The sequence below is a fragment of the Saimiri boliviensis genome, chromosome 2 (assembly GCF_048565385.1).
Source record: "Saimiri boliviensis isolate mSaiBol1 chromosome 2, mSaiBol1.pri, whole genome shotgun sequence".
Classification (NCBI taxonomy): Eukaryota; Metazoa; Chordata; class Mammalia; order Primates; family Cebidae; genus Saimiri; species Saimiri boliviensis.
In genome coordinates, this window is record NC_133450.1 from 113639326 (window position 1) to 113693075 (window position 53750).

The 53750-nt window shown below is 52.8% G+C and overlaps 2 protein-coding genes across 9 annotated transcripts; both read right to left on the bottom strand.

The window, feature by feature from the left end:
- Window positions 1–12846: 12846 nt before the first annotated feature.
- On the bottom strand, window positions 12847–15027 carry CHST14 (carbohydrate sulfotransferase 14). Its single transcript, XM_003935716.4, has one exon. The coding sequence runs from the start codon at window positions 14786–14788 to the stop codon at window positions 13658–13660; it is 1131 nt and encodes a 376-aa protein (XP_003935765.1). The 5' UTR covers window positions 14789–15027; the 3' UTR covers window positions 12847–13657.
- Window positions 15028–17754: 2727 nt separating this feature from the next.
- BAHD1 (bromo adjacent homology domain containing 1) lies at window positions 17755–46894 on the bottom strand. 8 transcript variants are annotated; one of them, XM_010346224.3, is made up of 7 exons: window positions 46685–46894; window positions 26497–27936; window positions 23408–23787; window positions 21968–22127; window positions 21430–21506; window positions 20538–20638; window positions 17755–20051 (listed from the first exon to the last, which is right to left on the bottom strand). In XM_010346224.3, exons 2-7 carry the CDS (start codon window positions 27920–27922, stop codon window positions 19862–19864), a joined length of 2334 nt encoding a protein of 777 aa, XP_010344526.1. In that variant the 5' UTR covers window positions 27923–27936; window positions 46685–46894; the 3' UTR covers window positions 17755–19861. The 8 variants fall into 8 exon arrangements, with proteins under 8 accessions (XP_010344526.1, XP_010344525.1, XP_010344522.1 ...); XM_010346223.3 differs by having other exon boundaries at window positions 23408–23790; window positions 46685–46890; XM_010346220.3 differs by lacking the exon at window positions 46685–46894 and adding an exon at window positions 46470–46559.
- Window positions 46895–53750: the final 6856 nt, after the last annotated feature.

Below are 53750 nucleotides of genomic sequence, written 5' to 3' on the forward strand. Positions count from 1 at the left end.
TGTGTATATATATATATATTTTGTTTTTATATATATATATTTTGTGTGTATATATATATATATATATATATATACTTTGTTTTTTTCTACATATATATGTACATATATATATATATATATATATATATATATATATATGTAGAAAAAAACAAAGTATATGGGCTGGGCATTGTGGCTCATGCTTGTAATCCCAGCACTTTGGGAGGCCTAGGTCAGCGGATCACCTGAGGTCAGGGGTTCGAGATCAGCCTGACCAACATGGTGAAACCCCATCTCTACTAAAAATACAAAAATTAGCTGGGTGTGATGGCATATGCCTGTAATCCCAGCTACTCAGGAGGCTGAGGCAGGACAATTGCTTGAACCCGGGAGGCAGAGGTTGCAGTAGCTGAGATCATGCCACTGCACTACAGCCTGGGCGACAGAGCAAGACTCCGTCTCAAAAAAACAAAAACATAGTATATATAGGGTTTGGTACTAGTTACAGTTCCACTGGGACTCTTGGAAACATTGTGGGTAGAAGGGGATGACTATACCTATGAATACATTAAGGATCTATCGACAGATTGAATAATTCCCATAATTTCCAAGTGGTGGTGTGTATAATTGACATTTCAGCAACTGTAAAGTGATGTAAAAATATCTATGATTTCTATAAATGATAAAGTCACAGGTTTTACTATTTCATAAAATATTTTATACCTTTCAGAAGAGGTTAGTGAAAATAAAGAGGTAACTTTTCCCCCAACTTTACCCACCCCATGAATTCTGTCCACATACCCCTAAGGGGTTCTGAAGACCCCAGGTAATGACTCTTGGCCTAAAACTTGCCGAAGTGAGATGGTTAAAATAATACACATGTACTCAAGAGTAACTGCAGTCTTGGATGATTAGGATCTGTCCAGGCGTATGGACCATCCGTCTCTCTCCTTTCACAGAGAAGCATGGCCAGGCCCCAAACCCTGCACTTCTGGCCAGCAGGTCTCTGAACGTCGGTGGAACCATTCTTTGAGAAGCTTAACTCTCCTGGCATGATGAGGTTCTTACCTGGACCTTCTCCTTTTATCCTTTTCTCATAAAGAGCCACTGCAGGGGGAGGTGTCATCCCCCCCTTAGCTCTCAGTCACTCCACCCAGGAAGGAGCTCCACATTCCAGGGGACACCTGTGTGGCTCCCAGGCCAGGAAGAAAGACCCTAAAGAGATTGCTCATCCCCGGGAGGAGGAGGGTAACTTCCCAGAGTGCAAGGACCACCATGGCTGTTACACAACTGGTCATGAGGAGACCCTCAGAGTAAGAAGGTACCAGCCAGTCATGTGGTTGCCCCCTCCACCCACTCTCTGGCTGGAAAGGGCTGAAATGTCCTAAGGTTGCTAGGCAACGGGACAGAATTCAGTGACTATTGTAACCAGAGGATCGTTACATCCTGGGTTGTGTGTGTGTGTGTGTGTGTGTGTGTGTGTGTGTGTGTGATGTAATATGATGTGATGTATCACTTTCCCTGGAGGTCTACAAGGGGCAGAAAAAGTCATATTTCTAAGGTAGCCTAAAGGGACCACTTGGGGTGGAGGGGTTCCAAACAGAGCTGACCATGGGGTTCACTGCAGAGAATATGTTGCAGATGTCCCCTCCCCTGGGATACCCTCGTTTCTCCCAAGCCAGACCCTGTGAAACTCTGCTGTTCATTTGTGGCCAAGGTGCTAAAGGGGGCTGATAAATGAAGTAATCATAAAAAGAATTCAACTGCTAAGACTTCACAGCTGCTTGAGATAGGAGTGCACAAAGCAAACCACCAGCCTCCAAACCCAGGGCAGCCACTTAGCAGCTAGGGGACAGCCATCTCTGAGCTCCAGCCCCCATTTCTATAAAATGAAGTAAAAAACTTGTCAGAGTTACTATGAGGATGAAATGTGCAGGTACACTGGAATCCAACATGAGGAAGCCATCAGAAAATCTAAATTAAGGGATATTCTGCAAAATAGCAGATTTGAATCCTTCAAAATGGCAATGGAATGAAAGACCAAATAATAATAATAATAATAATAAAATGAAGGCTTGTTTTAGATTACAGGAGGCTACGAAGCCATGACAACAAAATGTAGTGCATGATCCTTGATCAAAAGCTGATTTTTTTTTTTTTTTTTAAAGAGATAAGTTGTCGCTAAGTTGCCCAGGCTGGTCTCTATCTCCTGGCCTCAAGTGATCCGCCCTCCTTGGCCTCCCCAAGTGCTGCAGGCGTGAGCCACCACGCCTGGCCTAAATCCTGGATTTTTAAAAAAGTCATAACACATATTATTCAGCCAATTAGGAAAATTTGAATGTGGATTTATGTAATACTATCGTATTAATGTAAAATGACTTAGTTTTGATTACAGTATTCCGTTAACAGAGTATTCTTTTCCTTAGGAGACACAGGCAGAAGGTTTTTTGGGACGAAGCATCACGATGTCTATAATGGAATCTGAAATGGTTTAGCCTAACGTACATATATAGAGAGATGACACAAATATGGCAGATGTGCAGTGGTGAATGTAGATCATGGATGTTCACTGTTATAAAATAGTTATAAAAATAGTTCAAGGGGCATCTTCAAAATTTATACAGTGGCTCTTGCCTGTAATCCCAGCACTTTGGGAGGCTGAGGTGGGCAGATCACCCGAGGTCAGGAGTTCAAGACCAGTCTGGCCAACATGGTGAAACCCCATCTCCAGTAAAAATACAAAAATTAGCCAGGTGTGGTGGCGCACGCCTATAATCCCAACTATTTGGGAGGCTGAGGCAAGAGAATCACTTGAATGCAGGAGGTAGAGGTTGTGGTGAGCCAAGATGGTGCCATTGCACCCCCAGCCTGGACGGCAGAGACCTCATCTCAAACAAAGAGAAGGAAAAAGGTGAGTGTACTGACCCCTCTTAGAACAGGGCCTGGCACAAAGAGGCAATAAGCAAATGCTGGCTCCTTGCTATGATGAGTTGATGTTGGTATCTACATGGGGGTAATTTTCTAAACCAAGAGAACAATGCCGTCGAACAGTGGAATGACAGGCTCCTGGCATGGGATGGTGGCAGGGCTTTGGGTGCTGGAGCCTCCCCACACTGACTGGCTGTTCAAGGAGTGCGAACAGTACTTCCAGACACAGAGGGCTCCCCCCGCCGCAGATGGCAACATCATGATCTGCACAATGTAGAACGAAGCTGTCTGGGCCCAACCAGATTAGGTCATCAGCCAAGTTCAGAGCCTGGCCTTCAGACTTCTCTGTGGAAGGTAAGGAATTAGAACTGAAAATGACACTTTTCATCCCAGGCTTGCTGGAGTCAGCCTCCTAGGTATGGAATTCAGAGAGCAGTTGGTACCTTTGTGAGAATGAGGATTCCTTCATCTGGAGACCCCACCTGTGTCCTGGTACCAGCTGCACAGACACAGACACCAGCCCTGATCAATCCATTGTATGTAATATTGGCTTCCATTTATTTATTTATTTATTTATTTATTTATTTGACACGGAGTTTCGCCCTTGTTACCCAGGCTGGAGTGCAATGGCGCGATCTCGGCTCACTGCAACCTCCGCCTCCTGGGCTCAGGCAATTCTCCTGCCTCAGCCTCCTGAGTAGCTGGGATTACAGGCACGTGCCACCATGCCCAGCTAATTTTTTGCACTTTTAGTAGAGACGGGGTTTCACCATGTTGACCAGGATGGTCTCGATCTCTCGACCTCGTGATCCACCCGCCTCGGCCTCCCAAAGTGCTGGGATTACAGGCTTGAGCCACCGCGCCCGGCTGGCTACCATTTATTGAATGTCAGGCACTTTCTGTGACATATTTTGAAACCTCACAACAATTCATCAAGATAGATATTATTTTGCTCATTTCACATGTGAGGAAACAGACTCAAAAAGGTTTAGAGGCTTGTTCAGTCAGCCCAGCCAGTAACTGCCAGAGCAACAGGACAAGAATCTGAATCTAGGACTTCCTGACTTCAAAGCTCTCATGGCGCTACTGCACTCCATTCTTCTGTGTGTGGAGTTTTATGCTGTGCAAAACTCCTTTCCTCGTGTGAGCCGCAAGATCCCATAAGGTGGTGAAGGTCATGAGTGAGGAGACCAAGAGTCAGAGAAGGGACTTGCTCAAGGTCAGCAGAGGTTAGTGGCAGAGCCTGGATTGGAATGCCAGACTCTGCTTGCTCTGTCTCCTTTACATAACCAAGGGACTCTTTAACGACCATAGGAGGACAAGCCCAGGACCCAGCCCTGCCTTCACCACTCCTTCCATCCTGGATCCCAAGACTTTGCTACCGCTTTTTTAGTGGAACACCTCTCCTTCCTTCCAGTTGCCTCACTTTAAGAGGCAATATGCCAACCATCAGGTGTCCATTGAGATTTGTGATTTCTCTTCCTGTGGAAGTTCCTCTTTCCATCCGTTGTTCTATTCATCCATTTATCCATCCAACTATTTATCTATCTGGTCATCCGTCCTTCCATTCACATATGTTACACACATACCTATCCATCCATCCAATCAATCATCAGGCCTTCCCCTGATTCAACATGTATCAAGCACCTGCTACTACTATGTACAAAGTAAAAAGAGAAACAAGACCTGGCTCCTGCCTTTGGAAGGTCCTCAGTTTGTAGGATAGACAAGTAACAGCATGTGTTGAAAGTTCTCCTAGAAGTATGCACTAGGAACCCTGGGACTCCAGAGGAAGAAAGGGCCAACTAGACAGTAGCTGCCAAAGGCCTCAGGGAGGACCAGGATCTGAGCTGCAATTATCAGCTTCCTTCCTTTTCTCTTCCTCCTCTGTGGCCATCGCTCCTCCAGTCCTCTCCCTCGTCACTTTTTTTATCTGTTGCTACCTGGGCTGAGGATAGTCTCAGTGGGCAAAAATCAAAGACCCCTCCCCAAAAGTTGCACAGGAGCTAGCGTTTTCCTTCCTGGCTTTCCTGCTGTAGTTAGGCCAGCTCATTCTCTTTCATCTGTCAGAACAGCTCTCTCTTTTCTTTATATAACTGGACACTTGTTCCCAGGTAGCAGAAGTTCCAGTAGACTGGCCTGCCACTTTGTCCAGTAGCTTCTATGGAAGAGGCTCATTATAGATTCTCACAGGGGAAAGAGGGATGCCTGTGCTACCAGGAGTCAGCTCACCCCCAACTCTGTTTAGCTCCTCAACCAGAAAGCCTGGCCCCACCCAGCCAACGCCGTTATTCTCGGATCTGCTTCCAGTGCCTTCCTCCGGGTAGCCTGTGGCTCTTCGAAGCAGCACATTCAGAGCCCAGCCTGATCTCCACCTCCCGTGGACTCCTCCGCTGTGGTGGCCTCTCTGGCCACGGTACTTGGAATCTGAGGGCTCTGGCGGGAGTCACAGAGGCAGCTCAATCTCTCCAGCACTGGGAACAGAAATATAATCAGGTGATGCTTGGTGGGCTCCTGCTTCTCGGGCTGCTGTGAGGCTGAATATCTGCTTTTCTCCATCTGCAACCCAGCAGTGAGGCAGCAGCCCAGCAAGTCTGGGGACACTGCTGGGCCATTGGCAGTGATGGCACCACAGACTCCTCCTTCCTAAACCCTTGAAGCTCCTCATCTCTCTGTTCTCCAGTGCCCTACCCCAAGGCTGAGTCTAACACAGCTTCCCTCCTGGAGGGTTCAGGGGGCAGCAAATGACCTGGCCTAAACTTGGTCCTCCTCTTCCCGTCACAATGGCAGATCAGGGCTGATCCTGTGATTCCCTTTGCCTCTATGACTTCTCCGCTGTAGATGAGTCCGCTGAAGCCAGGATCAGGCAGTAATGAGCTGAAGAGCTCAGTAGAAGGATGCTACAGAAAATCTGACACTCATATGCATGCAGTTTCCTAGACACTCTCTTTCAGGGAATTTCCCTTCCCGCTCAGGCTGCCCCTGGAGTTTAAGTCATCCAGATAATCACATTGAGAGGAAAGCTGAACTATATCCCTGGGAAGTCCGTGACACTAGCATCTAGATTTGGCCTCTGGATGAGTCTGCTCCCTACCCCCCAGCTAAGGATGTGAGCTCATAAGAGAGGAAAATAGACAAAAGTGAGCATCGATATCCACCAGTTAATGACAAAGACACAAACCAAACATAATCAAAATCTGCAGCGAGTTGGATAAATTGCAGAGAAAATATCCTGAAAATCATAGCATGGGCATTTTGGCACAGTGGTGCCTCATGTCTTCCATGTTCGAATGAAGGGCAGGGGCTGGGCACAGTGGCTCACACCTGTAATCCCAGCACTTTGGGAGGCCAAGGTGGGTGGATCACCTGAGGTTAGGAGTTTGAGACCAGCCTGGCCAACATGAGGAAATCATGTCTCTACGAAAAATGCAAAAATTAGCTGGGCCCAGTGGCGGGCGCCTGTAATCCCACCAACTTAGGAGGCTAAGGCATAAGAAATGCTGGAACCCAGGAGGTAGACATTGCAGTGAGCTGAAATCATGCCACTTTACTCCAGACAGGGCAACAGAGTGAGACAATCTCAAAAATGAAACAAAACAATACAAAAAGCCCAGGCGCTATGGCTCACACCTGTAATCCCAGCACTTTGGGAGGCTGAGGAGGGAGTTTGAAACCAATATGGTGAAACCACATCTGGCCTGGCCAATATGACGAAGGCACGTCTCTACTAAAAATACAAAAATTGGCCGGGCGCGGTGGCTCAAACCTGTAATCCCAGCACTTTGGGAGGCCAAGGCGGGTGGATCACGAGGTCAAGAGATCGAGACCATCCAGTCAACATGGTGAAACCCCGTCTCTACTAAAAATACAAAAAACTAGCTGGGCGTGGTGGCGTGTGCCTGTAATCCCAGCTACTCAGGAGGCTGAGGCAGGAGAATTGCCTGAGCCCAGGAGGCGGAGGTTGCAGTGAGCCAAGATCGTGCCATTGCACTCCAGCCTGGGTAACAAGAGCGAAACTCTGCCTCAAAAAAAAAAAAAAAAAAAAAAAAAAAAATTAGCAGGGCATGGTGGCAGGCGCCTGTATTCCCAGCTACTCAGGAGGCTGAGGCGGGAGAATTGCTTGAACCTGGGAGGCAGAGGTTGCAGTGAGCCAAGATCGCGCCATTGCACTCCAGCCTGGGCAACAGAGTGGGACACCATCTTAAAAAACAACCAACCAACCAACAACAAAGGAAGGGCAGAGGCAGCGGTCCAGCTAGAAAGCCAGGGGCTGGCCATGGGGACAGCTCAGTTCAGTACCCCCAGGACACCCAGGGCTCTTGCTAGACCTACAGTTGTTTTCTGGTTGTTTGAAAGGTCACTGTGTCAACAAAACCCCTGGGGGCCCACACCCATAAGTCACAGCAGCCATACCGGGTCTGCACAGACGTGCACTGCTTAGCTTGTTCTTCAAGACAACCTGCTAGGAGAAGCGCTGTTGGCTGAGAACCCCCAGCTGCCACACCTTTCTGTCTGGCTCAGTAGTCGTTTCCCCTAGCTGCTTCCACCCAGCGCCTGAACATGCCTGAAGTGCTAACGCTGCACCATTTCTGCCCACAGAGGACCCTTCTAATAGGCAGTGTTTGCCTGTGGGTCTCTGCTGGCCTTACAGAGACTTTCTCACAGCTGCTCTGTCATCTTCGACTCTTCCTACCCGATGCTTCCTGCTTTCTCTCCTTTCACAAGTGCAGGCTCTTTCCGTCTCCTTTATCCTTCACAGCTATTTTCTCCAATCTCTTGCACATTTAATTCTGTCTTTGTATCTCCTCAGAGGATCTGAACTAATAGTCTAGTACATTCATGGTCTAAGTCCGACAGTACTGGAAAGTTGATCTTCAGGTAGGCAAATCTAGGGGATTTTATAACAGCTGGAGAGACCTGTGAACCCAATCATTTGTGCGGTGTTGAGAAGTAGGGCTGGAGAAGGGTACATGAACCAGAGAAAAGGAACCTGCGGCACATCAGCAAATCCACTAAGCTGGGTAGTGTATAATGCATATTCATTTTGAGGAAAGCAACCCTTAGATGGACAACAGTGGATTGGGTAAAGAAAATGTAGTACATACACACCACAGAATACTACACAACCATAGAAAAGAACAAAATCACGTTCTGTGCAGCAACATGGACGGAACTGGAGGCCATTATCCTAAGCAAATTAACACCAGCAACAGAAAACCAAATACTCCATGTTCTCACCTACAAGTGGGAGCTAAACATCAAGTATACGCAGCCGCAAAGAAGACAACAATAGGTACTGGGAGTACTTGAGGGTGGAGGGTGGGAGAGTGAGGATCCGAAAACTACCCATTTGGTGCTACGCTCATTACCTGGGCGATGCAATAATTTGTATGCTAAACCCCTGCAATACGCAATTTACCCACAGAACAAACCTGCACATGTATCCCCTGAACCTAAAAGTTGGAAAGAAAAATAGAGAAAGAAAAACCTGAGATGGAGCTGAGTTTTAATCCCAACCCGCCATCTCTTTGGACAAGTCACTTAGGCTCAATGTCCTCATCTAGAATATGAAAATAATTTTACTTACCTTGCCGGTTGTTGTAAGAACGGAGCGGATGACGCGTGGAAGGCACCGGCACTCTCCCGTTCACGGCAGCTATTGTTCATTATTAGCTTTCCTGATTAGGAAGAGAAAGAATGCCTTCCTCTTGTTTAAAGCCAAGCAGGAGCTCATTCAAAAAGAAAGATCCTTCCAGCCGGGGCAATATAATGACACCCTGTCTCTACAAAAAATAGAAAAAATTAACCAGGCATAGTGGTGTACACCTGTAGTCCCAGCCACTCAGGAGGCTGAGGTGGGAGGATTGCTTGAGCCTGGAAAGTTGAGGCTGCAGTGAGTCATAACTGTGTCACTGCACTTTAGCCTGGGCAACAGGGCAAGAGTCTGTTAAAAAACAACAACAACAACAACAACAAAAAACAAAACAAAAACAAAAACAACGGCCAGGCATGGTGGCTCATGCCTGTAATCCGAGCTCTTTGGGAGGCTGAGGCAGGTGGATCATGAGGTCAGGAGTTTGAAACCAGCCTGACCAACAGTGAAACCCCATCTCTACTAAAAATACAAAAACTTAGCCAGGCATCGTGGGGTACCTGTAATCCCAGCTACTCCGGAGGCTGAGGCAGGAGAATCACTTGAACCTGGGAGGCAGAGGTTGCAGTGAGCCGAGATTGCACCACTGTACTCCAGCCTAGGCAACAAAGAACAAACTCCGTCTCAAAAAAAAAAAAAAAAAGAAAAGAAAAGAAAGAGCTATCCTGGGCAGGATCTTGGGAGCTTGGCGCTGCGGTGATAGGCCCGAGGAGGCCCGAGGAAAGTAAGCGTTCAGTGTTGAGCCGGGGGGTGGGCAAACTGCCCCACTCTGCCCTTATTGCGTCCTGCAGGGACCTGTGTGGTGTGTTCCTCCGGGGATGTCGGGGCAGAGGCGAGAGTGGGAAGAGGAGCGGAAGAGCCTCCAAATTTACGACGCTTTCTGGGCAGTAGCTTCAGATGGGACGAGAAACCGACACGAACTGGAGCCTGAAAGCGGAGTCAGGGCCGAATCGAGAGAGGCCAGCGTGCTTTGGGCTCCTCCCCTTCCCTTTGCTCGTGGGCCTCAGCTGTGAGAAGTTAACTGCTAGCCCCTGTGCCTAGGGCACCTGGGTTGGGTTATCCAGGGAGTTAAGTTCTAAAGGGGCCCCTTGTCTTTTGAGGGGCTAGGTGGTAGGGTAGGGCTTGGCTCCAGAGGGTGGGGAGTCTGAGTAGACGCAGTAAAAAGGAGGACTCCCCAGAAGACACAGTCCAGGTGTCCAGTCCTGAGAACGCCCCCGCCCCGGTGACCCACAGCGGGTAGTGCCTCCAGCTCTGGCCTGGGTACCCAGGGTAAAGCAGGTCTAACCAGGGCCCGCTGGACCCCACAATTCTATGCCACCTCCTTGGCAGCTTCTTTTAAGAAGTCCGTTTTCCTGAAAGGAAGGCTACATGACAAATTATTTTCCTCAGGGCCTGACTAGAGGAAAAATAATGAACCAGGAGGTGGCATTTGTCTCCCCTGTCCCTATCCTTTCCTCTTCCCCACAGCCTCCGCCCCACACCACAGGTGTCCCGTTGTGGCTGTCAGATTTCTCTATGGCCCAGCACCCCTTTTCTGCCTGAGAGGAGAGCAGCCAATTACTTAACCACATCAAGAGCACTGTCTGTCTCCCACTCGTCCAGGGCAGGAACTAGTAAAAGTCAGCTGGGCTCAACTGGGTTCTTTGCAAATGAAGGAATGAAAAAACTGAGGAAGGAGAATGTTTTCAAATGCCCCTGACTCCAGCCCACCTACCCTTCCTCTAACTTTGTGTTTCTTTTTTTTTTTTGAGACGGAGTTTCGCTCTTGTTACCCAGGCTGGAGTGCAATGGCGCGATCTCAGCTCACCGCAACTTCCGCCTCCTGGGTTCGGGCAATTCTCCTGCCTCAGCCTCCTGAGTAGCTGGGATTACAGGCACGCACCACCACGCCCAGCTAATTTTTTGTATTTTTAGTAGAGACGGGGTTTCACCATGTTGGCCTGGATGGTCTCGATCTCTTGACCTCGTGATCCACCTGCCTCGGCCTCCCAAAGTGCTGGGATTACAGGCTTGAGCCACCGCGCCCGGCCCTAACTTTGTGTTTCTATTCCTTCTTCTCCCTACCCCCACCTTTCATAAGTCTTTCTTCTTTCCTCCAATTTGGGAGGCAGACAGACCTGGGTGGGACACTTTGGGCAGGTCATTTATCCTCTCTGTGCCGGTTTCCAGGTCTGTAAAACAGGATGACTCCACTGACACGTGGCCGTAGTGAGGATTAAATGGAATGAGGACAGCAGCCGGGCCCAGCGTTGTCCAGGTTCTCGGGGTTTGTGCTGCAGGCCCCCTGAGGGAGACTGATTAGCTGCTGTAGGTCTGGAGCTGCTAAAGGTCTCAGGCAAAGAAGAAAAAGAGGGTGTAGTAGGGGCGTCCCGTGGGATTGGACGCTCAGAGAAGGACTGACTCATTGGGAGAGGAAGTAAACCCAGAGGTCAAAGGGGCCCTGCCCAGGGGCAGCAGGGACCTCCAGTGCTGGGCTGGACACAGTGTCCTGGCTTCTCCCTTGTCCCCATCGGCCTCTGAGGGGTCACATGTTCAACCAGCATCCAAAAGAACATCCATTGAGCCAGGTGCAGGGATGGGCCCTTTTATTCATTTTGTCTTAATTAATTCCCCCTCTCCCACAATCTACATGAGATAGGTGTTATTATTTCCACAACGCATTGGAGAAAACAGAGGCTCTGAGAGATAGTAAGCTGGTGAGGGATAGGGCTGGGACTTGGTAGGTCTAGGTAAAGTCCCCAGAGCCAAGGGGACCCTGAGGAAGGACATCTGAGCCAGACATCTGGTCAGGTAAGGCCTCCTGGAAGCAGCATTGCCTGATGAGTCATGGTAGAGAGCTACAAGTGCCTATAGAAGCCCCTACCCCAAATTTAGGAAATAGCGTTAGTTTTCCTCTCCAAAGTCCAACCAATAGCAAAGCTAGGGACAGGTAGCACCTGCAAGGTGGCCTTCCCTGCCTCCCTTCCTTGGGCCCCACCTCTTACCATAGCCTCAGGTCCCTAAAGTGCAGCAGTTCCCACCGCGGGTATGTGAAACAGACTAACAGAGAAGGGCCGGCTCTGGCCTTGCATCTCTCCCATAGGCCCAGCAACCGCTGGCGGGCCTGGGATCTCTGGAGAGCAATGGGGCATTGGGCCACACTGAGGCCTGTCCTCTGCTGCTCCAACTGTATTCCTTCCACAACATTCTTTGGACCTAAGTTAACAAGAGCCTCACCCTCACTCAACCTCCTTGCCTTCCTTCCTTGTAATGCCAGAAAAGAATCTCTCCTTGCTGACCCAAAAATTTTCTTTTTCATTTGAAAATGCTCTGGGGCCAGGCACAGTGGCTCAAAGTGCTGTAATCCTAGCACTTTGGGGTCAAGGCGGGTGGATTACCTGAGGTCAGAAGTTTGAAACTAGCCTGGCCAACAGGGCAAAACCCATCTCTACTAAAAATATAAAAATTATCTGGGCGTGGCCGGGCGCGGTGGCTCAAGCCTGTAATCCCAGCACTTTGGGAGGCCGAGGTGGGTGGATCACGAGGTCAAGAGATCGAGACCATCCTGGTCAACATGGTGAAACCCCGTCTCTACTAAAAATACTAAAAATTAGCTGGGCATGGTGGCGTGTGCCTGTAATCCCAGCTACTCAGGAGGCTGAGGCAGGAGAATTGCCTGAACCCAGGAGGCGGAGGTTGCGGTGAGCCGAGATCATGCCATTGCACTCCAGCCTGGGCAACAAGAGCGAAACTCCGTCTCAAAAAAAAAAAAAAAAAAAAAAAAAAATTATCTGGGCGTGGTGGCGCTGCCTATAATCCCAGTTACTTGGAAGACTGAGGCACGAGAATCACTTGAACCCGGGAGGTGGAGGTTGCAGTGAGCCAAAATGGTGGTACTGTACTCCAGACCCGGTGTCTGTCTCAAGAAAAAAAAAAAAAAGAAAGAAAGAAAATGCTCTGTGGGAACTTCTCATTCAACTCTCACTGAGTAAGAAGAGGAGGAGGATCCTGTTTCTCCTGTCCACCTGCTTTTTTAGGGAATAATCCATGTACGTATGCTCTGGACCTGAGGCTATTCCTAACTGGGCTTGCCCTTTGGTGACATCCCAGAACCTGAGTCTGTGATCTGGTGTGGCCCATTAGAAAGCCCCCAAAGTCTCCACGGAATGGCAGCGGCCTACTGGACCAACCCAACCAAGTTACATCTTTCTCTACCTACAGGCTGCCGCCCCGGACATGAGAGATAGGCACTGAGGAGATCTGCTGGGCCCACAGGAGCTCAGAGGGAAATCACAGAAATGCTCACCTTATATATAAAACTGCTTTATTAAAAAGTCAGCTATTAGGAAAACAAAGCCCTTACAAGGGTTCTAACAAAACATACAGATTTTAAATAAATGCATCAGAAAAATGGCAGCCAGATATACCAGCCACAGTCACAACCTCAAAGGTGTTGTGGGGAAGGAAGGATTAGGGAGGACGTTCCTAGAACTCAAGGAAGAGGCTAGGCACAGGGGGTCTTTGGGTGCCTGCAGAGCTGGGTCCTGGAGCTACCAGGCAAGGACCCTGATTCCGTTTTCCTTTCCTTGGAAAAATGGAAAGAACTGGCAGGTGTAGGAAATTTTGAGTCTGGAGCAGAAAGGCACAAAAGTCATTTATAAGGTAGGATTGCTCACTCCAGTCCTGAGGCACATGGGGTGGATAAATGGGGGATCAGAGCCACAGGGTTCCTGGCTCCCGTCCTGCTTGCTTCTGGCTGGTACCATCTCTGAGTTTGGCCACAGGTTAAATTAAGGTAGAGTGAGTGGGCTGCATAATCCTGGCAGCCCAGGGTCTGGAGCCAGTCTTTAGATCAGATATGTTGCTTCACTGGCAAACTGGTGTCTACCTCCCAAGAGATTCTCCCAGTGAGGAGCAGCAGGCCTCCTGACTAGCCCTGTCCTCTGAGCCACTGAGGGCACCCACCCTGGATAAGGAACTTCTGAGGGCAGTCTCTGCCATCCAGGCATCCTGAGAAGCCCCAAGCCCCAGAGCCAGGGTTTCTCTGAATGACAGGAAGAAGCACAGAAAGCTGGTGTTGAAACCAGTCCCCACCAGCTGCTGGCCCCACACCCATGGTCACTGCTGACACGCCTCCTTGGTGACATTAGGCAGTGGGTAGGCGAAAAGGGAGAAGTCCAGGATATACTTAGGTAGCACATCCTGCAGCAGGGCACGGGGGACACTGCACAAGTGGTAATGCAGGCTTTCAGGGCTGGCTGGCCGGTACCAGGCCTGGCGAGCTGGAAACCGGACGTGGGGTGGTGCCCGCACCCACTCCAGCACCTGGTTAGCATCAGCCTCCAGCCTCTCATAGGATCCCACAAAGTCATAGTGCACAGCACAAGGCTGGCACAGGTGGTACACGGGCATCCAATGCTCATTCATGCGCTCAGGGTCCTCGTCCACCAGGTATCTCAGGAACTCAGGGAATGTAACATCGTCGCCTGCAGGGCTGGGCCCTGCTCCAGCCCTGTACCGCCTCACGATCTCGGCCCCATAGCGCTGCTGGTACTCTCGGATCTCTCCAAACTTGTTGCGGTAGGCAGAGAGGAGGCGTTCCAAGGGGTCCCGCACAAACAGGAACTTGAAGTAGTGCTGCAGGCGGTAGCGAATCTCCTCAGGCCTCAGGTCTGCCAGGAACACCAGGTCACTGCGGTGGTCCATCTTGAGGCGGACGTCCACGCTGTCCAGGACGCCTGCCAGCACCTTCAGCACCCGCTTCCAGTTTGAGCAGGCCACCTTGGGCACGTAGCAGTAGAGGAAGCGGTAGCGGTCACTCACGAGGATGTGGCGCAGCAGAGTGCGCCGCTGCCCCACCGGCAAGTCCCAAGGGTCCCGGGGCATGCCCGGCTGTCTGCAAACCGTCCTCAGGGTCCTGTTCCGGACGTCCTGCCGCACTTGCAGGTCCGAGTCCCCAGCACTCAGGGACAGGCCCCCAGGCTTGGGGGCTGTCCCGCGCCAGGCTGCGCCCTCGCGGCCGGGGGGGTGCAGGGGCAGGGGCTTCATCTCGGCCAGGATGCCCCGCTCGATCACGAACAGCAGCCCGCTGGAGGCCACGATCACTGCGAACATCAGCATGGACGGCAGCAGCAGGGGCGGCCCCCCAGGCCCGGCCCGGGCCCTGCCCAGAGGGGCCCGCCTCAGCGCCCGGCTCAGGGGCTCGGCGCCATTTGGGGCTGCCAGCGGGGTCAGCGGGCGGGGGAACATGGTGCTCCCGGGGTGGGGGCCTGCGCGGGCCCAGCCGATTTGAGGGCGGCCTAGGAGGCAGGCTCGGGCTGGGGCGGGAGGAGGGTCTGAGCCGGGAGGGAGTTGGGGAGGGGAGGGCAGGGGGCGGCCCCGGTGTGTGCAGAGGTGCCTGGCTCCCAGGCTGCGGCGCCGAAGCGGGCGGTGGGCGAGGCGGGCGCGGCAAGGGACCTGGGCCGGATGTCCCGCCCGGCAGCTCTCCACCCCCGGCCCCGCCGTGACACAGGCGCGGGGGCGGGCCCACGCCGGGGGCGGGGAGACAGGCGGGAGCCCCTGTGGGGTGCGGTCTAGGGGGGGCGCGCGCGGACCCCAACCCGGAAGAGGGCCCCTGAGTCAAGGCTACCCCTGTCCTCTGGGCTTGGGGACAAAAGCTGCTGAGACCTCGAAGGCGGAAAAGACGAGGCCGCTCTCGTGCAGTGTGTGTCCTCAGGGAGCTGGACAGGGGGGATCCGCCACAAACTCAGGCCTGTGGTAGCCCTGCCTCCAGCAACGAGTCTGGAGGCAGGGAGGCTAGCAGCGCTCTCTCTCAGTTCAGACCTGCCGGAGGCCGGTCTTTCCAGCTGGAAGCAGAGTCCCCGGTGTCCTCCCCTTTGCCACCCTTACCTCCCGCCGTCCCGCAGGTCGTGGCCACTCCAGGAAAGAGAAGCAGGACTGTCAGGCACTGACCAGTGTCTCCATGGCGACCCCTGTGTTTAGCAATACCTGGGGACTGACTGCAGTGCTTACCCACTAGGTAATGCTAAAATGTCTGGAAAAGGAATCTCCCCTCCTCTGCCTTCTCCCCACTAGGCATGAGGCAGCGGAATAATTGGGGGATTCTGGAGAGGGGCTAATGACACATTGGTCTGTCAGCTGCTGGTGTGGCGATCACACATTCGGAAGGGTGAGGAGCTGGTGGCACATAACAGCAGGGAAACAGCACGCGGTCTCCTTGCCTGGAGCTAAACGTGTGCTCCATGGCACCAGGCTGGTCACTTGGGCAGACAGCAGACCCCAAGTGCTTTGGATATCAGCAGCCATCATTTCCCATTGGGAACCTGGCTCAGCAGCCAGACTTCGCCCAGCTACACGCTTGCTGCGTGTGGGAGCCAGCAAGGCTCTGAAGCAGTGGAGCAATATGATTAGAGCCCAAGTGTATTGAGGACAGCGCCCGCTAAGTGTTTTGTATTCATTATCTCCTTTAGTTGTTACAGCCACCCTGGCTGGGAGCTAGTGTGGGAATTCCGATTGTAGAGCGGAAGTAACAAGAGGCTGAGGGAAGCTGAGACTCAGTATGGGTCGTTCTGATTCTAAAACCTAAATTCCTAATCACGATCCTTCAAAGGTTAATGGAGCGTATCACGGAATGGCTAAGAAGGGAAGCAGCAGCTGACTTGAGGGCAGACTGTACAGAGGGAGTGATGGAAAATATACCAGTAGGAGAATGGAGCTACCAGTGATCTGATGAATTCAGAAGGGTGAGGGGACTCTGAGGGATGAGATGATACCAGAGGGCTCACTGATGGCCCCCCCCAATCCCAGTAACAGGAAAGCACACATTATGCGCCAGGGGAAGGACCGGCAAAGCCTTGCAGCCTTCCATTTCTCCAGATCCATCTGATTGCCCTGGTGCATCTACAGGCCACCACATGTTCATTTGCTGCATCAGAAGTTTATCTGAAGGTTCAGCCTTGACTACACTGCTTCTTGATTCCAATAGCCCTAAAGGTATACATTTCTGGTGATGGGTTTTCTATTAAAATCATGTTTTCCAGTAAGTATGTCTTTTAAGCTAGGAGAGGAAAAAAAGACCTTAGATCTTGAAACTTTTTGATAATGTGGCGACGTGTGCTCCTTTCTTTGTTAGAGGGTAGTTTTTTGTGTTAGCAGTCAGGGTGAGGCAGGGGGACTCCTTGGGCCTGGTACTCATCTCCATACCAATTTCCTTTCTGCAAAACTGAGGACGGGCTACCACTCATCTCAAGGGAGTCTGTGGACTGCACGTTGAACACAGAGCTAGAAAAGTCCATGGTGGTGTTTGTGCCACCAGAAACTTCTAAGGAAATGTTCCTGCCCCCAAAACCATGCCTTAGCAAAAGGCAGGTGTGACAGGTGTGCTGTACCTCCCAAGAACCTCTATGGCCTTAGAACTGCCCCATCTGGAACATAACGGTTAACACTGAGGCTTCCAGGCTGGGACCAGGGCTGGGCTGAAGCCCAGGTCAACTGGCCACAAGCCCTTGGTCCCATGATAGGCCTTCATTTCCTCAGCAAGAAAGAAGCACCTGCTGCAAGACACTGAGGCTCTAGGATAGTGCTGGCCAGTTTCCCAAGGTGAGGAGGAGATTCTCTTCCCCACCCCCCCCCGAGACAGGATCTCACTCTGTCATCCCGGCTGTAGTGGTATGATCATGCTCCACTGCAGCCTCAGACTCCTGGGCTCAAGCAATCCCCCCCACCTTAGCCTCCTGACTAGCTGGAGCTATAGGCATGCACCAACATGCCTGGCTTATTTTTAAATTTTTTGGAGACACGGCTTCACTGTGTGGCCCAGGCTGGTCTCAAACTCCTAAGCTCAAGTGACCGCCCTGCCTCTGCCTCCCAGAGCACTGGGATTATAGGCAGCAGCCACTGTGTGAGGCCAGTGATGAGAAGGTATTTTTACTATGTACCTACTTGGGGACCAATTTCCAGGTCACTTGCCAGGTGAGTGGCGGATGGCAACCACACAGACCTCAGCAGACAGCTGTGGCTACCATGAAATCAAGAAGTCAACTCCAAGTTCCCAGTCTCTGTCTTCTCCCCTCACTCTCTTTTCCCCCTGCTTCGCTGCCCTCTTGGTTTACTGGCCTCGGTGAGCATCCATGCCACAGGGGTTGAGAGGAACCTCTGAAGAAAGAATAGTGAATCCACACCCACATACCAAAAGATGACAGGACACACAGGAAATGATCCTTTTCTAAATCAATACAATTTCTCAAATTTATTTTTTTCTTAAAGAAGTACTTCTAATCTCTTGTCAAAAGGGAAGTGAGGAAAGGTCCTTCCTCCCTTGTAAACACTGAAATACAGATCTGGGAAACCAGGATCAACACACACAAAAAGTGCATTTTACAAAATATCAACTAAAATATATTTTACATGGATTATGCTTCCATTGAAATTCTACCAGCTGCATTTTCAGGTTCGAAAAAATATTTCCACATCTAAGAGATTTCAAAAGCATTTAGGTTCTGGGCAGCAGACCCTACCTCCTGGGAGGAGGGCCTTGATCTCCTTTCCTGCTAGGTGAGACTGGGCTCCTTGGCAGCAAGGGCCCAGAATGAGCAGGCTCCAAGGCTGGCTCTGCACAGCCCCCACCGCCACTCTGCCAACCTCTTTTACTGCCCCATCCTCCCAGACCGACACCTTCCTCCAAACAGCTTATTCAATACAAGGAGACCCAAGTCTCTTCCCTTCAGGTTTGGGGTCAGGCTTCCCAAGCATAAATTCACCTCTGAAGCCTCCCGGCCTCACCCAAACCCAGTGACCAACAGGAGCAACTCATCTACTAAAGGGCAGGACAGGGTATGTCGGGGGAGCCCTCAGGATTCAATTCCACCTCCCTCTGCAGCCCCTGCCCAACTGTCCTCACCCAGTGCCGCCACCTCAGCCTGCTGGGTTCGTCTGCCCCTCCTCCCTACGGGAAGACCCAGGGCTGCAGTTCTCCGCCCCTGCCCCTGGGAGTATGCCCTTGCAGAAGTGCTCAGCTAGCAGGTTCCCAGTGCCAGGCCCAAGCCACACTGCACTCCACTCCCTCTCCCACCATGTTCCTCTTTGGTACAAATAGGAAATAACCAGGCTGCTCCAGCCCCCTCACAGAGTCTCAGGGTCAAGGCCAAGGCCTAGTCTCCACAAGGACAACAGGGGACTGAGTCTCTTAAGTCTACTCTGCGGAGCAGCATGAGGTGAGAACAGGGTCTCTGGGCAACAGGAACAAACTGAAAATGCAGGTCCGTAGCTCCTAGAGCAAGTGGCTGCAGCTCAGCAGGTCTGTGGACTGATACAGTGTTGATTCTCGCTGGGATGTAAATTAGTGCAATCTACAAAAGACTAGGGTAAGGGTGACAGGGCAAGGGGAGCCACAGCACTCCTTTGGTTTGATTTCAGGTAGGTGTGGCTTAAAGAGTCATGTGTGAAGTTCTGCAAGAGGTTTCCTGGAACCTCCAAGTGTAAGGCAAGAGGAAAAATCTTCAACAAATCAGGTAGCAATTTTCCTTGCCCCCTGCCCCCAACCCTCTCCCAGCACCCATCTTCCCTCCCAGACATGATAAACCCCACATTGATCAGTTAACTTTCTGGGAAGCCAGACCTGCTGGGTGACCCTCTCTGGGAGCTGGATAGGAGACTCCCACAAGTGGGCCACACCCATGACTTTGAGGGGTGGGTCAACTTGTCCCAGCACCAAGTGGCTACTGCAGGGCAAAGGAGGAAAGCCAGAGAAGGCCTCAAGTCTAGGAAGAGGAAGTCAATGCTCTGGAAGCCAGACTCTGGCTCTCTCTGCCTCAAAGGAACAAGCTCAGAGCTGTGCTGGGTTCTAGAAAAGCCTGGTCCCAGGCTGAAGGGGAAGCAGTGGGTCACAGTGGGTGAGGTAAAGCTGGCTCCCACTCCCCCCTCTGAGGACCTGGGAGAGGCTACAGAAGGCCCTGTAGGATCTGGTTCCTGGAGGCCCTTGCCCCTCCTTCCCATGCCCACCCTCCTAGGGCCCCACGTCCCTCTCAGGCTTGGCCCAGCCTCAGAGAAGACTTACTTCTTCAGAAATCACCACCCAGGGGAACCACAGAAGGTACCTTGGGGCAAGCTGAGAGCTCTGATGCTTTTCTTATACCCTGGCCTCCCCAGTTCCCTCCCATGGGGCCCAGAACCCACAGGGGCCCCTGCCCTCCCCCCACCCAAGAAAACCACAGGCCAGCAAACTTAGGCCTCTATGGCCCCCTAACCAAGTGCTGTGCTTCAAGCAGTGCCCCCTACCCTGAGCCCCACTTGCCCATGGGTAGCCCCAGCGTGGGCACGAGGAGGCTACTGGGGATTCTTAAGGATGCGGCCATGGCGGAAATCATAGACATGGCGGCAAAGGAACACCAGCTCAGGGTCCGTGTCCTCCGGCACTGTGCGGTGGGGTGGGGTGGAGTAGTCTGCGGAGGGGGGCACCAGTGCTGTCTTTCGGCTGGGGAGGCCTTCGCCTCGGCGCTTGGCCATGGCACAGAACCTGCAGAGAGATACCATTCACTGTCTTTACTCCAGCCACCTTTGCAGGAAGACCAATTCCTTTCCTACCCTACCCAGAGAGCTGGGCTATCCTAGCTCCCCAGGGGTGGTGCTGTCTTTACTCATCCCAGGGGTGATGTCTGCTCTGCCAACCACCAGGGTATCTTCTGTCACTGAAGAACCACATCTGCCAGGGCCTCCCTCCATTTGCCTGTTAATTCTCCTAGATTTTTTTCCAAGCGCAGTAATGAACTCTGCTCCAACCATTCTACCTCAGTGAGGCAACAAATTTTTCTTCTTCCTTCTAAAAAAATCAGATGGTAGATGCAGGCAATAAGGAAGTAAGTTCTGGGAGATTAGGCTCAGTGAGTAAAATCAGGCAGAGAGCAGAATGAGATCCTCTTGGTGAATTCCAGGCAGCCCCCAAATATGCCTGGGGAGGAGCCTGAGGGAAGAGGCCAGGCAGAGGGTACAGGGAACCACTCACCTGCAGTACTCAGCAAAAGTCAGCACATAACACTTCTCTTCAATGCAGGCCACACTGTTCTGGTCCTGATGCCTCGATGCAAAGACTTCATTCTGCAAGGGCTCAAAGGGAGACAGGTGGAGGTTGTTACCAGGGCTGGAAAGCACCTCATTCCAGGAAGCAAGGCAGGTATTAACCCCTCTGCTGGGGCATGTTGACCTGAGATGACTCCAGCAAGCCAGGGAGCTTCCCTGGAAATTCAGCCTAAGTATGCCTCAGCTACTGCCAGGCATTCCTCCTAAGTCCCTCCTAGGTGCCCTTCTTCTCCAGAATAGCCAGGTACCTGTTCTAGTCCCTGATTGCTACTGACCTCCCAACCCCCAGCCCTGCCTAGTAGAGAGGGGAAATGTTCTTCATCTTCCCAGTTAGATGAAAAGTCCCTGGAAGGGAAAGTGAAATAAAAGGTGAGCCCAGGGCACACACAGTTGGCAGTCAGCTCTTTTAGCACACAGCTTGGTGGAGAGCCTACGGGGTGTTAGGAGGAGTCTTTTCTCCCTCGGCCTCCCATACTACAGATAATACCAAAAGGGACCAGGTATGCAGCTCCACCTCGCCTTTCCAGTTGCCAGGAGGACACAACCACTTGCTCCCACTGGCACCTGCTACCCTTAAGGGTTCCCTTTATGTCACCTTTTTAAGACAAAGGTTATTATCCCCTTTGAAACAGGACGTGGGACAGTGCTGGGAAAAGAGAACAAACCCTGGGCCCTTTCCAAGGTTCTCTGGAGTCCAAGGTGACAAGCGCAGGGATCTGACTACAGCCCATGGCTGCCTTCCCCCTACCACGTCTTAGTGCCATAACCTTTCCCTCTGTCTCTCCTGCCCTCCCTAACCCATGTGCCAGGCAGCTCACCTCGTGCATGCTGGGACTGCGGCCTCCCTGTAAGTGCTCAGGTCTGTAATACCACAGGAGGCTCATCATCAGCTCTCCTGGGGGGACAACAGAACGGTTATGGCTTGAACTGGCAATCTGTGTTACTTAGACAGGCAGACCGGCTGGCTGGCTGCCCTGGGGGCTCATCCAACCTCAATGCCTGGCCCAATCTTGCAGGCTCCAGCAACCCCTGTCCCCTGCCCCAGGCCAAGCATTCAGAGGCCTGGAATGCTGTTAGGCATGAAGGGAGAAGGGGGAGAAAGTGCTGACAGGTGAGGTGGGGAGACAGGTGCCCAGGCTCTGCTGGCTGGTAAGGTTAATGAGCTGATCCAACCCAAGCCACAAGGTTACCCACAGCCGTCACAGCAGACAGACCCCAGCTGAGTGGAAGGCAGACTCTGTGCCAGGAACATGGGGCGACTCATGCCAGGTCAAACTCTAGGCAGGGGCCAATCCGGGGCCTACAGTCCTGCTAAAGGCAGCTGTCCCTTGGGTCCCTAACCAGAGGGAGAGGTACCTGACTCTGGGTTCTCCCAGAGGGCAGAGATCTTGGCCACATAAGGTGTGGAGGTCTTCCGTGGGCCTGACTTGAGGAGGACAGTGTCCCGGACTCGGATTGTCTCCCCATGCCGCTCTACTGCCTGGTAGCTCTTTCGGATGGCTGGTTCCGGCTCATCCTAGGCAACAAACCAATGACTCATAGAGGCTTGAGGGCCACACTCAGAGTAACAACAGAGGGAGGGAATGACCTACTCTCTACGATTTCCTCAAGGTAGTCAGACCACTAAGCATGTTTGGATGGGGCTGGGGAAATCTCATGGTTGCAGAAAGGACGACAAATGGGAACAGGGTTGGCAGAGGTGGTTGAGTGGCCTGAAGCTTCTGGGACTGAGCCCTGACCACCATACCCTTGACAGCTAACTTTCACTCCAAGCCCCGCAATGCTGGTAAGTGCTCATGCTTCCTAATGGAACAATCTCAGTCTGAACCCTTAAATCACTGTTAGAAGGGGTACGGTCTTAGACAAATTATTTAATCTACTGCTAGCCTCAGCTTCCGCATCTGTAAAATGGGGATAATTACAGAAACATGGAATATATACCACATAGAATAGCGGTGGAGCATAAAGGGAATAATACAAAGTGCTTAGCTCAGTTTTGGCATCTAAGAAGTACTCAATAAATTTTATTTACTTGTTGATTGATTGACTGACTTTTAGAGACGGGGTCTCGCTCTGTCACCCAGGCTGAAATGAAGTGGTACAATCATAGTTCACTGCAACCTCAACCTCCTAGACTCAAGCGATTCTCCTGCCTCAGCCTCTCAAGTAGTTGGGACTACAGATGCATGTCACCATGTCTGGCTAATTTTAAAAAAAATATTCTGTAGAGACAGGATCTTGTTATATAGTCCAGGTTGGTCTTGAACTCCTGAACTCAAACAATCATCCAGCCTCAGCCTCTGAAAGCTCTGGGATTATAAGCATGAGCCACCTTGCCCAGTCTCAATAAATTTTAGTTGACATTCTTTTTATGGCCTCTTTTCATCATCCCAGATGTTCTCTGTATCACTGATTATCTCTGCCCATTCCAACTTCTCCTTATGGACTTACCCAGAAAAGTTCTCCATTGAAAATCCTCCCTTTTACAACTCAGGGTGTAAGGGATAGAGCGAGCAGGGAGGGGAAAGATACTCAGGAAGACACAGAGATGGCAGCCACTAGCTATGACTATGTGTCTCTTGACCTCCCTTGGGGTGTCTGGTACAGGATCAGTAGGGGGCTGGGGAAGTAGGCAGGGTGGGCCAGCATGAGTGGTTCCTGAGGTACAAGTAAACTGGAGTCCCTTATCACCTCTCTAGTAGCTAGAACCAGGTGCTCTTAGCACCTACCTCACTGTAGGTTCTGTGTCCCCACTGCCTCCCTCCCTCTCATCATCACCTACAAGTTGGCACTCACCAAGACATACACAGCCTTCTCACAGGCAGCCCCGACAGGCACCCAGCCATTAGTGCGGCGGCGGCGACGGCGGCGAGGGCGTGGGCGCTGGACACGTGGCTGCTTGGGGTGGCTGGGCCTGCGGGCAGCCTTGCTCCTTGCAGTGTGCCTGCAGCCGGAGCCCGTGCGCAGACCTGACTTAGAACCGCTGGGAGGTTTGGCGCTCTGAGGGCACGCACGGGCTACTGTCTGAGGCTCCGAGGTGGGTGTCTGAAGATGGGGGACAGGCTCTGCTGCAGGTGGCACACTGGGTACAGGGCATCCCAGGAGGGGGTGGGCGGGTGAGGCTGGGTGGCCAGCTTCCGGGAGAGGAAATTCCAGCTGGCCCAGGGATCTGCAGCCTTCTAGGAAAGGGAGAGAGTGGGTCAGGACAGGACAAGCAGTGACCCCCATCACCCATCTAATTGCAGAGGCTGCTCCTGTCTTAATTCTAAGTGTGCAACCAAAGCCCACCGAGATGGCCAATGGGATCAGAAGCCTTTATGGTGGATTGTCAGAGTGACACTCTAAGGGGACAGGATCATTTCCTGATCTTGGAGATTGGCATCTCTTTTAGTCTGAAAGAGAGGTGGTGGAACATCTTTTTTAACTCCAATGTTAACTTTTTTTGTTTTGAGACAGAGTCTTGCTCTATTGCCCAGGCTGAAGTCCAGTGGCATGTTCTTGGCTCACTGCAACCTCTGCCTCCTGGGTTCAAGTGTTTCTCCTGCCTCAGCATCCCGAGTAGCTGAGATTACAGGCACCTGCCACCATGTCCAGCTATTTTTTTTTTTTGTATTTTTAGTAGAGATAGGGTTTTACCATGTTATAGACAGGCTGGTCTCAACCTGCTGAGCTCAGGCAATCTGCCTGCCTCAGCCCCCCAAAGTGCTAGGATTACAGGCATAAGCCACTGTGCCTGGCCCAATACATTAACTTTATAAGGCTTTCATAATGCTTGGGAATAGGGGTTCTGGAATCAGATAGCCTGGGTCCTGCCACTTTACTAGCCATATGACCTCAGGCAAGTCACTTTGCCCCTCAAAGCAATATAAATAGTAGTTATGAATATTACACGTATTTGTTAACGTGCTGATTTTCTTTCTTTTTTTTTTTTTTGAGACCGAATTTCGCTCTTGTTACCCAGGCTGGAGTGCAATGGCGCGATCTCGGCTCACCGCAACCTCCGCCTCCCGGGTTCAGGCAATTCTCCTGCCTCAGCCTCCTGAGTAGCTGGGATTACAGGCACGTGCCACCATGCCCAGCTAGTTTTTTTGTATTTTTAGTAGAGACAGGGTTTCACCATGTTGACCAGGATGGTCTCAATCTCTTGACCTCGTGATCCACCCGCCTCGGCCTCCCAAAGTGCTGGGATTACAGGCTTGAGCCACCGCGCCCAGCCAACTTGCTGATTTTCTTATGAACACATTAACTCATTTCATCCTTACAAAAACCCTGTGAGGCAGGTATCATTATCCCCATTTTATAGTTAAGAAAACTGAGACAGCTCTAGAGCAGTTACTGACTTGTCCCATAGTCACATGGCTAGGAAAGTGGGGGAAAACATTTCACTCTGGGCAGTCCTGCTCTGGGGTCTGTGCTAAATTACATGCCAAGGAACATCCCATATGTAAAGCACTCAGAACAGTGCCTGGTATATGGTGTTTACTGGTGTCCTTATTATTACAGAAAGGGGTAAGGGTCTATTCTTGGGGAATGGTACAAAAAAAAAAAAAAAGAAAGAAAACCCCAAGCAGCAGCCTGTTTCGATGTCATAAGAGCTTTAACTCAAGCCACAACGTGAAATAACTAGTCTGGCCAGGGCCAACTGGTCTATAAAGTTGTTTTATAGACCCCTACAAAAAGGATGTGGGGGGAGGGACATCTCTGGAAGGTACAGCCCTCACCTCCCCGGCAGCAGGGCAGACCTGCTGGCCGGCATTTCCACCCAGGAGGCAGGGAGAGATTGTGGAGAGGCAGGTGAGGATACCTCTGCCAGTTTAGGGAAGATAAACTATTCTGGGAGTCTCTCAACAGCCAGAGCGTGGGCCTCTCAGGTGTCTGGGTCTTGTCAGGCAGGCAGACACCAAAGCTGTGGGCCCTGATCGCATTCCATCCATGTCAGGGAACTGTGTTTGTCTGTTCACAGGGTGTACTCTCTCTATCCATCCCCAGCAAAGTGATGCTCAGTCTGGGCACTTCTCTTTCAAGGCGTGTATAGCCAAGGCAAACCTGCCCTGTGCAGCAGGTATCACCTACTAAGCCTGGTACCTAACACCCTTCCCATGAACGCTGAACTTAGCCAGCATGTAGCAGGTACTGGTTTCGAGAAAGTAAGGAATTCTAGCTTTGCTCAAGAAGGGCAGAAGGGCTGTGAGAACAATTTGGTAAAAGTCTCAATTCTAATTTCTTTTTTTTGAGGAGACGGAGTTTCGCTCTTGTTACCCAGGCTGGAGTGCAATGGCACGATCTCGGCTCACCACAACCTCCGCCTCCTGGGTTCAGGCAATTCTCCTGCCTCAGCCTCCTGAGTAGCTGGGATTACAGGCACGCGCCACCACGCCCAGCTAATTTTTTGTATTTTTAGTAGAGACGGGGTTTCACCATGTTGACCAGGATGGTCTCGATATGTTGACCTCGTGATCCACCCGCCTCGGCCTCCCAAAGTGCTGGGATTACAGGCTTGAGCCACCGCGCCCGGCCCTAAAGTCCCAATTCTAATTTCTAACCTGCTCTTCAGTCTAAGAATGGGTACCCCAATGAGGAGGGAAGCAAGACCTTCCCTTTCCTGTGGCCTGTACCACTGCAATGCTACCTAACTGCCAAGCCAAGAATCTCCATAGGCAGCCTGGGCAGAGCAAGGCTGTCAGGAGCTAAATGTAGGGTCCCGTTTTTGGGAATGCTCTACAGCCTGGGGCTCAGACTACACGAGTTCTCACTTCTCAAAGCCCCCAACCTTCCAGTTAGCAACCAGACCCCAAGGGAGACCCCTGTTCAGATCAATAGCCCAACCTTCTGGGATGCCATGTCTTAGAGACTCCCCAGTACATCCTAGCCCCAGGAAGGCTCACCTGCTGCAAAAGGCATTTTGTATGGGCAGCCGCCACAGGTAGTGCCAGCACGGGTGACAGACAGGGGCAACACTCCGCAGATGCTGTAGCCATTCACTCCAGTGTCCTCGCTAGAGCAATAGCGAGAGGAGCCCCAGGAAGGGTGCTGGAAAGGGGTGCCTGAGGGCACTGAGCTCGGGGCTAAGAGGAGGCCCTCATGAGATGCAGCCACTGGGGACAGCTTGCCCTCAGGGAGCATGGGGCAGGGTGAGTAGCCCCCACATTGCAGCCCCTCTTGGCCACAGTACAGGTAGAAGCTGCCTAGTGCAGTGAGCTCAGGCCCAACACACAGGCCATTGTAGTCGGCAGGGTTGCCAGGCATTGGCAGCGGGGACAGCTGAGGTGTGGGGAAAGAAGGCTGATGCAGTTCCTGCTTAGGGGCAGGTGACTCCTCGCCTGGGCGCCCAGGCTCTGGTTTCAGAGCCGCCTGTCCACCCATCAGCAGGGGCAGGTGAGGACGCAGCCCCAAAGGACTCTCCAGAGCCTTGCTCAGGGGCTGAGATGGCTGGACGGATGACCCAAGAGGAGTGGCAGAAGGCCATGGCTCATCAGGGCAGCCTTGCCAGCCGGGTGGGCCTGCAACCTCCCCAGAGCTGGCCCCCTGCCAAGCCTTGGGATAGTTCTTGCCATTAACCTTGGGCCACTTTGGCCTCAGGGCCTTGGGTGCTGGAGGCTCAGTGGAGCGCCCATCTGCTTCTGCATGGGCACGAGGCAGCCGCAGGGGTAGCTCCCGCTCCTGGCTCAGCTTTAGGAAGGCAGCTGCGTTCAAGCTAGCCAGTCTCTTGGGAGCTGGGTCTCCATCTCGGCGGGCACCTTCATCTGGTGCTGGCTCTGGGGACAGGTCCCGACTTCCTCCTCCAAGTTCCCCCAGCCGGGGCCGCTTCTTGGAGGAGGACCAGCCCCCAGTCGCACGATCACGGTCACGGCTGCGGTGGGGATCCCCCACTCGACTGCGGCGGGTGCCTGCCAGGCTGCTGGCGTCCTCTCGCTCCAGCAGCAGGTTATTGAGGGCTTCGGCATTGAGGGAGGCCAGGCGCCGCTTGCGGGGCTGGGCAAGGCCAGGGTCCTCACTGGATGGGGCCGGGCTGGGGGGCTTGGGCAGGTCAGGAGGCAGCTCATCAGCCTCATCTGCACTCCGGGGACCAGCCACATTCTCCAGGCGAGTCAGCAGCACTTTGCAGGCCTTGGGCTTCTCAGGAACCAATGGGCGCTTCCGAAGCGGGTAGTTCTTGCGGCGCCCTGTGAGGTGCTCTGGGGTCTCGGGCATGCCTGGCTCCCCACCCTCAGCCCCCTGCTCCATGTTGCTATCTTCCATCTGCAGGGGCTCTCGGCGGCCAGTGGGGCCCGAACTCAGCATGGGAAGGGACTTTCTCCGAGTGTGTGTCATGGAGTACTTCCAACCTGCAGGACAGAAGGTAGGCAATGAGAGGAGCCCTTTCTGACCTGCCCCTGCTTGCTTTCTCTCCCACTGCAGCCTACCCAGCCCCAGGTACGTGACTCTGGACTACCCCTACCCTGTCTCCAGTATACATTTTCCCGGGACTCCCTTTCCGAAGTGTGAAGGTGCAGTGTAATCAAGCCACCATCATCTGTGCAAGGACTCGTTCCTCCTCTTTCCTTTTAGCCTAAGGTATCTCTGAAACTAAGGCCCTGAAGAGCCTAGGGAGCAATGCAGACCCCAGAGACAGGGGATAGGAGGAGCTGGTGGCAAAGGTCTCTGTTCTCTCCCCCCGTCCTTCTCTCACTAGATACTCATCACAGGATACCGGGAGGCTCTGAAGATACAGCAGGATGGAGGCTTAGGTGGTAGGGTCCATCTGTTCTTTCAAAAGTATAACCAAGGCAAGCCAGGCGCGGTGGCTCAAGCCTGTAATCCCAGCACTTTGGGAGGCTGAGGCGGGTGGATCACGAGGTCAAAAGATCGAGACCATCCTGGTCAACATGGTGAAACCCCGTCTCTACTAAAAAATACAAAAAATGAGCTGGGCATGGTGGCACGTGCCTGTAATCCCAGCTACTCAGGAGGCTGAGGCAGGAGAATCGCCTGAACCCAGGAGGCGGAGGTTGCGGTGAGCCGAGATCGCGCCATTGCACTCTAGCCTGGGTAACAAGAGTTGAAACTCCGTCTCAAAAAAAAAAAAAAAAAGTAAGGCCGGGCGCGGTGGCTCAAGCCTGTAATCCCAGCACTTTGGGAGGCCGAGGCGGGTGGATCACGAGGTCGAGAGATCGAGACCATCCTGGTCAACATGGTGAAACCCCGTCTCTACTAAAAATACAAAAAATTAGCTGGGCATGGTGGCTCGTGCCTGTAATCCCAGCTACTCAGGAGGCTGAGGCAGGAGAATTGCCTGAACCCAGGAGGCGGAGGTTGCGGTGAGCCGAGATCGCGCCATCGCACTCCAGCCTGGGTAACAAGAGCGAAACTCCGTCTCAAAAAAAAAAAAAAAGTATAACCAAGGCATTAAAAACCCCCTCCCCAAACACAGGGCTCCTGAGATTGGCCACAGGAGGATAAGAAGACAGACAGGGAAGAGCTGAGATGCGGAATGCGCCTGCTGGGCCATTGAGAAGGCAAAGTTCAGTCTCTGAGGACTTCTCATCTGGCACATAAAGCAAGACTGCCACAACCTGGGTCTTGCTGGAAAAGCTCTATTAAGGATAAAGGCCTGGCTTTGAAGGGCTCATAGTGGAGAGGTCTCAGCCAGCCCTAGAAGCCAGACCCACTTCGGTTCAAATTCCAGGCAAGAGCAGCTCAAAGAGTGCCAGTACCTAGGCCAAGGGTAACAGTAAGGCCGGGATCAACATACTCCTGGGGCTAGGGAAAACCCAGGGACTGTGCACTAGACCTGAGATACAGCCTTATATCCCTGCCAGCCAGAGAATTGGGAAAAGAAAGTATCAAAGAGAAGCACTAACACAGGAGTCAAATGGGCTTCCTTGTTAGCTGTGCTCAGTTTTCCCTTTTTGTAGGCAGGGGCAGGATGCAAGGAGGTGGAGAAGTATCAGGAAGCCCAGAGCCCCGGACAGAAAATGCCTACAATCAGGCATCATCCCCTAACTTTGCTTGGCAAAAACACTCCAACGTATACCTGTGGCAGCCTGGGCCTCCATTTTGCGTTAAAGAGGCCAGAGCTGGCTACGCACTGGAAACTGGCAAAGCCAAGGCAATGAAGAACTGCAAGGGGTGGTGGTTAGACTATGGAGCTGCTCACTTCCTACCACCCAACCCAAACCACAGGGGCTGCCTCTGCGCCTCACCAGGCACCCCTGTGACCCCTCCCCACCCAGCAGGTCCAGGCTTTTCAGTTTAATTTCCTCACTACTACTGTTGCTCATACTCACTCTACAGAGGAGCTGAGAGCAGTCGCTGCTGGGCCAGGATTTAACCCTCAAAGTTCCCAAGCTTGAGGATGCCCAGGGATTCCTGAATCCTTCCCTGTTCAGCTCCTTTGGCCTTGGGCCAGTGGGTGGGGTCACTGGACACCTCCTCTCCAGAGACATGCTGCATTAATTGGGAAAGAGTACTCAGAAAACCAGGCTGAGGGTGGTGTGGGCAACCCTCACCCCTGAGAAAGGACATGGAAAACTGGAAAGGAGAGGCAGTGTGCCAGGCTTTGCTCTGGCCACGTGCAGGGACTTGCCACTGCTCAGAGACCAGGCCCCAGGCAAGACGGAGTCACAGAAGGCAAATTCATTCATTCCTGAAGCACAGACGGAGAGCTCCTTAAAAATCCCAGGCATCTGCTGGGCTCTGTAAGTCTCTTTCCCGCTTCTAATCAGGGTGACCACCCATCCCTGTCTGCTCAGCAGGCTTATTGGCAATGCTTCCTTTACTCTCAAAAGCATCCCAACGCTTGTAACTCACAGGCACCCTGGTGCCAAAAGTGGAGAAACAAGCAACCAGAAGCAGCAGAAGCACATCAGTATTTCCTAGGAAGCCCAGGTTCAGCCCTCCTCCCCTCCCAAAGGGCCTGGAGATGGAGGATGGATGAACAGACAATGCATCTGAGCAGGGGCCAAAGCCCCTCAACAGGCCCCAAGTTACCAGAGGGGCTGGGCCTGAGAACGGCTGGGGACCAAGGTGGAGATCACTTGGGGTTGTGGTCTTTGACAACAAGACACAAAGTACAGAGCAAGAAGGTGGCGGTTGGGAAAGATAGCACAGGGAGGTGCTGTCAGGCCTGGCTAGTGGAAGCGTTCTCAGCAGGAGGATGACTGGCCACCCTTGACGTCCAGCTTGCCGGGAAACCGGCTGCATGGGCAGATGGTCCTCAGATCCCGGGATACTTGTCCCCACTCAGTCTTTCCCTCTCAACACACAGGTCCCAAGCAGAGAGAGGTAGGAAAAGGAGTTAGTGCCTTGACTACACTGCTTCCACTTTCAGGTGTCTGAGCCCATTTGAGAATCTGTTCCTTGTGGACTATCTTGCTGTTTAACCTCCCATTCAGCTTTCCAGTCCCTCAGGGACACCCACTGCTCCCCTGGGAGGCAGGGTGGTGACGATCCTGGGAAGCCTCTGAATCACAGGGTGCGAGTCACATTTCCAAATCAAGCAGAACAGCCTCCTGCTAGCCTCCCTAAAATGTGCCAAATCTCCTGTCACTTGCTAACAACACCCAAGGCCATCAAAAGCACATTGCAAAACAACTCCTAGCTTTCATGTGGTGCAAAGTCATTCAGCTACTCAGCATCCTAAAGAGAGGCTGGGGTCTCTGCTGCCTGCCTCTCACTGCACTTTAATGTGAGGATAGCATGTGTGAGTCATGCTTTGAAGCTACAGTAAGAAGCAAGAAGCTCAGCTGCAGTTTATTCCCTGGGGTGGGGCTGGGTGGAGGGGCTATAAGCCTCCCAGGGCCCCTTCAACCCACAAAGGATGGCCCAGCTGCTGGGCTGGTTGGAGAGAGAGGATCCCAGCAAAGCAGCAGGCTTCATTCCCACCTCCTAACCCTGCCATTCCTCCTGCTGCCCCTCCCACTTATACACCAGCTCACTCAGAAACTTTCAAGACTGCTATGGGACAAGGTGCAAGGGGTTCTCTTAGAACTAGCCTCTCCTCTCCAGGAAGCTTTGTCCTCCCAGACATGGGTGATCTATGACCCCTTGGGAAGGTCTCTAGGAAGGATTCACCAAGACACTTTCTTGACACTGAAAGGTATCAAGAAAGCTCTTGCTGGAGAAAACCAGTCTGACTGTCCCAAGCTCTGATATAGCTGGCATGAAGGACAGTGGCTGGCTGGTGGGCATCCAGGCCAAAGACCCAGAGAACCATAGGCTGAATCCCAAATCCTCAGACGTGTACTCAGAGTAAACAATCCACCCTCACCACAGGGGCATCAGGATCTCAAAATTGAGGGGGAGGTCAGGTCCAGCTAAAGTGTCACGGTAGGGTCTGGGAGTAGTCATCTCCACAGAGGCAGAAAGGGACAGACAGACGCCCTGCTCTGGCCCTTGAGCTGCAGCAGCACCACGCACCAACCCCACGAGCATGAGCAGAGCACAACCCAGGTGCTTTGTGCTGGGCTGAAGGTTCAAGCAAAGGAGAGTCAGAGACCCAGAGGAGCATGGGCTCCTGGCACTGCTTTGGGGAAACAAGGGAGGGAACCTGGAAGAGCAGGTCACAGCCCAGATCACTCCCACAAGCAGAGGTTATCCGGGGCAGGAAGTGGCCCTCGGTTGTGGTTGCTGCTTTCTCCATACTTACCAGCTCTGGGTTGAACCCCGCACACCATCCTGAGGGTTTCAGAACTACACTTTAACTTTGCTCTTTAGTTTTTCTCTCTTTCTTTCTTGTTGTTTGAGACAGGGTCTCTGTTTGCTCAGGCTGGAGTGCAGTGGAACAATCATGGCTCATGGTAGCCTTAAACTCCCGGACTCAAGTGATCCTTCCACCTTACACCCCTGAGTAACTGAGAACTCAGGCACATGCCACCATGCCCAGCTAATTTTGTAGAAGACAGGTTCGGGGGGGAGGGGAGGGCAGAGGGCCTCACTATGTTGTCCAGGCTGGTCTCAAACTCCTAGGCTCAAGTAGTCCCCCACCTTGGCCTTCCACAGTTCTGGGATTACAGGCATGAGCCACTATACTCAGCTCAGTTTATTTTTAATGAGAGGGAAGGATTAGGGGGGGTCTTAGGTTAAGGGCAGACCAGGTCACCTGGGTGAGGGCTTGGAAGGACCCTGCCCCAAGCCAACTTCTTCCAATTACAGCTAAAACACAACGGGAACTGAGTTAAGCATTGTCCTCCTCCCTCCTCTGTATTCTCTCTTGGAATAAACTTTCCCACCCCTGAAAGGAATAAAACACTTGTTATGAGCGCTGAGTTTCCCGAATCTTCTATCAGAGAAGAAATGTGGCAAGAGCACAAAACCAGGATCCTTTTCACTTAAATTTAGTAGTTGTTACTTTATGGAGAAATAGATGAAGCTGCTGAAATTCTTATGGTAAAACCAGGTAAAGACACAGCTTGTGTCTGCTGAATCTCTTAAAGAGCTGGTAAAGCAGAAAGAACCCAAGCATTGAGTTAGTCAGACCTGGATTTAAATGGGTCTGCCCCTCATGAGCAATGCATTTAACTTTTCCAAACTTCAGATCCCTCATCTACGATAGATATACCAAAAAGAGCCTTCCTTAAGAGTGGTGGTAAGCAGAGGCAGGCAGGCCAACCTCCCCCCATCCTTCCAACATGACAGAGGAGGGCAGCTGGCCCTGGCTGGCCATTCCCCACGGCAGGAGTCTGGGGCAGCTTCCATCTATCCCAGTGAGAAATCTGAAAACCCAGCCTGCACCTCAACTTTGCTCTGCCACTATTCCACCAAAAACACCCAAGTGCCTACCCCAAGCAAAAATAATGATGACATTCCTCCTTTTCCCTTGCAGGGCCCAGTGTGGGGTGAACTGTAGGGGGCTCAGTTTACAATGCAGCAAGAGGGCAGGAGCAAAAACTATCCTAACAGACCACCCTGAACAACAGCTCTGTGCCTCTGAGAAACACTCGACTCTACAGTGAAAGGCAAGTTCCTCAGATGCTAAGGGCAGGGCTAGACCCGTGAGGTGGGGTCAGAGGGTGTGCGTCCTGCCTGTTCGGTGCCACCTGAATGAGGCTTCAGTGCAGGCACCCACGCAGAGCAGAAGTCTCAGCTCCACAGCACAAAGCTCCTGCAGGGAGCACTGTCCTCAAAGAGAGGGCAGGGCCCTCAGCCACCAGTCCTGCCTCCTCAGTGACCATTCAGCCTCACTTGCTACAGGAACTCAATTCATTCTGCAACCAGACTGGGAGCCTAAAAACATCTAGGCAAGAAGCACGGAGCACAGCTGAAAGGAAGTGGCCTGATCCACCTGGACACAGGCTTGCTTTTAGATTGCCCTCGGGTCTGGTGGCAGGGGCTGAGGTCAAAAGGAACAAGAGTATACCCTTCAGATCTAGAAGTTGCTATACAACACACAGATTCCTGAATGAGGACAGTGGGGAGAAAGCATTGTATTTTAGTCATACCAGTGTTCTGCCTTATAAACTTTAACCTGACAAATTAGAAGGTGATCACATGCAGTACAAAATAGTCTTTAGAGGCTGTCTTAAAAGGCACACGTCCCTACTTTAGGCAACGTGCCTTCCCCCAGCTTCTTCCCTGTACACAACTCCTGTGTACACAAGGTAAACCTGCATCCACAGGTGCTAGCCCAGCTAAGCCTGCTGCTCATTCTCAGGCACACAGCACCTCTTGTGACCTTTGCCCATTCAGTTAACATTTGCTCACCCCCCACCCCGACGCACATCCCCATAGCAGAGGGGAGACCCACGCAGGGCTGGAAGCCACTTCATGCCACTGCTAATCCTACGTGGGCTTAGTCAACGGCTTGAACTCTGAGCCTTGGTTTCCTTTGTCTACACAGCAAGGTTGTTGTGAGGATTAAGTTAAATGTGTACAAAATGCCTAGCAGAGTTCCTGGAATACAGTAGGTGCTCAATACAAGCTCATTTATTTTCCCTTTCTCCTACAATACCAGACTAAGTGCTGAAAAATGCAAAAGACTAAGAAACTGGAGCATGGGCTGGGGCTTAGATCAAGACAGTGTGACAAGGGCTATAATGGAGTACTCAGAGCTTGGCTGAGGGGTCCCCCCTCAAGGGAGCTTCTCAGAGGGTACACCTGAGCCAAGCCTGCAGACACTTACTGAGGGCCTACTTTATGTCATGTGTGCAAAAGTCCGGTAGGGAGTGGGCAGCACTCTGAGAAATTCATTTTGTAAACATCTGGATGCAGGAAGGAGTGACAAACAAAAGCTAAAGTCTTCTTTTTTGTTTTTTTTTTTAGACGGAGTTTTTTGCTCTTGTTGCCCAGGCTGGAGTGCAATGACACAATCCCGACTCACTGCAACCTCCACTTCCTGGGTTCAAGTGATTCTCCTGCCTCAGCCTCCCGAGTAGCTGGAATTACAGGTGTCCACCATGCCTGGCTAATTTTTGTACTTTTAGTAGAGACAGGGTTTCACCATGTTGGCCAGGCTTGTCACAAACTCCTGGCCTCAAGTGATCTGCCTGCGTCGGCCTCCCGAAGTGTTAGGATTACAAGTGTGAGCCATTGCTCACAGGCCAAAAGCTAAAGTCTTAAAGCAGGAAACAAATGCAACTTTTCTCAGACTCACCCCTATTGGCTCCATATATGATGACTCCAGGCAGAAGCTGAGGGGCACCCCTTAACTCCGGCCTAAGGCTCCCTCAGTCCCTCCCATCCAGATGCCACACTGCCCAGGATCGGCCAGAGGCAAACCTACACCTGCAGCAGGACCCATTTGCTCTAAGCAGCTTACAATGTAGGATAAATAAAACAGGGGACAGGGCACCCCAAAGCTCAGCAACAGGCCTCAGCAGAACCGGGGGAAACCTTGTGCTCCTGATGCACCATTCTTCAAAAAACATGAACAGCTCACCAGCCTTCCCCAAGCAGCTACCCAGGAATGGCAAAGAACACATGTTGGTTCAACCACCGGGACATTCCATGGACCAACAACTCAGATTTCTAAAATGGCTTGCCAAGACTACAGATGCTAGCTCCAGTCCTGAACAGAAATTGGCCAGCCAGGCCAAGACAGAGCTCTAACCTCCTGAATGAACCAGCCGTGAGGAACAAGATCCAAGACCAGGCCTCCCCCATACTCCACTAGCAGGAGCAGAATCGCAGGGCAGATTCTATCAGAGTTATGGGCACCCTACCCAAATATCACTCACCTAACTAGTTAAGTGGCTAGTGCCAACCCCAATAGGATGCCACCTCTATGGGACAAGTAGGCTCTATCTTCCTTACCCGTAAATCCCACCCACATGACTTAATAAGAACTTAATAAAGTGAAGATCTGGCTGTCCACCTGCCCCACCTTGTATAACATCTTTACCCTAGACTTAGAACTCCAAATTCTCCTCCATCCCCAGGAGTCCACTGTGTATCTTCAATTTAATACACCACGCAACAGGGTTACAAAAGAAAATCTCTTGTATTTTCATGGCACAACCCTCCTTCATTACCATCCTTTTTCTTTCTTTTTTTTTTTTTTTTTTTTTTTTGAGACAGGGTGTTACTCTGTCACCCCGGCTGTAGTGCAGCGGCACAATTATAGCTCACTGTCGCCTAGAATTCTTGGGCTCAAACAATCCTCCTACCTCAGCCTCCCGAGTAATTGAAACTATAGGCCCACAACACCATGCCTGGCTAATTTTTAAATTTATTTTTATTTTTGTAGAGACAAGGTCTCACTATATTGCTAAGGCTGGTCTCAAAGTCCTAGCCTCAAGTGATCCTCCCATCTCAGCCTCCCAAAGTGCTGGGATTACAGAAGCCACCATGCCTGGCCTCTTCCTTTGTTCTCTCCCAACTTGCCCTCAGGAAAGCATTCCACTGGCTGGCCCTAAGCCATTAAGCAAGTGAATGTAGTACTACAGACACCTGCATCAAGACAAAGAAAGTCAAAGATAGGTGAAATCAGCAGCAAAGAACTAGAGTTAGCCGTATTAGTCCCCAGATGCCCTAAGTATGCAGGATCAGAAATTTCTGATTTACTACAGAGGTGTCTACTGTAAAAGGATGGCCAATGTTTATTAAGCACTCACTATGCCCTGGCAACGTCCTAAGCACACTATATTCACTATCTCATTTTATCTTCCCAACAGGCTTATGAGCTAGTTGTCACCATTTCATCCTAATGAGGAAAAAAAACAGGTACTTTTTTTTTTTTTTTTTTTTTTTTTGGAGAAGGAGTTTCGCTCTTGTTACCCAGGCTGGAGTGCAATGGCGCGATCTCGGCTCACCGCAACCTCCGCCTCCTGGGTTCAGGCAATTCTCCTGCCTCAGCCTCCTGAGTAGCTGGGATTACAGGCACGCGCCACCATGCCCAGCTAATTTTTTGTATTTTTAGTAGAGACGGGGTTTCACCATGTTGACCAGGATGGTCTCGATCTCTTGACCTCGTGATCCACCCGCCTCGGCCTCCCAAAGTGCTGGGATTACAGGCTTGAGCCACCGAGCCCGGCCAAAAAACAGGTACTTTAAGAGTTCAAAGGAGATGTTGGTGGGAGTGGTGGCTCACACCTGTAACCTATTAATTCTAGTGCTTTGGGAGTCCAGGAGTTAGAGCCCAGCCTTGGCAACATAGTGAGACTCTGTCTCCACAAAAATAAAAAATTAGTTAGGCATGGTGGTGTGTGCCGGTAGTCCCAGCCACTGAGGAGGCTGAGGTGTGAGCCTAGTAGGTGGAAACTGGTGAACCATGATGGTGCTACTGAACTCCAATCTGGATGACAGAATTAGCTTTTTTTTTTTGAGATGGAGTTTCGCTCTTGTTACCCAGGCTGGAGTGCAATGGTGCGATCTCGGCTCACCACAACCTCCGCCTCCTGGGTTCAGGCAATTCTCCTGCCTCAGCCTCCTGAGTAGCTGGGATTACAGGCACACGCCACCATACCCAGCTAATTTTTTTGTATTTTTAGTAGAGACGGGGTTTCACCATGTTGACCAGGATGGTCTCGATATGTTGACCTCGTGATCCACCCGCCTCGGCCTCCCAAAGTGCTGGGATTACAGCCTTGAGCCACTGCACCCGGCCCCAGAATTGGCTCTTAAAAAAAAAAAAAAGAAATTTCCATAATCCTGCTGGGACTGAGGAGAGAGGCAAGTCATCCCGGTGTCCACACTAAGGCCCACACTTCCTGCACTGCAACACATTGCCTTTACTTAGGGCCTCATAGGACAGCTGCTGGATCACAGACCAAGATGCAAGGTCACTTGCATGTTCAGTTTTATTTTCCTGTGCTTTAATTATTGGACTTGCACATTCAGTTTTATTTTTCTTTGCTTTAATTATTGGCGTTACCACACATTAGTTTTTCTGCCACAAAGGAATTGAAGATGTACTCCAATTAAATGGCACCTATGGGCTAGAACACAAATAGAATTTAAAAAAATTTTTTTGAGGCCGGGCGCGGTGGCTCAAGCCTGTAATCCCAGCACTTTGGGAGGCCGAGGCAGGTGGATCATGAGGTTGAGAGATCAAGACCATCCTGGTCAACGTGGTGAAACCCCGTCTCTACTAAAAATACAAAAAACTAGCTGGGCATAGTGACACATGCCTGTAATCCCAGCTACTTAGGAGGCTGAGGCAGGAGAATTGCCTGAGCCCAGGAGGCGGAGGTTGCGGTGAGCCGAGATCGCGCCATTGCACTCCAGCCTGGGTAACAAGAGCGAAACTCCGTCTCAAAAAAAAAAAAAAAAAAATTTTTTTGAAACAAACTTTTTTTTTGAGACAGTCTTGCTCTGTCACCCAGGCTGGAGTGCAGTGGTGCTATCTCAGCTCACTGCAACCTCTGCCTCCTGGGTTCAAGCGATTCTCCTGCCTCGGCCTCCTGAGTAGCTGGGACTACAGGCGCCCGCCACCACGCCCAGCTAATTTTTGTATTTTTGATAGAGATGGGGTTTCACCATGTTGGTCAGACTGGTCTTGAACTCCTGACCTCATAAGCCACCCGCTTCGGCCTTCCAAAGTGCTAGGATTACAGGCTTGAGCCACTATACCCGGCTGAAACAAACATATTTTATATCCTAGAAAAAGGTGAGATGCTAAGAAGTCTGGGCAATGTGTGGGAGAGCTTCAAAAATATGTTGTCCTGATTTTATAGTAAATCCAGAAAAAGGTAAACCTCCCCCGTGCATCTATCCATATCTCGTCTCAGGTGAAATTCCCTTCCTCCAGCCCAGACTGCAATGAAGACTAAAAACTGGTCATCATGTTCTAAGCAGTCATTTTTTTTTTTTTTAAGATGGGGTTTCACCCTGTTGGTCAGGCTGGTCTTGAACTCCCGACTTCAGGTGATCCACCCACCTTGGCCTCCAAAGTGCTTGGATTACAGGTGTGAGCCACCACACCTGGTCTAAACTGTCATCTTAACATGCAAAGACATATTAACTGCCCCTTGTCTACCTCTCTCTGGGCCAAATAAATTCAAGTCTTTCAATTTCTCTGTAAGATCATCTCAGTTATTCAATCCTTTTTGTAATTCTTTTTTACATTCTATCCAATGTGGAAGCCTCTCCAGGCACAAAGCAGGAGACACCCCTTACTACTGAAGAAAGCCCTGCTGGCCCTGACTATGGTAGAAATGTGACTTCACCCCTCCTTCTGGCATGCTTGTCAGGATCTCCTGGCATCAGGTGGCACCTTAATAATGCCTTTCCCACGATTTCTACAAAGGTCCTCTAAAAACCAAATTCAACTCTAAACCACCTGGCCACGTGAGAACGTGATTAACAATTATTCCCAAACACCGTGGACAGGTTAACTAGAGTTGAGAAGGGTCTGTGGGCTAACCCTCTCCACTGCATGCAGGAAGCTGACAAAGCTGCACCAATGGGGGCTAGGAGTCCCTAAAAGGCACTGGAGATGGAATGAAAGTAGGAGCCATCAGTACCACTCCAGGTGAGATCCCCGGGGTGAAGAGAAAGGCAGAAAAACGGGTCCCATTCTCCTTACCCAAGGACAAGGGGTCAAAACACCTCTCTTCCCCAAACCCACTGGAAAAGGAATACATGCAAGAAAAAATATTGAGACCCAGGTTCCTGTCTGACATTAATAATACTAAGAAAAGTCTGGCCCGGCACGGTGGCTCAAGCCTGTAATCCCAGCACTTTGGGAGGCCGAGGCGGGTGGACACGAGGTCGAGAGATCGAGATCATCCTGGTCAACATGGTGAAACCCCGTCTCTACTAAAAATACAAAAAAAAAAAAAAAAAAAGTAGCTGGGCATGGTGGCACATGCCTGTAATCCGAGCTACTTAGGAGGCTGAGGCAGGAGAATTGCCTGAACCCAGGAGGCGGAGGTTGCGGTAAGCCGAGATCACGCCATTGCACTCCAGCCTGGGTAATAAGAGCAAAACTCCGTCTCAAAAAAAAGAAAAGTCACTTGTTTTTTTCATTCAGCTAACTTGGTCCTAGTGCTTGGAAGTAAGCTCACAATTCAAATCAGGGAGGCTGAGGTGGATTGGGCCTGTAGAGAATCTTAAAGACAATGTGATTTTTTTGTATGTGGGGGACACTGAGTCAAGCAAATAACCATCCTTGCAGGTGTTTCCCACTGGGAAAAAATGAAATCTGATGACCCTACGCCCAACCACAGGGACACAACACAAAGTCCTGGATGTGACTGTACCCAGGGGCCTGCTTACCAAGTCACCTGGGGTAGGACACCAACACCCCTGTTGGAACCTCAGGGCTGGGCCAGTGCTCAGTGGAAGTGAAGGTGCTTGTCAGGCTGCCTGGCCTTGAGCAGACCATCTGGAGCCTCACTGCTGCTGCTGCTCTTCCTCCTCCTCCTCCTCCCTTTTAGCCATTTTACTGCTCATTAGTGGCAGTACCAGGAGGTGGGCAGGAGAACATAAAGGAGCTGAAATTCAAACCAGCCCATTTTACACCAGTTAGGTGCCTCCCATAAAACAGGGCAAGATCTCATCATCCAAGACCTCCCTGTCCTCTGTCCTGAGGAGGTCTAAGTAGCCTGAGGGGTCAGCAGCTACAGAATCTCTGGACACCAGGATTAGAAGGCTCACCTCCAATCATCATGAGCTCTTGACTACACATGGTATTTTCCGTCATTCAGGGTTAACAGGCACTTCCAGCCATGAGCTGGCCCATCATGCCAAGGCCAGGAAACCTGCAGAGTGGGAGTTCTGGGGCTGCCCTCAGAACCGAAGCACACTCTCCCTGTCCCTCCAAAGTCCCCAGCACAATGGCAAGTTCATAAAGGAAGTAAGCCTTTCCAGACTGTGCTAGCAAATTCCCATAAATACTTGGGCCAGGGTAGTACTGCTTATGTAAAATGCTTCCCCATTGAGAGATGCTGCTTTATTTACATTCTTCACAACCCATTCATAAAAAGGAGGCCCTTTAATGTTGGGTCTGTTCGTATAATGCTCCATAAACTCGGCAGCTTTGCCTGGCAGCCTCAGTTCAACACAGGCTACTTCTCAACTCCAGAGACTTTTTTTCCTTAAGTTTTTTTTTTTCTCTTTAATGACTCACCTTGCGACAGGGTGCTGAGGCCAGATGTTGCCGAAGCAAGGCCAAGAGGAGTAAGAACAGATAAAATGAAAACACACAAGTCCTCCTGGATGCTGGAACAGAGAGGTGGGGAGGAATGAAAATAATTTTGAAGATTCCCCATAGAACTCCAATTTGAAGTATGTATGCTAGGAGGCGGAATTCCTTCCAGGTTTACTAAAACTTCCTTTCTGGATGTCAAATGCTCCCCAACTTGTACCTCTAACCAGAGAAGGTGTGAAAGGGATTTTTTTAAATCCAAAAAGAAAAGATAGAGGAGAGTGTTCTCTGGTTTTTAATTTGCACTGGAGATGAATAAATAAACAGAAAATCTCTGTTTCTTGATAAAAGTGTTCCAGGGCTGCTATCTCCAGGAGGGGCACGATTTGCTCAGAGTAAAGAAACTCAGGCAATCCCCAGAAAGAGAGGAAGGACTGTGTTCTAGGACACATAGTAAACGCAGCTGAGGAGCTAAGAAGAGAGCCCAGGAGATGCATTCTGAGGTAGCTTTTCTCTTGCTACAGTGAAGGAGGAGGGAAGTAGTAGGGATATTTTTTTAATTGATGGGGGAGCGGTCTGCATTGCCATGGCAACCGTGAGGGGTGGCCTTCCCTCGAAGAAGGGAACTGCTGGTCCATTAATCATCAAACTGGGGCACAAAAGGGAGGTTTGGGGGAAAAGGGATGGATGCAGAATATATTTTTTCACTATTTAGCCTTTAACCAGTCATCAGTTCTCTTTCCCGTTTCCCCCACGGTCCAGGGTTGATGGTGAACAAAAACAGGGCCCTGAGAGAGCTGGGATTGTAGCTTTCCTTCATGATAGGTCCAATGTGAGACTGATTGTGCCTCTTATGTTGGCGATGCCCCCATAAACACCTCTTCCAAACCAGCCCCAAAAGTCCCATCTATGGGCCAGACCCGGGAGTATTTTTCATTTCTGCACTCAGAATCATGTTTTCTCCCTCATTTGCACCCGGTTTAAGAAGAGAGAAAACATATGGATTCATTTAGCATGGACAACAAGGAAAACTGCGTAAGAGCGGCAAAGCCGAGCAGAAAGAATGGTCCAGTGAGGTAGGAGGAAAACAGGATTACAGCCCTTGTCCAAAGTCTATATGGTATCACATAAGCAATTCACAGGACTCTTCACCAGAACTATTAGAAACAGCAGCTAAATTTCCCATTTAGAGCACCTCAAACATGCCCTATCCATATGCCTTTGACAGAAGGAGCTAGAAACCTCCAAGGAGTCTAATATGAGCATTTCTGGAGAAGCTGAAAGGAAGGTCTCCCCCTTGTTCCTGCCTAACTCAGCAACCAATCACATTTATTCATTCAACAAAAATGATGTGCACAGCTCTGTACAAGAAAAACCAGAATATTCACACACACACACACACACACACACACACATTTAACACTCATACTGTTCCTGTCCTTAAGAAATTTCCAACCTACAAAACCACTCAAGAGGTACCATGTTAGAAAATCCATTGTCATGAGCTCAGACGCAGATGACTATGTTGGCCTGAAGTGGCGTGAGCAACAACAAGACTAAGGACAAGTGCGATTCAAGTGGGAGTAAAGGAAGGGGAGTGGCAGGAGTGAAGATCCAGGGAAAAAATGTGCATGGTATGGCTAGGGAAGAGCTAGAGGGGACACTGCCTAGGGTCAGACTGCAAGGAAAAGGGAGCCATTGCAAGTTTGTGGGAAGGAGAGTGACATAGGGAACGGGTATTTTTGGAAAAAAGATCTGGTAACTGCATACAGACAGCATCAGAAGGGCCAAAGGAAGCAGCAGGGACAGGGAGGCTATAACAACAACACAGGCCTGCCAGGGGGACAGCAGGGCAACAGAAATGAAGAAAGAGAGGGAAATATCAAAAATAACTGAATGACTAGCTAAACTCTCTGAAGCAAACCCTCCTTCACACCAGATCTTACTGGCATGAGCCTCCTGGCAGGTAAGAGCCCTACGAAAGTGGGAAATGCTATTTGGGCAACCCCCCTTCATATTCCAGTGGCCAGACCAGGTCACCCCCTTCTGACTGCCACCAAAAGAAATCATATACTGTGTGGCCTCACAGAACCTACAAAGACCTTGAGATTCATCATCATCCTCTGGATTTTAGACATGCAATCAAATTATCTCAGAACAAACTTTAGCCTCCTAAGTGAAGTAATGCCTCCCTTTCCTACAAGCCTCAGCTCCATACAGGCTGGGGTCTGGATCATTCTAAGGAAGTACATGGGGAGTGGTCATGAGTAAATTCCCATGCCCATGCTATCCCTATAACAAAGCAAACAAGCAGCTTTCCCAGGTAGGATTACATCTAACCACAGTTGAGAGCAACTTCTAACCAGCCCTACCTGAGGTGAGACTCGAACTCACATTCAGATTCTCAGCAAAATCCACATTCTAAAACAGCTGGAATTTCCCTGTCCTTATGACCCCAACTCTTCCTTTGGGTGTGGGGTTCACATGGGGTGGGGGCAATGGAACTGTGAATCAGAGTTTTTACAAGCGGATAAACAGCATACATTTCACAGCTGGTCACTGGCGGATTTGGAGGCACTCACACCTTAAGCCAGTGTTTCCTAAGCATACTCCAAGCTGGCTAAGGACAGTGGTAACCCTCTAAAACATGTGGTCCATCTGGACCCTTTCTTTCCTTTTTTGTGGAAGATAGCGAGGTGAAGAGACTGGAGAGAAAAGTCTCGGGTGACACAAAGTAAATGGACTAAAACCTTTTTATTTCATCATTAAATTCCTGCCTGGATTTACAAACTCAGCTACTCACTTCTCTAGGTGGGTTCCTTAGTGTCTAAGGAAAAGTGCTGGAGGCAGCTGTGGAGGGCTGGCAAGAGCCCACTGAGGGGATGTCTCTTCTCCTAATCCAACTAGTCTTCTGCACTTCTAACACTGTCGACAATGGACAATGAAGAGATGTCCCAGGTGGGGTTAGACCTCTGCCTGTAAGCAGACTCTGCCTGCTGAAAACCCCTCATTCTTGACAGGCTCTAGAGCTGCTCACCCGGTCTGTCCCCTCGGTGAGTAGCAACCCAGTCAACACCGGCCAGGGCACACCATGAGCACACCCCCCCACCCCTGCCTTTCGGCCCCGGGCGAGTCGACCCCACTTCCCAGAGCCGCGAGGCCAACAGCGAGCTACTAGAGCAGCGAGCCAGTGCCGCAGCTCCTCCAGGCGGGCGCCCCGGCCCCCGCAGTCGCCGGGGCAGAGTCCGGCCCCGTCGCCCGCCCCTCGGAGTGGGTGCCTCGGACCCGCTCCCCTCCCCGACGCCACCACCTGCGCCCGCTCCGGCGCCGCCTTTGTCCGGCGCTTCACTGCCGAGCGAGCCCCTCGGGCCCGACCTGACCCGGCCCCCAGCCCCAGAGGAGAAGTGGCGGAGCCAGCAGGGCAAGACCAGGCCGGGCCGCGAGCACGGGGTCCCGCTGTCACTTGGAGGCGGTCTGACAACTTCGATTCCCCCCGCCCCGGACTCGGCCGCCGCCCCGCAAGGTCCCTGCCGGGCCTCCCGCGGCCCACACTCGCTTTTCGAACCGGTCCCCTTCCGTCTTCGGCGCCTCCCTTCCTCTCAGCCCGATCGAGTCGGGTCTACACTAGCACCCCCTACCTCGCCGCCCCCGGCCCGCCGCGGCCCTCATCCCCAGCCCCCATCCAGCAATAACCGGTCAGCTCCTAGCGCGGGAGGGCGCCCCCCACCCTGAGCGGGCGATCCCGCGGCGCCGCCCCCGGCCGCGGCCCCTTGCCTCGGGGACCGCGATGGGGGAGGGGGCGCGGCGGGGGCCTTGCCGCCCGCGCACTCGGAGGCGAGCCGGCTCCGCGGTGGCGAGGAAAGACCGGCGTCCTCCCGCCCTCCGCAGCCCGGGACGCCCGCGCCGCCGCCGCTCGGCCGAGCTGCCACCCTGCGGCCGCCACCCACCCCGCCCCCGGCCTGCAAGGCGGGCGGCCCCCGGGGGCTGTCACCTCGAGGCGCGCCGCGTTCCCCGATGGCGGGACCGTAGTGCCGGACCCAGGGGAGGGCGGCGGCGCGAGCGGGCGGGCGGCCGCACCTGCTTCGCGTCGTCCGTCCGTCCGTCCGTCCCTTCCCGGGCTGGCGGGGGCGGCGGCACGGCGCGCTCGGCGGGGCGCGCTGACGGGCGGCCGGTCCTCTCCCCCTTCGCTCCCCTGCCTACCTCGCTCGCTCCCTCCCTCCCTCCAGTTCGCCCCTTCCCCCTCTTCGACCCTGGCCCCTGACTCACCAGAACGGGCGGCGCGGACGGCACGGCTCTGGGCGCCCGCAGGCCCCGGCCGGGCTGGAATCCGGCGGCTGGAACCCCCCGGGGGCGCTCAATTCCCGGGCTCCACGCTGCTGCGTCAGCGCCTCCTCCTGGGGGCCGGGGCCGGGCGGGCGGAGCGGGGACCGCGGCCGGGCGGGGCCGTCGGGGGGGGCGGGCGCGCCTGGCCGGGGCGGGCGGACGGCGGGGGCCGGACGGGCGGGGCAGGCAGCCGGACGGGCGGGCGGCGGGGGCCGGGCTCCGGGATCCGCTACGCCGCTCGCGGTTCCCCCACAAACTCCCCGAGAGCGGAGCCTCCGCCGCCCTCCTTCCTGCTTCCTCGTCCCCGGCCAATCAGCAGCGCGCCCCTCGGCCAGCTCCGCCAATCAGCCGCCCCGCCCTGCGCTGGCTCCGCCAGCCAATCCGGCCCTCGGCTCCCCCTCCTGGTCTCCGACCAATCAGAACCGTGGGTCGGTCGTCCCAACGCAGGGGGCAGCACGAGGCGGCCGGGGGAGGCGGTGCGGGGAGTGGTGGGGCCTGGGGGGAGGGGTGCGGTGCCAAGGGTGGTGGCAAGGGGTGATTTTCTTTGCCGGCTTCTTGGATTTTTCTCTTCGTCTTCAGAACCTGAGCCAGTATCCCACAGTGACTCGACCCCAATCTCCCAGCTGCTAGCCCCCCCCGGAAAAATCTTAACTCCCCCCGCCCTGGCCGTCACCCCTCCACATCCCCTTTCCCCTATATCCTCCTCAGCACGCGCTGGAGAAAACTGCGGGCCGAGGAACACCCCACCCTTGCCGAAGGCTGCTGCCCCCAGGGCAAAGCTTCGGGAAGACCAGCCGAAAATAAAGCGAGAACAGCCCCCCTTTCCTGCAGAAAGGGCCCCAGACTCCTGCGAAAGGGCCCCGACTGCTGAGAAGCCCCTCCCGCCCTTGCCTCATCTTTCCGACTTCCCTGCCTGCCACGTCTCCTTTCCTTTCCAGCAAGGTCGGTCCTGGCTCGGTAACCCCTCACCCGCATCTCTTTTTCCTCTTTCTGCCCTTCACCTACCGCCCCCAACCCCAGCTCCTCATTCACCCTCTTCAGAAGCAGAGTGTGGAGCCCTCATCCATTTCCAGCTGACAGCAGAGCCTGGTCTGTGAGTCCTTGACACCCACACACCCTCTTCCACCACCGCAGGGAACATCAGAGCTCTCCGGGGGAGGGAGAAAGGGGCGGGCAGCTTGACAGGCGCGGCTGGACTCCCTCCCTCGCGTCCCCAAGCTACAGGAGAACCAAGTGTAGACACTTACCTGGTTTCCCCCTAGTCACCGAATGCTGTGGCTCGGTTTCTCACCCCGCACAGACGTGCCTTCCCAAGCCCGAACACGCTCGCGGGGTCAGTGGGGTGGGTGGCACGGCAGGCTGAGGTCACAGAGAGAGATGGGAAGTCCCTGTTAGGTGCGGGAAGGAGCTGTGTCTTGGGCACCTAGTGGTGCCGGAGCCCGCCCAGGAGTTCACTTCACTAAGCCCGGGATATGCACACAGTAGGTTCTTGAGAAATGCTGAGTTCACCCCTGAACAAAGCCTCATTCCCAATTCAGGCGGGGGAGGGGAGCTTTAGGAGGTAAAAGGAGCAGCGGCAGAAAGGGTAGTGTCAAGTCACCAGAGCGCTGGAGCAGCCCAGGGAGGGGCTGGGCCCAGGAACGCCTTGGGCAGAGAGAGGCACCCGGAGTGCTGAGGCTGCCCAGGCAAGCAAGGAAAACCCAGCGTTGGAGTGTAGCCCAGGGGCTTCGGAGGGGCTCTTCCTGCACCACACACAGCGCCCAGCCTTTCCTAGACCTTGGGACTCCAGCACTCACCCAGGCAGCCTTTTAAGACAATCAGAGCTGCTAGCCAATATGGCTGGGAAACAACCCCCCCAGAAGCAGTTCCCCATCTGCCTCCAGAGCTGTCAGAGGGGCCCAGACTGTCTTTGCTGCTTGGGGGGACACGTTTAAAGGAGGGGCCCCCTTAGCAGGGAAAATGTGTGAATGGAAGCTGAAAGCTAAGACTGTGGCACAGAAACGTCTCAAAGGGCCATGTTCTCCCACTGCCACTTCTCCCACCTCCCACCCTTGGGGAAGGCAAAACCTCCAAAGCTGTAAAAGTAGGACACAGAAAGACTTCTCCCCTCTTTGGACTGGACAGAGGTTCCCCGCAGCGCTCCCCGCCCCCAACACACACCAGGCCAGCCCTACTTGACGCCATCTCACAGAATTCCCCCTTTCCCTGTCGCAGTCTGTCCCCTGGGCAACTCCATGGTGGCCCCCACTCCTCATCAGAGATTGGTGGTGGAGGGTACAGCAGTGGTGGCCACTGGAGCAGAGTGATGCTACAGGCCAAGGCAGAGAAGAGAGGCCGGGCTTCTGTCTGCAGCCCACGCGGTGCTGACCTTGGCAGCCACGTCAGGCCTGATAACAGACAGGGATGGAGGCCAGGAGGGTCAGAAGAGAAATTTACCTGGTGGCAGCGAAGGAGACCCAAGTGGCAGGAAGCTCACAATTAGCCAAGGAAATGGTGGTAAGATGAGGTGGCAGGGCTGGGTGGTTTCCTTATATTGGCATCAGGGGGTCCTGGGGTGAGTAGGGGAAAGTTGTCTTATCTGGGGTCTCAGTAGGAGGGAAAGGAAGGAATACTGACTGGAAAAGAGGCAGGGTAGTCATGACAGTCCACCCCACCAGCGCCTGCCCAGCAGCTGGAGGAGTTCTCCCTTCAGAACCTCCCGTGTGGGTGGCTGTCTCTGCTGCCCCAGGAGGCTCTGACTGAGTGGGCTATGGTGTGGGGACACAGGCTGGCTAAAGGCACTAAGTGTTCCTCCTGTGCCAGCTCACTGAGCCACCTCTGTCCCCCCGTCCTCCCTATTGCTTGTGAAAACAAGTCAGCAAAGAAGAGGCCAGGCGCGGTGGCTCAAGCCTGTAATCCCAGCACTTTGGGAAGCTGAGGCGGGTGGATCACGAGGCCAAGAGATCGAGACCATCCAGGCCAACGTGGTGAAACCCCGTCTCTACTAAAAATACAAAAAATTAGCTGGGCATGGTGGCGTGTGCCTGTAATCCCAGCTACTCAGGAGGCTGAAGCAGGAGAATTGCCTGAACCCAGGAGGCAGAGGTTGCGGTGAGCCGAGATCGCGCCATTGCACTCCAGCCTGGGTAACAAGAGAAACTCTGTCTCAAAAAAAAAAAAAAAAAAAAAAAAAGAAGAGGCAGGGCTACACCCTGCCTGTCCCCCAAAGGGACCTTTTGGCCTCTCCAAGCCTCCTTCACCCAACTTTCAGAGACCTCTGTGACTGGGCCTCCCTCTTTCCCAGACCAAAGTCCTTCCACAGCTGGAAAGGGCTCCACCTCTTCCTTCTGTCCTGTAACCTTTTCTGAGTGAATGCTGCCCCCACCCCACTTCACTGGGCAGCTGTGCCAGTGCCTGGGGCCCATCACTCTTCCTCTCCCTGGCATGTTGGGCAGCCCGGAGGTTCCTCACTGAAAAAAGGTTTTGGCACTTGGTCTAGAAAGAGGAATGGGTCCATCAGGTCTCCAGAGTCTTCACCGGGCTGCTGCTAGGCAGGGACTCTATCCAGACACCTCCAGATCCATTCGGAAGGGTTAACTGCCTCAGAGGGAGATGCCGGAGAGGAAAACATCCAGGGCCAGGGCCAGGGCCAGAGAGAACACGCGGCGCACCCCTCCCCCACCACACACAACCAGACTGACAGCCGGGACAGACTGGCTGCTCCCCCATCTCCAGTCCAGCCCCAGCACCTCCCCGCCACTACCCCCCGGAGTCCCCGAAGACCGCCTGGCCTAAGATCCAACCACCTGGCACCAGGCAGGGCACCCCAAAGGCAGGGCAGTCCCTGCCGTGGTGGCAGTGACCACTTTCTCCTCCCTCCAGCCCGTGCCCAGGTCCCACCTTCTTTTCTGGAGGTGGGGCAGCTCTTCTTCCACCCCCCAGAGCACCTGAAGTCTAGGTTCCAGCAACACTTACTGAGCCACCTGGCTTCTCAGTCCCACTGGACGAACTGAACGGCAAAGCTCTTTGGGGGAGGGACGCCAAGGCACCAATTAAATGCGGCAGCAACACTTGCCCCCTCCCCCATCATAGGAAGCCCCCGGGGGTGGGGGAATAAAGAAAGCTGGACTTTTATAGTCCTTTTGCTGTGACCCACTCCCTCTTAAAGGGATTGGAACACCCCTCCTTAAAGGGATCTCCAGAAATTATTTGCCCCCAGGCAAATCCTAGTGCCGAAGTCTGGTCTTTACCTGCTGGGGCCCTCTTCCCTAGGGATGGGGAGGCAGAAGTGTCCCCCTGACTCTTGAGCTGTAGGGGCACGGTACCCTCTTGCCACCAAGGAGCCAGCTGTTGAGCGCCCAGCGAGGAACAGGACCTCTCCCTCCCCTAAAGGCACCTACTACCCCGGCCTTGAGGGTGAGGAGATCCCGGTGGGGAAGGGGCTGTGTGGGACTCAGTCCCTGCACAAGAAGGAACAAGGGGGATACATGCGCTCAGACTTCGGGGAACACATGTCCATGGTGCTGTGTCCAAAACCCCCATCTGCCCAGCGCTAGCCTCCAGATTGCCGGCCAGGGGACGTCTTTGCAGTCTGCCTCTCCCCGAAAAAGCTGTTTCTGCATTCTCTTTCCCGTCCTCTGAATCCCGTCACCTACCCTCTTTGGGGCCCCAGACCTTTCTCTTGGGGTGCATTCTCTGCCCCTCACCCCAGTCGCCTTCTATGCAGCACCAACAACTGCGGACTACACCCTATTTCAGGCTCTCTCCAGCCCTAATCAGAGTGTCCCCGGGATCCGTCTCACCCGCCCACCCCTCAACTCCCGTCAAGGGGGTGGGGGATGGGCACCCCCGGCTCCCGGGAGCCCCTCAGAGTCGCATCTTCGCTCTCGGGCTCACTCGGCCCCCAGTCTCACCCGGCCTCTGGGGCTGCAGAGTTCAAGGAGGGGTGGGTGTAAGTGGGGGAGGAGGTGTCCGAGGGCAGTCCAGCCTGAGAAAGGGACAGAGTCGGAAGCGGGCGCTCACTGAAGCCACCCCCCCGCCCCTCCTCCCTTCGCCGAGGCAGGGTCGGCGCAGCCAGGGGAGAGCTTCCCGGAGGCTCCGGAGCCCGCCAGGGCCCCCGCCCCAGCCACTCCCTGGAGCAAAGGCTCCCCCTAGGGCTGGAGCTCCGGAGCCCTCCCTCCCGCAGCTGCGGCAGCCTCAGGCTGAGGTCAGGCTCCACCTCCTTTCTCCAGAGGGAGAGCGCGGAAGGTTGTTTGTTGTTGGGGTGTGAGAGGGAGAAGGTTCGAGATCACCTGGCCCGGTGGGCACGGCTCCGGAGCGGGAGCGGGAGCGGGAGCTAGGCCGGGTGGGCTGGCTTGGGCAGGAGCCAGCCGCAAGGACGAAGGACTCCCCTCGCCCACCCCCAGCCCCGGCTCCGAGCCCGCGGCCCGGCCGCCCCCTCGCCGCGTCCGAGCTTGGTTCTCCGGCCCTCGTGGGGTGCCAGGACGCCCCAGAGGGCCTGTCTTAGGGTTACCACGGGGAGCTAGGCTTTCATGCTCTCCAGGAGCTTGCAGCTGGGGGCTGCGATGGGTTGGGGCTAGAGAGACAAGTAGACAGAAAACAGAGTGATAACTTTATGACAGCAACACGTAATGGCTGCTGAGGAGGAGGGAAGGCTGCCAGGGTCTGGTCTGCCCTGGCGAGGGGCTGGGGTGAGGTGCTGCGACGTTCCGGGAAGGGGCTAAGCCAAGAGCGGAGCCTGAAGGAGCAGGCACTCTTCGGGCAGAATGCCATAGGTGGGGGAAAGATGAGGACACCCTAGGCGCAAGTACCAGCTTCAGCAGAGATGCAGAGCCATGGTACGGGGGTGAGGCAGGAGATGAGGCTGGAGAGGTGGATAGGGCCATCTAAGCTTTGTAGACAATGCCAAGGAGCTCTGTCCCAAAGCCGTTGGAGAACATGGGAGGACTTTGAGGAAAGAACGCTTCTGGTGAGATCCGAGAGGCAAGTTGGGGGAGCAGCACGCGGGGTGTGAGTTCAGGCAGGAAAACGTTGCACCTCACTTCCCTCGCAGTGCTCACCTACCCCAGGGATGTCTGACCTTGGGTCTCGCCTTCCCTCCCAGGTAGGTGTTGGGCGGAAAGGTCTGCCCTGGGGGGAAAAATAGTCCTCGTAGCGCCGCCCCCAAGCCCAGCCGCTCCTGCCTGCCGCCAACGAGGGGCTCTACCTTCTCTGTCCCCGGGGAAGAAAGGGAGAGAGCCCCATGCCCCATCTCCTCCTTCACCTGCTAAGATAGGCAGCCCTCCCAGAATCTATGCCATTTCCAGAGCAGCGACAAGAAAGACAAACATGGGGACGAGCTTCCCCCTCTGGGTACTTTTTCCCCACCCCACTGGAGACCAACCTTCTGGCAGTGGACGTTTCTCATGAAAATCATACAGGAACAGGGGCAAACGACATCCTGTATTGGTTTCTCATTCTCATCCCAATCCCAGTAGGAATATGCAATTACTGTTGCCATTTCATAAATTAGGAAATTGAGACTTAGAGCCATTCGTGCCTGGCCTGAGCCACACAGGTTCGGCTTATACCCCAGCGGGATTGTACCACTTGCCCAAGCCCTCAGTACTGACTTCTACAAGCTTGGAGAGGCTCACCCACTGGACATCCGAGACCGGGGATGGCCAGGTTCAATAGGAAGGAGTGTTGGGGGTGTCAGTGACGCCTCATGCTATAGCCCTACCCCTTCCTGTGAGCCTTTTCCCATGACACCTGGAAGCAGATTCCCTGGGGCTTTTCTTTGCGGTCTCCAGCATAGGTTATGCCTATTCATACTTGTTTATGGGTCTCCCAGACTCCTCCAGAATCCTCATCCTCAGAGTCTCAAGCCTGACTTCCTGGAAAGGTCTCCCAAAGCCCAAGTCTACCTTGCTCTCTGCTGCCCTGAACTCCACAGGGTCCAAGCTGTCTCCTTCTCACACATTCCTGACCATCTGCTGCTTTGCCTGTAAGTCTTTATTTATAAGACAATAAACCCCTGGAGGGCAGGCCTATGGCTTTACCATCCTCTTTATGGCTTTCTGTGTGTCTAGTACAGTCCTGGCCCCAAGAAAAGATGGCATTCTAGGTCTTTCATAACTTGGTCCCAGGACACACAGCCCTCTACCTCTCCCCTTTCACAGGCACACTTAGGCTCCCAAACTAGTAGCCTTTGAGCAGAATTAAGCAGGCAGACAAGTTCTGCATAACTGTCTATGGGGCTTTCAAAAAAAATAAAAATTAGGGGCCAATGCTGAAATTTTTGGAGATTTAAAATAAAAACCTAGGTTTACAGTTTCTCTTGGAAAAAAAAAAAATCTGACAATTTACTACCCTTGGGTCACAATTTCACTTGCTAAGTAGCAAATGCCATCTTTATGGGGAAGGCATGCTCCGGTTTACCACGGTCCCACCTTGCCCACATGGGGCATTCATGGTACCTGAGTCCTGAAGGTTCTCAGGTGTGTGATATTTGCCCTGCATTGTAGCCACAGAGACATGGATGGGTATTGTGGTGCAGGCCTTTGGAGCGTCTAGTTCCCTTGAACCTACTCAGAGAGCCGTGTTGCATTCTCAGGCCAATCTCTCATAGTACCTTCATTATTGCTACAGCAGGAGATGTTTGCTGAGAACACTCGAAGATCCATGGGTTCAGGCTAGAGATGAAAAGAGAAATTAGCCATGGTCCAGAGTTTGTGGGCTCTTCTAGGTGACTCCTGAGAACATGGCATGATACCAGGCAAATAGTTGCCCGATAATGTTTGGTGAACTGAATAGTAAACAACTAGTAAATAGAAACTGAATGGATAAATACACAGAGAGGGGAAAATCATTCCAAGAAGCATGACATCTCTGTGGTGATCTAGGTTTGGGTTGCTTGAGACTTCAGCTTCCAGGGTCACCTCCTTCACTGTTAACGTAACATGTGTCTGCTCAGATATCAGATTGGAGTATGACTTCTCCCCTGAGGCACTCCTGACACTGTGGACTGGAAGTCCAGGGTGCATCCACTATGGTTGGTTCCTTTATTCCAGACCTGCAGACCCCTAGAAAGATGAGGAAATCCAGATCTGGAATGGGCAGTGTATTGAGAGCCTCTGAAGCTGGCAGGAGGTCCCGAGGGGGCAGGTGTGTTACAGAAGGCATGAACAGGCACTCAACATACGTTTCTTTATTTAATCCTGAAGAACTCTGGTCGGTAAATGTATTCTTAAATTTACAAACAAATGAGGAAACTGAGACCTGGAGAATCTGACTAACTGCCCAAGATCACATAGGCATGGAGTGGCTCCAAAACCTTTGCTTTTTTTCATAGGG

What these genes read in the sequence shown, in the direction of transcription:
- CHST14 (XM_003935716.4), bottom strand. Translation starts at nt 14,788, where the DNA reads ATGTTCCCCCGCCCGCTGACCCCGCTGGCAGCCCCAAATGGCGCCGAG.
- BAHD1 (XM_010346219.3), bottom strand. Translation starts at nt 46,500, where the DNA reads ATGAGGGCTCCACACTCTGCTTCTGAAGAGG. An exon ending in CTGGGAGAACCCAGAGTCAG is followed by an intron (nt 21,507 to 21,967) that starts GTACCTCTCCCT and finishes TTGTCCCCCCAG; the next exon opens with GAGAGCTGATGATGAGCCTC. An exon ending in ACTTTTGCTGAGTACTGCAG is followed by an intron (nt 20,052 to 20,537) that starts GTGAGTGGTTCC and finishes ATCTCTCTGCAG; the next exon opens with GTTCTGTGCCATGGCCAAGC.